We start from the raw sequence: 63308 nt of genomic DNA on the forward strand, positions 1-63308 counted from the left end.
TCGACTGTTGGCCATCTGATCATTGCTGATTTCCTGTTTCCCAAAGCCTCAGGCTCCATCCATTCCTCCCAGCTGCAGAGAACAGACTTAACACTGCCCTATGCGCTGGCCTTCATCCTTAAGCCCTGCCTTCCTCTCTGCTGGCGACCCCCCAGTGCCCCTTTGGGAGCACATTTGTTCCGACTTTGCTCACCCCCTCGCATCCTGACCCCATCCCCGGAACCCCCTGCCCTGGAGGTGGAGGTGGGGGTACCTCCGGCGCCAGCCGTGTCCCCAGGACAGCTGCAGTCTGGGGATGGGGGGGCGGGCTCCCGTGTGCATTCTCTCTGGTCACTTCCTCCCCAGTTGGGACTGGGGCTATCTGGAAGGCCAAGACCCCATCCCTGGAGGAACGGAGGGCACAGCCGCCTCCCTATTTCCGATGCTGGGAAATGCCTCCCACCCATTCCACCCCACCCCTGGACAGCTGCCCCCATTCAGGCTCAGGGTTGTTGGTGGGGGGACATGGTGAGCCCAGCCTGGGAAATGCTGTGGTCTGGATCATCCTCCAAGGTCCTGACCCGGCCCCCCTGCAGAGAAAATTCTGCCTCCTCCCAAAAGGTCCATACTCCTCCTCACAAAAGTTTCTGACACTCATCAGAAGGTACCCCCCAACCCCTCTTACAGGCTTCCAAAGAAAATCTGGACCCCGCAGTGGGCAGGAGAGGAGGAGGGGCGGCAGGTCGCGAGTCCTGAGGACTTAAGTTATCTTCAGACTTGGAGCCTCAGAGAAGGGTCATGACCCCCCGGACCCCATCCCACCCCAACCCCCTCCATCCCTCCTCCCCCGTCGCGCGGCCCCTTTAAGCCTAGAGCCGGCCGGTCCTCAGTGGCTGCGCGCCGACGAGTGTGTGTGTGTGTGTGTGCGTGCGTGTGTGTGTGTGTGTGTGAGAGTGCGCGGGGAGGGGGCGGGCGCAGTGTCTCCATGGCGACGCGGCGGTGACGTCGCCGGCCGGGGGGCGTGGGCGTCCCGGCCCCGGAGTGCGATATTAACCCGGGAGGCGGCGGCGGGGAGGGGAGAGGCTCTGAGAGGCGAGGCCGGGTGAATCGGCGAGGGCGGCCCGACGGGCTCGGGACGGGACGGGGCAGCGCGGGCGCCGGGAGCTGCGGCCCGGAGTCGGGGCGCCTCGCCCCGGGCCCCCCAGCATGAAGACCCCGGCGGACACAGGTGGGGGCGGGGGCAGCACGTGTGGGGGAGACTTGTTGCCCCGGGAAACCAGGCGGAGAAACTTTGGGGGGGCTGAAGGGTTCTGGGGGAGCCCGAGTGATCCCCAGTTCCGGGGGACCCCCAATCACTCCAGACCTGTTGCTTCTTGCGGCGCGAGCGGGGGTGTGCACCGGACCCCCAATTCCTGCCTCTGGGCGCAGTGGTATGGGTGCTGCGAGTCCTGGTTCTCTCCTTGCCTGGACCCCGAAAGCTGGGCTCTCCCTTACTCCCGGGATCACGGGGGTGGCTGGGTTCCTCCCCGCCGCTCTGTCACGTTGCACTCTGGGGGCCGGGACGTGTGCGGGGTGTGTGTGTGCGGGGGGGGCTGTCCACAGGGCCCGCTATCCCAGGTTCCGCGCTGCGCGGTCCGGCCCGTGACCTTCACCGCGATGCGTGCCCCGCACCGGCTTAGAGGGGGATACAGGATGGCCTCTAGGAGGAGGGCGTGAGTGGGGAGCCCGGGACTCGGGGACCGGGCTGCACCGCCCCTCCCCCGCCCGTCTCCGCCGGCTCCTCGCTCCCCCGCCCGCGCCGAGTCGCAAAGTTCCAAAGCGCAGCCCGAACGTTCGAAAAAGGAACTTTTTGTTTCCGACCTTAGAACGCGCGGCTTTAAGGTCGCTCGGGAGAGACCTGGGAACCCTCCTCCCTCGCCTCCGGGGACCCGGGGTTGGGGAGGGTGGGGAAGGTGGGGGTGGACGCGGAGGCTCCCCCCCCCGCCCCCCTCCCTCATCCAGCTCTTCTCTTTCAACCGGCCGTCTCTTCCCTCCTCCCCCCTCTTCCCCGCCAACTTGCTCCTCCTTAAGGGGCCAAGGTTCCCCTCCCCCGCCCCGGTCGGCGGGCGGGGGGCAGCAGGATTAACCCCCCCCCCTCGGACTTTCCCCCTTCCCCTCCCCCGCCGCCCCCGGGCTCTCGCTGGCTGGACTTTGCGCCCGAGCGCGCTGGGGGAGGGGTCCCAGCCGCCCCCTGCCCGTCTACCCCGTCGGAATCCGGCCCGGGGCGGGGACGGGGGAGGGGGAAGGGGGCCGGGCGCCGCTGTTCAAACTTGTTTCCTTCCCCCGGCGGCGGCGGCCGCGGCTAGGGCTCCTGTGTGAGGGTGTGTGCCCCGACCGGCCCACCCACCCCGCCCCCCCGTCGCTCGGCGGGTGGGGGCGGCTCTTAAAGGGCTCCGAGCCGGGCTCCGGCGCCTGGGGATTGGGGCCTAGAAGGGGGCTGGGCGTGGGGCAGGGGTTCGGAGTGCAGTAGGGTCAGTCACGTGCGTCCCACATACTCTCTGGCTCCCAAAGGCTCCAGGGCCGCTGGGCCTTGGGGGCATCAGGAGCCTCCCCTCGCCGGAGGAGGGGGCCGAGGCACCCAGACAACCCCGCCTCGTCTTCCCTCCCTGCTACGGGCCTTCGCCTGGTGGGACCGGCTGGGCCGCTCCCCCAACCCAGTCTTGGGGCCGCGCCGTGTGGGTTCTCTGGCTAGGGGAAGGGGCGGGGGCCTGTACTGGTCTCCCAGTCGGTCCATGGGTCCATCTGCCTCCTGGCTGGCCGCTGCGCGCCCCTCCATCCGATCCTCCATCCCGGCCCCTCTCTCCTCTGCCGCGGCTGTTTCCCACTTCCTGTTTTCTTCCCGGCTCTGGCGCCACCGAAGGCTGCCTGGACTGGGGGAGGTGGCGGGGCCCCCCAGGAGGCCGGCGTGTTCTTCCTCTACCACTACCCCTCCCTTCCGACCCCCAGAGTCCTTTTAAAAAAAGTTTGGGCAGTTATGTGAATTTGAGGGGCGCCCAATAATTCTGCAAACCCCCCCTCCCAGGTTTCCACAGTCTGTCTGGGAGATTCCCTACCCCGCCTCCGTGGGACCCAGGTGTGCCTTCTGGGACCCCGCCATCCCAGCCTTTCCTGTCTGCTGCCTCTTCTCCACCCTGTCTGGCAATGTCCTCAGCTCTTCTCTCAGTGTCAGCTGCTCTGTCTCTGCCTCGCTGTACCCCCATGCTCCAGAGGTCCTGCACCCCCAAGCTTTCTTGGTGCGGGCCGGGTGGTTCCCTGTTTTAAGCACGTGGACCCATACACAACACACACTCACACATGCTCCCCTTGCCCGTGCCTGGCTCCTGGCTCCAAAGCCTGGGGAACAGAGCCCCATTGAGACACCCTGACGTCACCCCTCATCTTCCTTCTCCCCCCAAAGCTGGGAACAGGCCCTCATGTATGCCATGTCCGATGAGGAAAGCTGGCTTTGGGGTGGACCTGGGAATAGGGAGGGCCCTTGCCACGAGTGGGAGCCAGGGTTCTGGCCTGGGAGGTGGTTTGTTCAGGGTGGGGGCTTAACTAGGGGGCCTGGGTCAGCCCCCGGAATGCAGCTTGAGGCCTTTCCAGAGCCCCCCACCTCCCTTCCCTTTGTGTTGCATGTAGTCTCTCTCACTCCTTCTCTTCTGCAAAGTTTATTTTTAGCCTCCTGCTCCCCCGCTCCCAGGACTGTCGCTGCACACACGTTGCCTGGTTACCGGGACAAGGAGGCTGGGGCGGGTGGGCTGGGAAGGGTGGCTTTAATTTTGGGGGGAGGGTGGAAATCAGTACACACCCCAGCTCTAGACTGATGTCTCAGGGGCTTCGGCCCCCACCCCGAGTCGGAGAGCCAGATTGGGGTTTAGGTGGGGGGGAGCGCAAAGCTTGGTGCCCTGAAGGGAGACAGGAGTTTGGAGGAGGTTGGAGGGTACATGGAGCGGGCGGACTCTTGGGTTCCCAGGGACCTCTGGGCCCTCAGCAAGACCCTGGGACCTGGGTTCTCTGGCAGGGTGAGCGTAAAGGGGTGAACGCCTGGATTCCCAAGAGAGGGATGGGGCTGTGGATGCTGGGGTCCATGGAAGGTGTTGTCAGGGGCTGTCACTTCTGAATGGAGCAGGGGCTGCTGGTACAGTACCCTGGGTCTGTGACCAGCTGGAGGTCATATGGTCATAGCCCTGGAGCCCTGAGGGGCTGGTTTGAGGCTGGAATTTCTGAATGAGGCAGGGACCAGGTGGGGAATGCCGGCCATCCCAGTCTCCCCAATGCCAGGGGTCAGGGAGCTGGGTCCCAGTAGAGGTTAGAGTCGGCTCTGATTTAGAGGGAGTGGCCCCTGTGGGAATAGGAACTGCTGATCCCCTGGGTCCCCATGGGGAAGGATCCCCTGTTGGATTCCAGACTTGGGTGGAGTCTTTGGGGGAGGTTCCATGTTGCCCCAGGCCTGGTTGGTACCTGCTTGAGCTGGGGTGTGAGCAGGGCCAGGGGAGGGAGGCTGACCCTTGCAGCCTGATTGGGACTTGGGACCCCGCCCATCCTTAGCTCTCCACCTTGGCCTTCTCCCTCTAGTGGCACCAGGACTTCTGTCTTGCCTCCCCCCTTCTCTTCCTCCCTTTCCCTCCTCCCACCCCTCCATTACCGGCTGCCTAGTGCTGAATTATTGATGACCCCTGATTACCCGGGGGTTTGGGAAATGACAACAACCGCAGCCCCTCCAACTCTCCCCCCCAGGCTGCCCACCACCTCTAGGGACCAGCCAGCCCACCACCAACCTCTACCCAAGGTTAATGCTGGGGGCGGGTAGGTAGGTGGGCAGGGAAGAAGCTGAGGATGAGAAGGCAGGAGGGGGAGCAGGCTACAGTGAGCGGTGCCTGTTCAGTCTTGAGGCCCTCCAGCCAGGTTGGGTCCGTGCGCCCGGGTCTGGGTAGGGCAGTGCAGCACAGAGGGTCCAGGGCTTGATGGGGGGGCGGGGGGGGGCGCTCTCTCAGACAGTCTGGGTTTCACTCTCCAGGGAAGACAGAAGCCTCTGTGTGTGCAAGCGCTGACCTCATCGTCAACCAGCCACCCCACCCCTCCTGGTCCTTTTAAGAAAAAAAAAAATCCTCCTCTCTCGGGGCCTAGGGTGGGAGTAAGGGCTCCAGTAGGTCTTGGGAGGGAGACAGTGTACGTTCCTAGGAGGGGAACAGAGAAGGTCGGGGGGGCAGGGGGGGGCGGCGTGGTAGTGACTGACCCTGAACGGGAGTGCGGGTGGGCTGGGGGGGGCTAGCCCCAACCCGTCTGGCCACGTGTGCCCCTTCCTGCCCCTCCCCCACTGGCAGCCTTGCCCGCCGGCCTGGCTTGGTGCCTGGCCCCCTGGCACTGGCCCCGGGACCCGCCGCCGACGGTTTCCTGTTTCTCCCGGTGTCGCTGGAGCAGGCTCCAGCTTCCCCTCCCCCCAGCTCCTGTCTAGCCCCCCTCACACACAGACAGACACACACTGTCTCCCTCTAACCAGGTCCTGGCTTGGCAGGGGGAGACGGATTTCCCCACGTTAAGGGCGGGGTAGGGGGTGGACCCTGGGATGGGCCCCAGGGCCCCAGACTTGGCGCCCTGACCCGGGGCCGCACCCCTGCCTCCTGTCCCCAGGGTTTGCCTTCCCGGATTGGGCCTACAAGCCGGAGTCATCCCCCGGCTCGAGGCAGATCCAGCTGTGGCACTTTATCCTGGAGCTGCTGCGGAAGGAGGAGTACCAGGGTGTCATCGCCTGGCAGGGGGACTACGGGGAATTCGTCATCAAGGACCCCGACGAGGTGGCTCGGCTCTGGGGTGTCCGCAAGTGCAAGCCCCAGATGAATTATGACAAGCTGAGCCGGGCCCTGCGGTGAGGAGGGCAGATGCCCCTGGGCAGATGTGGACAGCCCCCCACTGGTTGGGAGCCCCTGGCCCATGGGAATAGGCTTTGGGTTTGCCTTCCGGGTCCAAATCGCAGCTGTGTGACCTTGGGCAAGTCCCAGCCCCTCTCTGAGACCATTTGTCACACCGAGGTGTCCTGAGGAGAGAATACAGCCAGGGACGTGGCCTCTAGTCTGGCCCCAGAACTGAGGGGAGAGCTGGTCTCCACCCTCTGGACCTTGATTTCTCTCGGGTGGCCCATGTTTCTCGGTCGCCCTTTGCGAGCAGCTCTCACACGTGTCAAGGTACGGGGTCTGGACTTGGGTCCCGTGTGACTGACCGTCCAATGGTGTTTCTACATCCACAGCTATTATTACAACAAACGTATTCTGCATAAGACTAAGGGGAAACGGTTCACCTACAAGTTCAACTTCAACAAACTGGTGCTGGTTAATTACCCTTTCATCGATGTGGGGTTGGCTGGTGAGTACAAGGGCTGGTAAGCATGGCCTCAGAGGGAGGACAGGGTCTGTCTGAATGTCCAGGCGAGGCTGGGGGCCTTGACATCGTGTCTCCCCTCTCCCGCCAGGGGGTGCGGTGCCCCAGAGCGCCCCGCCAGTGCCGACGGGCGGCAGCCACTTCCGCTTCCCTCCCTCGACGCCCTCCGAGGTGCTGTCTCCCACCGAGGACCCCCGCTCACCACCGGCCTGCTCTTCGTCCTCATCCTCCCTCTTCTCGGCTGTGGTGGCCCGACGCCTGGGCCGAGGCTCTGTCAGTGACTGTAGCGATGGCACGTCAGAGCTGGAAGAGCCACTGGGAGAGGACCCCCGGGCCCGACCGCCTGGCCCCCCGGAGCTGGGTGCCTTCCGCGGGCCCCCGCTGGCCCGCCTGCCCCATGACCCTGGTGTCTTCCGTGTCTACCCCCGGCCCCGGGGTGGCCCTGAGCCCCTCAGCCCTTTCCCTGTGTCGCCTCTAGCCGGGCCTGGCTCCCTGCTGCCCCCTCAGCTCTCACCGGCTCTGCCCATGACACCCACCCACCTGGCCTACACTCCCTCACCCACGCTGAGCCCTATGTACCCCAGTGGTGGCGGGGGCCCCAGCGGCTCGGGGGGAGGCTCCCACTTCTCCTTCAGCCCTGAGGACATGAAACGGTACCTGCAGGCCCACACCCAAAGCGTCTACAACTACCACCTCAGCCCCCGCGCCTTCCTGCACTACCCTGGGCTGGTGGTGCCGCAGCCCCAGCGCGCTGACAAGTGCCCGCTGCCGCCCATGGCACCTGAGACCCCGCCAGTCCCCTCCTCAGCCTCGTCCTCCTCTTCTTCCTCCTCCTCTCCATTCAAGTTTAAGCTCCAGCCGCCCCCACTGGGACGCCGGCAGCGGGCGGCTGGGGAGAAGGCTCTGGCGGGCGCTGACAAGGGCAGTGGCGGTGCCCTCGGTGGCGGTGGCAGCGCAGGCGGGCTGGCCGAGGGGGCCGGGGCGCTGGCCCCCCCCGCCCCCCCACCGCCCCCTCCCCAGATCAAGGTGGAGCCTATCTCAGAAGGCGAGTCAGAGGAGGTGGAGGTGACTGACATCAGCGACGAGGATGAGGAAGACGGGGAAGTGTTCAAGACGCCTCGTGCCCCCCCTGCACCCCCAAAGCCCGACCCCGGCGAGGCACCCGGGGCAGCCCAATGCATGCCCCTCAAGTTGCGCTTTAAACGGCGCTGGAGTGAAGACTGTCGCCTGGAGGGGGGTGGGGGTGGGGGCCCCACTGGGGGCCTCGAGGATGAGGGAGAGGACAAGAAGGTGCGTGGGGAGGGGCCTGGGGAGGCCGGGGGGCCCCTCACCCCAAGGCGGGTGAGTTCTGACCTCCAGCACGCTACCGCCCAGCTCTCTCTGGAGCATCGAGATTCCTGAGGGCTGTGGGCAGGGGACCCCCGTTCCCTCCACCCCCCCCCCCCCCCCGCCTCTTTTGCTGCCTTAACCCCCCCCATTCCCTGGAGGTGAGGGCAGCTTTCTCGTCTCTTCCCTGCCTCCTCCCTTTCCCCTCCCTCATGTTTTGTATGAAACTTTTAATTTCTTTTTTTTTTTTTTTAACGGTGAGGGTGGGTGGGTGCCCAGGGCTGGGGGCTGTCCCCTGTCTCTATGGGTTTCTAAGCTCCGGGCAGAGTGGTAGGGGGGAGGGGGGAGTTAAGGGGGCCACCTCCATTCTGGGGAATTTATATTTGAACTGAGGCTCTGGCCTCAAAGCCCAGGAACTTTTTTATTACAATCGCTTAGGAAGTAAAGCCTTGTCTCCCTCCCTGTTCTCTGCCTCCTGTACCTCTCTCCCTTTCCACCCCCCGGCCATCCTCAGCCCCGATCCTGCCTTCCCTGCCCCTCCAGGGGCCATGAGTGCCTGGGTTTCTCATACCCCCCCACAGGGTTGCGGCAGAGGAGGGAGGAACGTTTTATGATGAACCTGAACCAAAAATTCTGTTGGGGGGGGGTTGGGGGTGGAGGAGGGTGAGGGGTGCCGCCCATAGGCCACAAATCTCTACAAGTGCCTGCTATCCCTCTCCTACTTCCCACCCCAGCGCCAGTCCAACCCCTTCACCCCCAGCTGCTCCTAGGAACTAGCCCGTAGGCAGGCAGGTGGGAAGGGGGTGCCCTGAAACCAAACTGGAAGCCCCCTCTGCCTCCCAGCTGGGGCCCCTGGGCTGGGGGTCTGTGGTCAAGCCTTATTCTGTATTGGGGACGGAGGGTTGGGGGGAGGGAAGTTGGGGGCTGCTGGAGAATGTATTCAAAACAATAAAACTTTGGACCTTTGGATGCAGTGATCTGTCCTGGGTGCTGGGTGCAGCCACTGCAGGGCAACAGCCTTTGCTTGGTTCTTAAGGACAGGGACCTAGACTGGACCCCCAAATGGACCTATGGCCAGAGGGCCTAACCCCATCTGAACGGGGCAAATCCAGGCCTGGGAAATGAACTCCTGACCTTGGGTGGCACTTAACCCCTGGGCCTGATGATGAAGGTCTCAGGCATGCTCTGGCCCTCTGACTGCTCCCCTCTTCCATGGGGGATCTGCTCCTCCTTGGGAGCCCCTTAGGCTCTTCAACAGCACGCCATGGCCCTTGCTCTCCTGCCTACAATGTCTTTCCTCTCTGTGAATTCCTAGCCGTGCCTCCATGGAGCTCCTTTTGCGCACCTCTGAGGTTCTCCCACACGTCACTCTCCTTGGATGCGCTTATGAGCTAATCTGGGAGTCCTTTGGCAACAGGCTTGCTGGCTGTTGAAATGTAGACCTTGCAAGGTACCTTAGTGATCTTCTCATCAAACCATGGAAACACTCTCCGCCAGCAAGTTAAGAAGGGACTGGCTTCATCATAGTTGCTATTGATTGACCTACTGTATGCCAGGTACCTAGTTGGGAGGTGCAGCGCTTTATCTCCAACATCCAGCAAGGTAGGGGCAAGCGGCTCACTTAAATCACTTGCCCAAGACCTTAAGCCCAGCTAGGACTTTAAGTGAAGTCTGTCTCTGAAGCTCATGTTCTTTCAACAACTGAGTTCTCCTCCTAAAGCCAGGACGTTGGACCTAGACCAGGATCTCAAGATCATAGGATCTAAGAGGTGAGCTCATAAGGCTAGAAGCCCAAGTTGGAGAGCTTGAATCAGAGATGAAAGAATCAGGAGGAGGAATCCAAGCTGGAGGTGCCCTTAGAGACAGCGCAACCCGTTCAGTGCAGGTGAGGTGCTGGAGGCCCAGAGAGGGGAAAGAGTTCCCCAAGGCCACACAGCTGCTAAGAGAGAGTGAGAATTGAGGGCTCAGGGCCTGTTGGACTGGCTTCCCCGTGAAATATCACCCTGTGTAACTCTGAGGGGGAAGGGGCTGGAAACACCTACCCACTCTCATTTCATCCTCATTTCATGCCAGCCCAGGGTGGGTGGTCCCAAATGATGCCCACTGGCAGCGAAGAGAGGATCCAGGGCTGGGGTACTGGCAGGAAACTGAGGCTCTCGTGGCAGCCTATGGGCAACTGCTCCCTCTCCTGGGTGATGTAAGTCACTCCCTTAGGGTGGGGGCCACTGGGCTATTTCTGGAAGTTGGGATGAGGCCTGTCTCCTGGCAACATAGATGCAGCTGAGTTGGTGGTGGTGGTGGTGTGATGGAGAAAGAGGGCTGTCATCATTGGAGGCAGGAGGGAGGACCCTGATTAGTAGTCTCAGCACCTGATTCTAGCGCCTTCAAAGCACCTCTAAACCGGGTCTATCGTGGACTCAAAAGCACTCAGCTCCAGAACTGCTCTCCAGGTTATTCCACAGCCCAAGCAGACTTCCTGCCCCAAATTCTGGCTGAGTGGGATGTCACAGGTGGCATCTGGTCTTGAAAATTCCAGAGGCTCCTCTAATCTTTAAGGACCCACCTAAATCTATTCACAGTTTCTGCAAGACCATACCCTTGCTCCCTTCCACATCCTCCGGGATCTCTGATAACCAAGTATAAAGCCCTTTATAGATCTCAAGACACTTCATCAATTAATTCATCCCATGAGAGACCCTCTTCTTACCGATAATCTCCAGTACTCCCACAGTCCCCCAAAGGTCCTTCCTTATGCTTCTCAACCATCCCTCAGAGATACCCTCAGTCACCAGTAGTTTCTCACAGTTTCCCACAGACCTTTTACAGACACCCCAAGTCCTCTCTGACTTCACTGGTCTCCAGGAAGACCAGTTCACCTCTTCAAAGACTCCCCTGAGCACCTCCAGACACCCATAGGCCCCTCATAGCCACTTACAACCCGCTCTAGCACCCCTCAACAAACGTTCTCAGCTCGTACAGACACTCAGGTAAGATTCCCTCAGACTCCGACGGACCCCAATCCCCTCTGGCGGTTGCCCACGCGCGGCCCACTGCGCATGTCTCACGGGTTCTGGCCGTTAAGTAACCGCCGCTATTCCGCCCTGCTCTTCTGCCCTTGCAGACCTTCTTGGTCCAGTTTAGGATTCCCTAGGCTTTGGCGCTTGACTCGGATTTTTGCTTGTGGACTCCGAGCCGCCGCCAGAGGGCAGCAGACACTGTTTGACTGAGAAACTACTACAATTCCCAGAAGTACCCGCTCTGGGCTGTGCGTGATGCAGCCTCCTTCATTAAGAAGAGAGCGGAAGTGTGACTGCGCTTTGCCTTCTGGTTAATGCAGTTTGAAAAGGCTTTAGCGCTACCGTCTGTCCTACCCCAGGGGTTTGTGTCCGCTGGGAATTGCGGTCAGTTACAGACCGAGTGGACGAGACTTTCTTCAGGCTTCAGAAAGGACAGGACAATTAGTGTGATCACAGGATCTGATTAAAGTGAAGTCTAGAGACTCCATTTCCCATCATTCCACAAGGCAGGAGGGGCGGAGGGTGATTTCATTCTAGTTCCAAGTACTTCCGGGACACACACACACACACACACACACACACACACACACACACACACACACACACACACACACACACACACACACACACACACACACACACACACTCTCTCTCTCTCTCTCTCTCTCTCTCTCTTTCTCTCACACACACACACACACACACGAACTCTGTTTCCCAGCGCGCTTTGGGGCTACTGTCCTTCCGGGTATGAATCGATAAGTGGGGCGATATAATGCGTGCACAAAACCCAAGGCTACTCCTAGCAGCCGGCTTCCTTCTTTTGGGCCTTTCAGGATCCTGTGATTTAGGAAGCGTGAGGATGCAAAAAGCTTAATGGGGGTTCAAGAAAAATTCTATTTTCATTTCTTTCAAACTTCGGCTCAGCCTGCTGGTGCAACCTACATTGCTAGAAAAAGCTAGACAGTATCCGAAGACTGTATTGTCCTGATAAACCACCGGAAACTTTGTTTCCTAAATCGTTTGCGGGGAGGGTTTTCCTTCCGGATTTGTGGAAACTTGGAACTTGGAGTGTTTGCACTCCATTTTCCAGCAGCCCCTGATAGACTTCGGCTTTTTCTTGGGACCTGGCGGCGGGGCAGGAGGCGTTGGAACTTTCTTCAGTCTCCCCTAGGCGACTACTGTCTTTCACCTGTCGCTCACGCTCTCCCGAAGGTACCTATTAGACTACACTTCCCGGCAAGCCTCTGCAGTCTCGCCTCACAAACGGTCGGAATCCGGTCTGGACTATTCCCCAGCATGCTTCAGGATCATGGTAGATCCCTCCCCTTCAGTCAGTGGGAAGGCTGCCTTGAACTCCATTTCCCAGAAGACACAAGGGCTCGCTGTAGCAACTGCTCCGAAGCCTCGGTGTTGACTACATTTTCCAGCGGGGACTGCGGCCTAGCGAACGAGGGAGGAGGAATGCTATTCCATTTCCTAGCCTATCTCCGGAACTGCAGTATCCACTTGGGGTTTAGGGATCATATGGGACTCCATTTCCCGGCGTGCTTTGGGAGTAGCTTCACACCTGCAATGCGGTGAGGGCGTGGCGATGACTCCATTTCCCGGCTTGCCTCACGGCCCGATTGCGGCGGGTCCGCGGGTTCCGACTCAATTTCCCAGAGTGCACCTGGCGCTGGTCGGCATACAGCCAATATACTAAGTGAGCGACTGAACTCCGTTTCCCGGATTGCATCAGGTCTACACAGCTCATTGATGGAGTACTACATTTCTGAGCCACACCTAGGGACGCGCGGTTGCCGCAATGGAGTGAGTGTGCGACTCTGATCCTACTTCCGAAAGTGCTTCAGGGTCCGCTGTGGGCACAGTCGGCCAACTTATTGCCCAGGACTGTGTTTCCCGAGGTGCAGAGCGACCTATCATCCCCGCGGTCCACTCTGAGGTCTTTGCGGACTCCATTTCCCGGCGTGCCGCGCGGCTCTCTGTGAGGGCCGACAGCGGCGACGGCGGCGCGCAGGGTCGGCGGACTGCATCTCCCGGCGTGCCCCGCGGCGGGCGCTGGGCCGGAGCCGGAGCCGGAGCCCGAGCGGCGCGGCCTGGAAGAGGCCGGAGCCCGGGGGAGGCGGCGGCAGCGGCAGCGGCGGGGGCAACCCGGGCAGCCCGAGCCCCGCGACCTGGGCCTGCGCTCGGCGCCATGAGCGGTGGCGCGCCTTCAGGGGGCGGCCCTGGGGGCTCGGGCCGGGCGCGGACCAGCTCATTCGCGGAGCCAGGCGGCGGCGGCGGCGGCGGCGGCGGCGGCCCCGGGGGTTCGGCTTCTGGCCCAGGCGGCAGTGGCGGCGGGAAGACGTCAGTCGGAGCCATGGGCGGGGGCGTGGGGGCCTCGAGCTCCGGGGGTGGCCCCAGCGGCAGCGGCGGAGGAGGCAGCGGCGGCCCCGGCGCGGGCACCAGCTTCCCGCCGCCCGGAGTGAAGCTGGGCCGTGAGTACTAGCGTCGCCCGTGGCGGGTGGAGATCGGATTCCTGAAGTCACTTAGACGTCGATCAGGTTTTTCTTTATGCTTAGAGAGGAGCTCGAGGTCACTGTGCCTCCCCAAACTGGGATCTGAGCTCTCCCCCATCCCAGAGAAAGGGATTTGGGGGGGTTACCATCACTTGGAGTTTAGAATTAGATTTAGTAATTCTCCAAGAGACAGGGGTCACAGGTTCCTGTTCTTCCAGTACCGAAGTCTTGGGTCCGAGAGCCTTCAAAACAGGGATCCGATGTTGCCATCCATTCGAGAACAGGATCAGGGGTCATTGTCGCTTGCAAATGGGGCTCAAGGGTTATTGTTTCCCAAGAGAACAAGAATAAGATCATCATCATCCAGAAGGAGGGATCTGAATGTGCTTCCCTTCAGAGCATGGGGATTTGGAGAGAATATCACTTAGAAGCAGGGATTTGCGTTTGCTGTGTCCCCTAAGAACAGGGCCAGGGCTTTCCAAACCTGGTACATAGTCACCTTCCGTTTTAAAAGAATAGGCCTACTATCATTACCTGTCCGTAATATGTAGAATTGTGCCCCCAATGGTAGAAATTAATGATTGCTGCTTCTTGAGGATAGATTGGAAGTCAGCATACTTTTCAGACCAAGTCCATAGTCAGTATTATTCAAAAAAGATGGGTCAGTGGGTCTCCTTTCACAGAAATGGAATGAGGGCAGGGGAGGGTCCCAGTTCTACCCCATAGAATAGAGATGTGAAGTTATACCTATCTCATTATTCTGAGGAATGATGTCACTGGCTCTGGAAAAATAGCTATGTAGGATCATCTCCCTCCAAAAGATGGTGTCACTGGCCCCTCAGAATGGATCTGATTCATCATTGATCCCTTTTCTTTGGGGAACCTTTCATCAGTTACCCAAAGAAGAGGGATCACTATCCCCCAAGAATGCTGCCAAATTTTGTTGCCATTTACAGAATGGAATTGGGAATTATAGCTTTCCTTTAAAGCACTGAGGCTGGGATAGCTCCCTGATGATAGAGATCAGGTTCACCATTCTCACTATTAAGTGCTTGTTCATTAGAGACCAGTTACACACAGGATGGGGTCTGGGGCTCTGGACCTCACAGATGAGGTCAGGCCAGTGCTTTTTTCTAGCCCCAAAGTATTTGGGTAAGAGCTAATTGTCCCCCCAACGTGAGAGTTAGGGCACTAGCACTCATTACTGGAGGAGTCATTCATTTCTGTCACCAGAAACCAGTGGTGAAGTTACCAGTTCCACTTAGGGAGGACTTAAGAGATCACTATACCCTGAGCTGTGAGAAAGGTTAGTGCTTTCCTAAAGTAGAATTACCTCAGGGTTACCACTCTCAAGCAGAAGAGGTTAGGTCAGGCTTTCCCCAGTGAGGAGGGACCAGAAGGCAGTTAGCTCATAGTGGATGGATTCAACATCTGGCAGTGTTGGTGCCTCCTCAAATCAGGAGGGACCAGTGATTTGCTGCTTACTAGAAGTGGAAATTAGGGGTCACCAACCCTTGAACAGCAAGAGGTTTTATGTGTCAGTATCCTCTCCTATGGGAGGAGTCAGGATTTGGGGTTCCATGAAGGGTAGAGGGGAAAGGGCACTGGGAGGCATCCAGTAGCCATCTTTGAAGATTGGGGAAGGGACAAAGAACCCCCCCAGTGAGCTTCCTGTAGTGACTCCCCTCCCTCTCACAGCCCCAGGATGGGGTGGTGGCCAGAGGGGAAAGGTCAGTAGATCTTGTGTTCCCTTTGCTCCCCAGGTGACAGTGGGAAGGTGACCACAGTGGTAGCCACTCTAGGCCAAGGCCCAGAGCGCTCCCAGGAGGTGGCTTACACAGACATCAAAGTGATTGGCAGTGGCTCATTTGGGGTCGTGTACCAGGCACGGCTGGCAGACACGAGGGAATTGGTGGCCATCAAGAAGGTTCTCCAGGACAAGAGGTTCAAGGTAGCTTGGGGGGAACGGGGACAAGGAGGTTTGACTGCACATGACTGGTGAGAGAACTCCAGCAAGAGTGCTGGGCTTGGGCTTCCACGGGGGATCTGAGCATGGGCCAGAGGAGAAGGGAGCAAGTTGTGTGGAAGATGGGAATGTGGATTCCAGGAGAGCCCAGAGCTGACTTTATTGGGCTTTTGCTGTAAGTGCTTTATAGGTGAGTTTAACTTGTGGAAAGATTGTCTGAGAGTAGGTACTGTTGTTATTCCCATTCTGAGTAAGCGGAAACTGGAAACTGAGACTCAGATGAGAGAATTGCCCAAGGTCGAGACTAGAATCTGATTCCCAAGCCCTTCACCTTAACCACTAAGTTACACCCCTGCCCAGAGGAGAAAGGAAGCTGGTGGGGCTAATGAGTATATTTGCGAAGGTCAAGCTCTGCTCCAAGGGTTTGACAGGTGCAGGGAGACATCCTGCCTGTGCTGCACATGCCTTGGTTTGGGGCTCTGTCCCGTCTGAGGAAGGGACAGGGTCTGAGGCCCTTTCCTCATTCATACAGAGGTGCCCTGTGAGCTAATAGAGGCCCTTTGGATCCTAGGCTACTCTGGATGTAGGAGAACTGAGCCTAGGCTGAAGGGAACCAGGTCAGAGCCTAGGTCCTGGGCAGTGAGGACTCTCAGGGGAGCTCCAGGGTGCTGCTCAGAATTTGATGATAGTTGAGTCCCAGGAGTGAGAGGGATCTGAGGATAGGGAGCTCTGAGGCCCTGAGGGGAACAGAGAATAGAGAAGAATGCTGAGACTGGGTCTCCTGGGAAGAGGTTGAGGCTGGATTCCCCTGGGAAGATGAGGATTGGAAGCCTGGAGTCTGGGACTCTGGAACCAAGCCGGGGTCCAAGGGCTCAGATGCCTCTAGTGAAAGCAGTGGGGAGGAGTGGGGACCAGGGTGAACTGGATGGCCACTTCCTGTCTGTCGTTGCTTGCGCCAGGCAGGGAGGTGGGCCTCATGTGGCCACGTCATCTGATTTTTCAAGAGAAGCTGGAAAACTTAGATTATATGTGAAGGCATTTGATTTGTAAATCTCAGCAAAAAAATCAAACATCTTTAAAAAGTAGGCTGCAGAAAGCACATAGAAGTGGTCTGAGTTTAGCCCACAGCTTGTGTGAGAGGGGAGTGGGCTGGGGGTGAGGAATTAGGGGCTGCGCCATGGGGCCTTGGAGCTGGGACACAGGGAGTAGCTGCTTGGCTCTGTTGGCAGGAGTGGGGGAGTAGAGCTGTGGTGAGGGGTGCTACGGAGGGGAGGCAGGGAGAGCTGGTGGTTTTCTGAGGCTGCCTTCTTTTGCCCCCAAGAACCGAGAGCTGCAGATTATGCGTAAGCTGGACCACTGCAATATCGTGAGGCTGAGATACTTTTTCTACTCCAGTGGGGAGAAGGTGAGACCTCAGTGTGTGGAGGAGTCCTCCACTTTGACTCCACCCGTTTGCCTGCCTGCCTTCCTCGTGACTGCTGGTCTCTTCCCCCGTTATTCCTCACAGACCCTCCCGCCCCCCCTTCCTTGCTCTTTTCTCACAATGCCCCACACCTCTCCTTTGCTCTCTGCAGAAAGACGAGCTTTATCTAAATCTGGTGCTGGAATATGTGCCCGAGACGGTGTACCGGGTGGCCCGCCATTTTACCAAGGCCAAGTTGACCATCCCTATCATCTATGTCAAGGTAGGCAGGCAGGCAGGCTGCTGGGGCCCAGGCCCACAAAGCCAGGAGCTCCGGACAGACACTCCTGCCTCTGTGGTTTCCCTCATCTCCAAGTTTTACATTGGTCTCTGGAGGCCTCACGTTCCCTGCCCTTGTCCCTATACCCCCAGAGATGGAGCGCGCCAAAGGCAGGGCAGCCCAACCCAAGGCCTGACTCAATCAGGGAGGCAGGCTGACCAGGCTGGGGAGGCCGCTTGGGTCCATACTGGGAGCCCACTGGTACCGGTTAGTGTTGGTGGAGTTAGCTCAGAATCGAGGTGGGGACCTAGAATGCAGAGGGGAGACGATGAGGTCAGAGTCCTGGCCTTTGGAGCCTTGGCAGAGGGGTGATGGGAAGGAGGCAGGGTTGCGGGAAGGTTAGTGTTCACAGAGCCAAGAACGCATGAGTCTTCATTCATCACCTGTGCAGGCTTATTCCCCAGTGCTTGGTGCTGTGCCCTGTATGTTACTATCCGTAAGGAGGTGTTTGAACGAATGGATGAGTGAATGGGCCTAGGGATACTGTGGAGAACAAGGCTGGAGCAGCCAGCTGCATTGGGAGGCGGAGGTTGGGTGCGAGTTTGTTGGAGGTTGCATGGGGCCCCGTTTTTCCTCCCGCTGGCTTTAAGTACCCCAGGCCTAGGTGAGCCCTGGGGCTCTACCAGTGGTGGGAGCTGTGGGACCTCGCTTCCTGGGAGGCAGTGGTGTGGTTTGTTGAATGCGTCCTGTGGCTGCCTGTGTTCCGGGGCCAGCACTGAGCAGTTCTAGAGGCCCAGTTGACTGAGACCCAGGCCTTGCTCCTAAAGAGCTCTCAGTTTAACAGGGTAGACAGGTGTTATCACAGAGAACTATAAAACTACTAGCAACTGCCATACTGGAAGGAGCACAGGGGATTCTGGAAACAGGAGGTCCTGCCTGCTTTGGGAGTGAGAAGGATCAAGGAAGTATTTTGGGAGGAGACCAGGCACAGGGCAAGAAAGTGGCATCTCTGGCCGAGGGCACTGGTAACAGAGGAGGAGGGGGCCCAGGAAGCATCCCTGAGCAGATATTATGTGCCAGGCACTGGTCTAGGCCCTGGGGGATGCAGCAGTGATGGAACCACAAAGATCTCTGCTCTTTTGGCACTTACATCCTAGTCAGTAGGGAAGAGGGTGGCAGGAAAATCCAGCTGGAGAGGGGCTGGCTCGTGGGTGGTTTTGACTGGTGGGCAAAGGAGGCTGAGCCTTTCCTATAGCCAGTGGTTTTGGTGAGGCTCCCCAGCCTGTTTTAAAAGAAGGCCTTCCTGATGTATCTGTCTCATTCATCAGGCTTCTGCTGAAGTGTGTGCTTGAAGCAATGGTTTCCAAAGTATGGACCAGCACCAGCACTAGGGGGCTTGTTGCAAATGCCTCATCCTGAACTACTGAATCAGAAACTCTTGAGCGTGGGGCCCAGCAGTCCGCAGTCCCTGTTTTAACAAGGCCGCCAAGTGATTCTGGTGCTCACTAAAGTTCGAGAACCAAGGGGCAGCGAACTGTTTTCAAGTCAGGGAGAGTGGGTGGAAGGGCTCTTCAGGCCAAGATGGTGGAGCAGGGGTGTGCTCTGCGGGGAGAGCTGGGCTGGAGTTCTGCTGTCCCCTGCCTGCCCCAGGTGTACATGTACCAGCTCTTCCGGAGCTTGGCCTACATCCACTCCCAGGGTGTGTGTCACCGCGACATCAAGCCCCAGAACCTGCTGGTGGACCCCGACACTGCCGTCCTCAAGCTCTGCGATTTTGGCAGGTGGGCCTGACCCGGGGTGTGCTGGGTGGCTGAAGGGGCGAGGAGGGATCCCGAGCCTTGGCTTGTGTTGACTCCTGCCTACCCATATCTTCCCACAGTGCAAAGCAGCTGGTCCGAGGAGAGCCCAATGTCTCCTACATCTGTTCTCGCTACTACCGGGCCCCAGAGCTGATCTTCGGAGCCACTGATTACACCTCATCCATCGGTCAGATTTGAGGGAGGGTGGGGGTGGGAATAGCAGTCATGGCAGTTTTTGAGTTCTTCCTGTGTGTCTGCCAGGCTCGGTGATAAAAGCTTAACATCTGTTCTTTTAGCCAGTCCTCAGATTTAGGAAGGTGATGCTGTCATGTGTGCATTTTACAGTTGAGCAGTCTGAAGCTTAGAGTGGTGAGGCCACCTGCCCGCAGTCACACTGCTGGGACTGGGCAGGGCTGGGCTTTGAAAGCTGACCTGACTCCAGAGTCCATACCAGCTCTGGAACCTCCCAGTCAGTCCTCTCTTCTCAGGCAGGGGGAGGGGCTGACGGTGACCTTGGGGGAATCGGGAGGTAAGGCTTTGCCATCATGAGGGTGTGACCTGCTCACAGGGCCTCCATGTCCTTTCCTGTTGCTGGGGATGACAGCGCCAACTTCCAGGCATTAGGAGAGGGTGTGAAAGTGTTTGGAAGAGAACAGTCATCAGCAGTGTGAGGAAACTTCATGGTCCCTAGATGTGAACTTGTGCTGTGGCGGTCAAGGTTCAGACCAGGGAGGGGTGACTACCGGCCTATAGCTATTCCCAAGGGCAGGATAGAGGCCAGAAGTGAGTAAGGCAGCCCACTTAATGCTTTACCTTCCTGAGGCCCAAAGAACACAGGTACCTGTTCTTGGCCTGTTGATCTGTCCTCTGAAGCTAGAGGCAGAGAAAAGGCTTATTGGGGTCACAAAGTGGAGAGAGGCAATGGAAACATCTAGGTTGGAGAGTACAGTGCAGTCAGGTGGACTTGGAGGTTCAAAGTCAGGCTCCTATGTTCCTAAGCTGTGTGTGACCTTGAGCAAGGCACTTCCTCTCTGAGGCGAGAAAATGGGGCTCCCTGGCATCTCTCAGGATGACCATGAGGATAGGAATGTATGCCAGGGGATGGGCATGGTAGTTCTCACCCTGCCCCATTCCTCTTCAGATGTGTGGTCAGCTGGCTGCGTACTGGCCGAGCTCCTCCTGGGCCAGCCCATCTTCCCTGGGGACAGTGGGGTAGACCAGCTGGTGGAGATCATCAAGGTGAGGGCAGGGCCAGGGTGGGCAGGGATTGGGCTAAGCGCTAAGGGCCTTGGCTCAGACCCCTCCCTTTCCCTACAGGTGCTGGGAACACCAACCCGGGAACAGATTCGAGAGATGAACCCCAACTACACGGAGTTCAAGTTCCCCCAGATTAAAGCTCACCCCTGGACAAAGGTGGGGCAGGGCTAGGGGCTCAGGCAGCATGGCTGAGGTCCCCATTGGAGGCCAACCGGTCTGGGGACCTGGCTAGAGTCATGGCTCAGTGGTGGGTCAGTAACTTTCATCACATTTCAAAGGTTTTGGAATCTCCCATACTCTAAAAGTTGAGGACCCACAGTAAATACAAGAGTCCTGTTTTTCTGGTGGGGAAACACGCTCACAGCAGGGCCCACACAGTCATGGGACCTGAGCGGGTTGCTCATCTGATACAAACTGACCTCCCCTCAGAGGCCGGGCCTCAGTTGCCTCATGTGGAAAGTGGGCTTGTGGGAGGTGGGCAGGAGTATACCAGGGCCCAGAGCGTCTCACCCTTGTCACCTCTGCCCCCTCCACCCCCCAAGGTGTTCAAATCCCGAACGCCACCTGAGGCCATCGCGCTCTGCTCTAGCCTGCTGGAGTACACACCGTCCTCGAGGCTCTCCCCGCTGGAAGCCTGTGCCCACAGCTTCTTTGATGAACTGCGATGTCCTGGAACCCAGCTCCCCAACAACCGCCCGCTTCCCCCCCTCTTCAATTTCAGTCCTGGCGGTGAGGGCACAGCCTGGGATCTGGGTTGTTGGAGGGGCAGCCAAAGATTGTGAAGAGCCTGGTGTTGAAGACAGGAGTGGGGAGCTGAGGGTGGGCTGCCAGGCAGTCCTGGGGCTCAGGAAATGCCCCTGATTCCGGGAGACCCAAACCGACTTCATCTGCGCTCTGCAATCTCCTGTGTTAGGCTCTTGCCAGTTTTTCATTTAAAGTGTTCACTGGCTACGTGTGTCCCCAGGCAACTGGCCTTGCTCAGAGTTGGGTCCCTATTTGGTGCCCCTTTCTATCCCCAACTGGGTCTCCAGGTGCCCTGTCCCCTGACTAGGCATGTCCATTCCTGTCTCTAGAACTCACCATCCAACCATCTCTCAACGCCATTCTCATCCCTCCTCACTTGAGGTCCCCGGCGGGCACTGCCTCCCTCACCCCATCCTCACAAGGTAAGTTGGGGGCCATCTTCTGAGCATTAAAGCTGCATTTCTCAGCCCGGGGTGGGGACGGGTCTGTTCTCTGTTCTCACAACCCCTGCGTTTCCTGCAAAATAGTTGACATTCTGACAGAAAGCATATTTTACATGTGAATGGCCACCTTTGTGAGGCATTATTGCCTGTATCTGTGTTTAAATGCAAACTGGAAAACCAAAGACATAAGTTTAGCCTGCACAAACAAACAAAAAGTTAAATTTGTTGCTCACATTAAAAAACTGGGGCCATTTTATGTACAAATCCAGATTTCCTGTTTCTCTTGGGGAAGAAAATAAGACTGGGCAGCAGTGGGCCTGCCTCTGCTCAGGGCAGTATTACCAGCTGGAGCTGAGTTCCAGCTGCCCCCTGTTCTGTGGGGCCTGGCTTTCTGGTGAGTCACTCAATGACCAACCTGGCCCTTTGGCATTTGAGTTTGCAACCCTAGACCTAAAGTGACAGCTTTCCATTTCTAATGTAGCATCTCACACCAGCTTCCTGCTCTTGGGGGTGGGGGTGGGGGGCTAAAAGGCAAAGGCTAACTGTCTGCTCCTTCCTTCCCCCTCAGCTTTAAGTGAGGCTCAGACTGGCCCGGACTGGCAGTCGACCGATGCCACAGCTCCCCTCACTAACTCTTCCTGAGGGCGCCACCAACTGCCCTTCCATCTGGGAGCCCCTGGTGGGGCTGGGAAGGGGGGCCATAGCCTGTCAAGCTCCTGCCCTGACCGGGCCCCTAGACTAGAGGGCAGAGGTAAATGAGTCCCTATCCCCACCTCCAGTCCCTCCCTCACCAGCCTCACCCCTGTGGTGGGCTTTTTAAGAGGATTTTAACTGGTTGTGGGGAGGGAAGAGAAGGAAGGACCGGGGATTGGGGGGAGGGGGCGGGCGGCATGAGGACCTCCTACCCCCTCAGCTCCCTCCCCTCCCCCCAGGTCTCCACCTCCTCCAACCCCCCTCCCCTCCTGTATCCCTTGTAAATAGAACCAGACCAGCCCTTCTCCTCCTCTTCCCTTCCCTGGCCCCCGGGTGTAAATAGATTGTTATAATTTTTTTCTTAAAGAAAATGTCGATTCGCACCGTCCAACCTGGCCCTTTCCCCTCCAACAGCTGTGTCCCCCCCTCCTGTTCTCTGCCCCTAAGGCCTCCTCCCGCCTCTCCCCATCCTGGAGGGCAGGGGCAGTGGGGGAGCTCCTGATGTCTTAGTTTTCACAGTAAGGTTTGCCTGTGTACAGACCTCCGTTCAATAAATTATTGGCATGAAAACCTGCTTGCTGTCTGGACACCTGTTTTCACAGAGGTGAGGGAGGTGCCTGGGGGGCTGTCCTGGGACAGGAGTGGGCTGCATCTCAGGCAGGGGAACGGTGGGATGAACCCAGGCTGGCCCTGGCTCAGGCGCCCAAGCTTCCTGTGCTCCAGCCCTCCTCTGCACATGTGATGAGCTAGCTCTGGCTTATCCGCTGCAGCACAAATCATCTGCTTCCACTGAGGGAGGGAAGCACTGTCATTCCCAGGTGACTGGTGAGAGAACTGGCCGTCAGATAGGTCAAGGCCACAGAGTACAGGTGGCAAAGTCAAGGTTTGAACAGAGGGCTCCCTATCTCATAGCCTGAGCTACCTGCTACTTCAGGGGGACACAGGATGATGGGGGGGGTGGGTCACTCAGGCCAAGACAACCTTGGTATAGACTCTTAGTGGGCATGGATGGGGGCAGAGGAGCTGCCCAAACCCTAGCAGTTCCCCAAGCCTTCATTTCCGCCTTAAACAGGGCCCCACCTGGCCCACCTCTTTCGGGATGCTGGGAAGTGACAACCCTGGGAAGGCTGTCGCAGAGAGTGTGGCTTTTTCCCTTGCTTTGAAAACATGCTGGGGCCAGGTGGTGGGGCCATGGGCAGAGGAAAATGGCATCTCCTCCACATGGTGCCAATGGTAGGCGAGGGCAGGAGGCCCTAGAGGTAAAAGGGAGCCTGGACAGGAGCAACTGACATGTCCTCCACTGGACTCCATTTGTGAAGAAAAAGGGAGAAGAGTTTTGAACATATCCCAGAGGGTGTTCAGGGACTGTTCCTGTAGCATCTGGGCTCCGCTGTCTGCTTAGGCGAGCCCCAGGGGCATCTGTATACTGCCCAGAGCAATCCCTGGCCCTCCCTGCTCAACACCATCCAGATGTCACCTCGTTTGTAGGATGAACACATAGAGCAAGTGGACTGGGTAAGGGAAGGAGGGCTGGTCTGGACAAGGGGCTAACCTCGGGCTCCTGGGCTCCTGGGCTCACACCCAGTGGGCTATGAGGTCACTGAGTGTGTCCTACACCCTCCTCCCACCCCCATGGCCTCTGCCCAGGTCTGGCCCCATCCTCTACTTCCTGGACCATCTCCAGTTTCCCCTGCCCCACCCTGATGCCAGGGAGCCCTAACCCCACCTATGACCCTCACCCCATCCCATCCCCCACAGTGCCCCAACTTCTTAGCCTGGCTTTCAAGGCCTTCCCAGGTCTAGGCTTCCCTCCTTCCCTGCTCTGCCGCCCCTCCTCTGCCCAGCCTCCCTCCCAGACAGCTCAGCCGCAGCCATGTCCTGCTGCACCTGTCTGAATACCCTGGTCTGCAGAGGCCTGAGACAAGCCTTCCCGATGGACCTGCCATAAATCATCTACTTTCATTTGGAGAGGGAAGGATTGTCAGCCCAGGTAACCTTTGAAAAGGTTGGGGATTCCTTCCTGTTCCCAAGACTTTTTATCTTTTGAGGCCCCTTAAACTCCAATTGCTCTGTGACAATGGCTCACTTTTCCTCCAGTTACCATGACTCCTCCTCTGAGCCCCCGCCCCTGCAGCTGTTTCAGGTCACAATCAGTCCACAGCTGTATCAGTTACAGATATGGGCTAAAAGGTCTTGGCCAATGCCTCTGCCCAGCTATGAGATCTTGGGCGAGTCTCTGTCCCTGTTTTCTCACTTGGGATAATACTGAGATCACCTCACAGGCCTGCTGAGATCATTACACGTGTATAGTGCTAACCGCAGTGCCTGCCATGGCCGGGCAGTCAAATGTTTGCTGTTATTGGTCGTCCGTCAATAACTGGACAACCTCCAAGTATACCAAGAACTCACCCTCCTTGCGGTGCTGCCTGCCTGGAATATTTTCTTCGTCTTCCACTAGCGGATGTCTACTTTTTCTTCAAAGATTAACTCCTCTAGGAAGCCTCTGACTCCTGATCTAACATGGAGATTTGTTCCCTGCTCTGGGATCCTACTGTCCCTGCACATCCCCGCTGCAACCCTGAGGGTCCTGGGGCTGATATCCCAGGGCTGAGCCCTGGGATCCCACCTGGGCAGGGCAGAGGCCTGATTCGTCTCTGGCCCCCAGCACACGGGAGGGAGGCCTTAGGACACTCAGGCTGAATAAATCAACAAGACATTCAGAGAGCAAGGCCATCTGTATTTGTGGGTGTTCCTCCTACCACACTGCGTGGCTCCTGGGGCAGAGCCCATGTCTGACTCATTCCTGGGTTTCCAACATCACCCACCTGCAGCTGAATACCGGGGTACCTATAGATTGCCCTCCACGTTGTCAAAAGTGAGATCAAGGAAGCCCAGAGAAGTCAGGTGCCTTCTTCCACCAGGCAGAGCCAAATCCTGGGAGCCCAGAGTCCAGAGAAGGCTAGGGCCGGGGGGAAAAGCAGAGGACGTGAAGAGGTATGTGACAGGGCCCAGCACAGAGCTGGCACACGGTTGGGGCTCACGAAAGGTTACCTGATGTTGCTGGGCACCAGGGTGATGCAGAGCAAAGAGCCTTGGAGAACCCCGCTTTGCAACGCAGTGGGGTGACCGGGACAGATCATATCGTGTCTCAGAGCTTCAGCGTCCCCTCAGGCAGAGAAAGGTGACGCCTGGTGGGGCCATTCTGAGGAGTCAGTGGGTAAGAGGCCAGGGTGAATGCTGGCACCCGGTGGGCGCCAGAGTGGCTTGCCAGGGCGTGGCCCCCTTTCTCCCCAGAGGTGCCCACACTTGATTCTGCAACCAAATTCTTTTATTGTTGCTCTTCAGCTGTGTCACACAAAGGCCGTGTCCAACTGCAACAGCCCGCTCGCTTCAGTGGCCCCCAGTGCCGCCTGGCACAGCTGCAGCGTGTCCACAAGTGCCAGTGGCTGGGACGTCTCGATGATGGCAATGGTCTCCCCGAGCTCGGTGCACATGATAGTCTGCTGAGGCTCGGGGGGCGGGGGCGGGGCAGGAGGGGGTGATCTGGGAGGCTGCAGTGTCATCGTCCGAGCTTGGGCGTGGACCCGCTGATGCAGTCGCAGGCCCGTCATGGCACGGAACCAGCGGCCGCAGGTCCCGCAGTAGTAGGGGCTCTTGTTGTAGAGACCGGTGATGGGGAGGCGGGGCGCACGGGCAAAGGCGACTGGCCGCAGGTGCAGCCTCCGGTGCTGCTGCAGGTTGGAGCTCTGCGTGAAGCGCTTGCCACAGTCCAGGCACTGGTAGGGACGCACACCCGTGTGGGTCAGCTGGTGGCGGCTGAGGTTGGCCAGAGAAGCAAAAGTCTTGCCACAGGAATGGCACTGGAAGGGCCTCTCGCCCGTGTGCGTCCGCAGATGGTTGCGCACGTGAACCAGCTTCTTGAAGCCCTTGCCACAGACACCGCAGCGGTGTCGCCGCTCAGGGGGCCCGTGGACCGCGCGCCGGTGCCGGGAGAGCCGGGAGGCGGAGGCAAAGGACTTGGAGCACTGCGGGCAGGGCAGCTGGGCGGGTGGGGCAGGGGGCAGCGGCGGGGGCGTGGGCTCGGCAGGAGCCGGGGAGGTGGCCGCCACCGCCGCCGCCGTGGGAGGTGCCCCGCTCTTGCCGGCGTGAGTGCGCCGGTGGTAGAGGAACTTGGTCATGTTGCTGAACGTTTTGCCGCAGCGGCAGCGGTGCAGTGGGTTGGCGGTGTGGGCCCGCCGGTGGGCCACCAACGTGAGCTCTGTGCTGAAGCCACGGCCGCAGTCCACGCAGAGGTAGCGGGCTTCGCCACGGTGCAGCCGCAGGTGCTGCTCCAGCGAGGCTGCTTTCTTGAAGACCTTGGAGCAGGTCGTACATTCGTATGTGCCACCAACATGGGCCCGCCCGTGAGCCAGAAGCCGGTTTGCTGAGCTGAAGCTGCGCTGGCACTGGCTGCAGTGGAAGGGGTGAGCCGCTGACGCTGGGCCACGGGACGCCCGCCGGTGTCGCCGGCGTGTCCCTGCTGAGGTGCAGCGTTGAGGACAATCCCCACAGCCCTGGGCCTGGCCGGCTGTGGACTTGTCCGCTCCCTTAGCATCATCACCAACCTCTGCTGCTGCCTCTTCCTCGTCCTCTGTCTCTTCGTCATCATCTTCTTCATCCTCACCCTCCTCCTCCTCCTCTAGCCCGTTGCGCTCTTCTTTCTCTAGGGAGTCAAAGTGGGTGCCCTGGTGCTCCAAGAACTCCTCAGGGGTGGTACACAGGGCAGAGCACTCAGGACACTCATAGGGCTCCATCCTGACTTCGGGTGGAGCAGGGGGTGGAGGTGGGGAGGGGAGGGGAGGCAGAGGAGGCGGCACCGGAGCTTTAGCTGCTGCAGCAGCAGAAAGGTGCTGGGCCTTCCGATGAGCCACCCACAGCTCAGGTGAGGGAAACAGCTCCTGGCAGTCTCCACACTGGTACTGGATCTGGCTTGCAGACTCCCGCAGGTGGGCATCCTGGTGGGCCAGGAGCTCGCTGGGGGAGAGGATGAGCTGGCTGCACTCACCGCACTGGAAAGGCCCATCCTCAGTGCCTGGCACCAGCTCCGGCTCCAGGCCAGTGTCCTGGGTGGTCAGCGCCTCCTCCTCTGTGACAGTGGGCACATGCTGCTCCTGGTGTGAGAGGACTTCTTCCAGTGTGTTGTAGAGGCTGCCACATTCAGAGCACATGAACTGGAAGAAGAGGGATGAGGCAAGGGCCTCCCCAGGTGTCATCTCAGTCACCTCCGTTAACATCTCCATTTTCTCCCCTAACATCGGTGTTGACACTTCCACTGCCCCTGGTGACATCTGTGTTGGCATCTCAGCCACTTCAGCTGCCTCAGCCACCACCTCTGCCATTGTGTAGAAGGCAGTACCTGGAGAAAGAAGGGGGTGCCTAGTGAGACCAGGAACTCAAGGGGAGGGGGGATGTCTCAGGAGTTCCCTTGCCCATCCCATCACTGACCAGCCTCTAACAATCAGCAAGTCTGGATCCAATATTTATATCTCAGTCTTCAGTGAGCCTGTGACCCTGTAGCTGAACTGCACCCCATGGCGGTCAGGTATCTGCAGAAAAGAGACAGCCCTTCTCAGTCTGGCCTCTGATGCTACCCTCCTTACCCAGAGGACTGGTCACACCCTTTGCAAGCACAGAATGTGTCTTTTGGGGTCTCTTGGCCTTGGCCTGTGCAGTTTCCTCTCTGTGCAGCATCTTCCCTCTATCTACTTACACACAGAGAGATGTAGCAAGGTGTTTAAGAGCATAGCCTCTGGACCAGACTGCCCTTGGCTTGAATCTGAGCTCCACCACTTACTTCATCTCTCAGAGACTGTTTTCTCATTTGTGAAATGGACTAAAAGTAATACTGACCACAAAGTCCCTGGTACTTTGTAAAGCTTAGATAGAACCATTACTTGTAATTCTCCAGAAATGTTGTTTTTGGACCCTAAGTCTTTGATGCTGCTATTCCTTCTGCCAACAAAGTTCTCTCTTCTTTTCTAGCAAACTCTACATCCACAGGGTGGTGGCCACTCCCTCCTCCTTGGGGTTCTTATGGTATCCTGTGCCACCTCCATCATAGCAAATATCATGAACTTGGGATAGAGTCTGTGCTCCTCACCAGACTGAGCTTGCCGGCAGGGCAAGTCTGATTTATTGTAGGGGCTGCTGTCACCAACAAAGCCACTGACCAAGGACAGGGATTTTAACTTTTGAACTTCCCTCTACGTGCCCCATCTCTCCCTCTACAGGTGTGGGCTCAACCCAACCCAGGCCCCTTCACACAACAGGGGCTCAGAGTCCCTACAGCAAATGACTGCCGCCCATGCAAGCCTAAGCAGTAATTTTCCAAATATAATCCCCACCATCTCCATTTCTTCTTCAACTCATCTGTTAGTGCCAGAGGGCAGGTGGAGTTCAGCTTACAGCTCTGCACACAAAAGTTGCTCATGTTAAGCTCCCAGAGGTCTCACCATAATAAGCACTGAGTAGATTTGGTGAATGAATTAAGCTCCCTCCAGGAAGTGTGGCCCCGAGAGTTTAACTGTCCTTGTGCACATTCCACTTTTCCCACCAGACCAGCCCTCCTATTAGACTGTGAATTCCCACAGTAACAAGGCCCAGCACAGGGCTCTCTATCAGCTGCTTTCCAATAAATGCTCCTTAAGTAAATGATTCACTAAAAGCCCAAGAGCTAAACTTTCCAACTCCCTCACTAATTTTTGAGTTGCCCGGGCCCTGACACACAAAAGCCATTCAATAACGTACCTTCCTGGAAACAGTCAACCAGGGGCCTGACAGTTCAACTTTGCATCGTTTACAGCCCCACTCCCAACAGAGAACTCCCCTCCAGCGAGGCCCAGTAGGCACCCAGTAAATGTCTAGAAAATGGCCCGAAGGACCTGATATTTGGACTTTCCTAGTCTGCATTCCCCATTTCCCAATCCTGGACTGTGAATTATTGGGGGGAAGGATGGGTTTTTTTTATACAGTGGACCAATAAAAGTCCTTCCAAGAAAGAGCCCACCAGGGGCCTGGAAGTTCAACTATCCTGAGACACATCCCTTTTCTCTGACCAGACTTATCAACTACGCAACCTGAGAGTTCCCTGCAAACGGTGGGGGCCGGGCGAGCTCAATCAAACGTAGGGTCCTGCACACCTCAGGCGCTCTATCAACGCTCCAGGGCACAGAGGAAGCAGCACTCTCTTTCCACTCCGCGTCGCTCCCGCCCTAGCGCAGGCCCCAAAGCTCCTCGACCCCCGGGGTCGGGTCCCCCTCGTTCTCCCTCCGCCCTCTCCGTAAGCCCAGCGTTCTCTTCCCCGGCCCGCCCCGCGGCGCCCTCACCCGTCTCTCTTGCCTCCTGCAGCCCCCGCCGCTCTTGACACAGACCCTCTGCTCCAGGCGTGTGGGACCCCTCACTATCCACGCCTCCCATTGGGCGCCGCCCTTACCCGCGGCGACCAATCAGAGCCGAAAGCGGAGGGCACGCTCTCCTGCGCCTGCGTATGGACGCTTAGGCGGGGCTCGGCGAGTTTCTCCACGCACACAACTGCGCCCTGTGGGCGGGGCTCCGGGCTCGGAGAAGCGCCTGCGCAGTTCTCCCGGGCCGCTCCGCCAAGTCTGAAAGTTAAGTGGAGAGAAGTGAACATCACTGGAAAGCAAGGATCATGGAGTGGACTGCGTGGCGGGAGACCTTGACAGAACTGTCATTTCATAGCTAAAGACCCAGAGCATCTCTGAGAGCACAGCTTTGGAGTCAAACACAGTTGGGGTACTTCCCCTCTCTCGGCCTCACTTTTACTCCTACGTAAAATGGGCTTGAATCACATCCACCTCAAAGGCTGTTGAGGGGATTGGATGAAATCAAACAGGTAAAAGCAGTCAGCACAGGGCCTGATACACCGTGGATGCTCACTTTAACCCATCTAACATGGACATAGATAGTCCTTCCCTGTTTGTAAAATTGCCTTCCCTTCCCTCACCCTCTTTGGTTGATTTAATGATATTCACTTATTGGGCTCCTACTGTGTGTCCGGCCCAGGATTGGGTTTCAATAGGTGACAACTGCCATCAGGGAGAGGGGAAGGGACTCTTCGGAGGTCACTGCCTCAGCCCAAGCAGAGCTAGTGCTGAACCAGTGCCAGGCGGGACCCAGGACTTCCGCCTCCCAAAGGGTGATAATTCCGGGGGTGGGAACAGGTCCGGGGAGGGGCCTTGTCTCAAGGCACGAGCGGGCCCTGACCTTGAGTCACCTAAGTGGGGGGCAGGGTGGCGGTGCTCAGACATGCAGTCTCGATGCCAAATCTCCTGATAGAGACCTGCTCTTGCCAGAGTGAAACTGGCAGGTGCAGGTTAAAGAAGGGCTATTGGGAGTCCCCGTGACCTTGGAGGGCAGAGATTGGAAGGGGTTATGGGGGGGGCATTAGAGTTCCTTGAGGGGGGAGTCTGACTGTAATGGGGGAGTCATGATGGACGCCATCAGGAGGTGCACAGTGGAGATGGAGGGACCTATTGTAATCAGGAAGGAGGTATTGATTTCTAAGATGAGATGAGGGAGTCTTGGTCTTGATCGGGGAAGGAACTTATAGATGGGGGAATTTCTGTTGGATGAGGAGGGATTGCAGTCGAGATCATGAGATGGCACAGATGGGATGTAGGTCGCCAAAAGAAGTAAGGGGCAGTCTAACAGAGGGGAGTCCAAGTCCGGATCATAAGGGACCTGGGTGCTACTCGGAGCTAGGACGGTCGTGATTGTGGTCCTTTGCCATGGGCAGCTGGGAGCAGTGGTAATGTGGGCGTTTAGGTCGTGATTAGGAGGGGGCTGTAGTCCGTGACATGAGTAGTTTCAACAGGTCGTGAGGGCAACAAGGACCCTGTAGCTTATGTCACCGGCAGAAGCGATCCGGCAAAATGGTACCAGATCCAGCCCAGACGCAGAACCACTCTCGCTCTGCGCAGGCGCAGTACAGGGCGGCCGGACGTCACGGTTGGGGGCGGGCCCGGAGGGAGGGGCTTGGAAGCCTCTCTGCGCTTGCGCCTAAGGGGCGTGGCGGTCGCACCTGCGCGAGTTGGGGGAAGGAGGAGGAGCGAGGTGACGCAGGCGTAATAATAGAGAAGGTGCCAGAAAGATCCAAAACAAGTGGCTGCGGCCGTCGCCTAGGAGTCGTGAGGCGCCGGAATTCGGTGAGGATGTGGAGAGGCCTACAAGCTACTGGTGGCGGGTAGACCGGACCACCTGGGTGCTGGGGGAGAGGGCGGTACCACCCTTACAGGGCGAGGGGGTCGGATTCGCACAGCGCCACCTGTGTGGAGCAAAGGGCTGCTTTGGTCGGTCCCATTGTAGGGGGCAGAGGGTCACTTTAGGACTGTACCACTTAGGTGGAGCTGTGGGGCTGATCGGACAGTATCTCTGGATGCAGCCAGGGAACATGTCTGGATAGTAGTACCCATAGTCAAAGGGTACTTGGCGGGGTGCCCCGCGTTGGGCCCCCAGGCTTGTTCGGACTGAGTCACTTAGTCGGGTGGGAGGTTTGTTCGGAACATACCACCTGGGGAGGGGCATTCGGGCTGGGCCTGCCCGACTGGTCGGAGGACGAGCGGGGTCTGGCGTCTGGACCTGTTACTAGGGGACCTCGGGCGATACCATTCTCTTGAGGGAGAAGGGGGAGGCTAAAACGGCTGAGACGTGAGGGTGGCCCTGCCCGGCGGCACGCGGAGGGGGAGACGCACTGGCGGGGGTGAGGTCCGGGTCCCCGCGTCGCTGACCACTGCCCCCTCCCCGCTGTGTGTGTTCTAGGCCCTCGTTCTGAGCTTATTCCGCCCCCTTCCCCCGGGTATGGCGCTGTCCGGGTCGACCCCGGCCCCGAGCTGGGAGGAGGATGAGTGCCTGGACTACTACGGGATGCTGTCGCTTCACCGTATGTTCGAGGTGGTGGGCGGGCAACTGACCGAGTGCGAGTTGGAGCTGCTAGCCTTCCTGCTGGACGAGGTCCCCGGCGCCGCCGGCGGCCTGGCCCGCGCCCGCAGCGGCCTGGAGCTGCTGCTGGAGCTGGAGCGCCGCGGGCAGTGCGACGAGAGCAACCTGCGGCTGCTGGGGCAACTCCTGCGCGTGCTGTCCCGTCACGATTTGCTGCCACACCTGGCGCGCAAGAGGCGCTGGCCAGGTATGGTGGAATGGGAGGGTGACAGACTTCCGGTGGGGAGAGGGCCTTGCTTTCGCTGGGCCTCCACGGTGTCTGATATGGAGAGTGCCATCTCAGTATGTGTCCCATCACACTCTTTCCTCCTCCCAGGGTATCAATGAGAAACACAAGAGGGAGGAGGCATGGCATTGGGAGGGGTGAGCTTGTGGAATTTGGCTACATCAATAGTCATGTTTGTGGCGTCTGTTTACAGAGGGCTTACTTCTTGCCAGGCACAGCAGTAAGCCCTTCTTCATATGTACTATCACCCTATATCCTCCCGGTAATCCTAAGAGGAAGTCCTTTCACCGTCCCCACTGTACAGGGAAAGCAGTAGGTTGGAGAAGTTAGGCAGATTGCCCACATATAACAGCTGAATCCTGTGTGCCCGGGGAATAGGGAACAGGAGTTACAGCTTGACGGGACTGACAAAGTGTTCCATGAGGAACAAACATTTGGGGGGAGTATCAAGACTCTAAGACAGATGAACGATTTACTTTTTCTAATTCTGTATATGAAGATGATTTTATTTGAACGATTTACTTTTAGATGTAGTTATGGAAGGACTGAAACAGAGTCATGGAGCAGAGAGAGAGGGTGGGGAGTGGAATGCTTCAGAGTGAAAGGAGGCCGCCTTAAGATTCCATAACCAGTCAAGACCTTTCTGAGAAGGTGGCGTTTGAACTGAGGCTGCACTGCCACTCTGGTGCATAGATCTCAGAGTAGGAAATTCCAGGCAGAGGGAAAGACAAGCTTTTAAGTCCTGAGGTAGGACTGAGTTTGGCATTATCAGAGGCCAGTGTGGCAGGAGCAGAGGTCAAAGTAAGGGCAGAGAGGTAGGTGAGAAGCCATGTCACATAGGAGCTTGCAGATAACACAGCTAGAAAGTGGGAGCTAGGATTTAAACCTTGCTGGTTTGTCTCCAGAGTTGATGCCCTTAATCCTTGTAAGGGAAGTGCTCCTATAGGACAGCAGTCCTGAGAAGGTGAAGAGCTCCTTGTGTGCATAGGCTTTGAGCTTTTGAGCCCTTGGCGGGATTACTAGAGGTGCTGTGGCTAGTTTAGGGAGGGGTTTTGTGAGCTTCCCTGCCCAGGGTAAGCCCATGGGATTTGGGTAACCAGGAGAAAGGCATCCCTTGTGCAGAACTGACAGCATTTTTGGAAAAATATGTCTGGAGGTCAGGCTCTGGAAGAGAAGATTTGGGGACCCTGCAGAGGCCTGCTTACTCTTCGGGGCCTCAGGGAGAGCCGGGGGCAGTTGACGGATGGGGGCAGGCAGCATTACAGGAATCCTGACCATAACTCAGCGTACAGGATAACTGACAATTGGAGCTGCTGTAGACATGGATTGGGTGGCCCCAGAAGGTGATGAGTCTTTTACCCCGGGAGGCACCGAGCAATTACTGGGCTGCAGGTGTTTGAGAGGGAGTGGGTATCTGGGCTTTGAGTTCTGGGGAACTCAGGCACCCTGTGGGGCAGGCTTTCTTCTGGGGTGGGGGTAAGGGGGTGGGAATTGGAGGCTGGGCCTGGGAGAAGTCGCAGGCTTTGAATACTTCTTTCCATTCGTCTCTCCCCAGTGTCTCCAGAACGCTCCAGCTATGGCACGTCCAGCTCTTCTTCAAAGAGGACGGAGGGCGGCTGCCGTCGCAGTCAGCAGTCAAGGAGTTCTTCAAATGCTGAGCAGGGTCAGTGGGAGACAGGTGAGCCCAGCCCTGTGGGCGTGCCAGCAGTCTCTCTCTCTTCCTTCTGAACCGTGATGAACCTACCCCATCCTGACCCATCAAGGAAGGAGCCCGTGGGGTGATTCTGTCTCATTTTTGCTTTGTGTTTGTGTGTGTGTGTGTGTGTGTGTGTGTATGTTGTTGCAAAAGCACGTGTCCAGAAACAACTTATGGAATTGTTTCTTGTGGTTTTATATGTCATTTAAATGGCCCCACATCATGGGTGTCATTCTTCACATGGCTGTCTTTGTTGGACATGTTTCTGAGATTTATTCATGTTAGGTTTCTAACTGGTTTTGTTTAATTGCCATGGCAATTAATTTATCCACTCTCTTCCCCTCCCCCTAGTTTTTAATCATTCAAACGTATTTCAAATATACCGAGAAGTTGAAAGATTAGTACAGTGAATGTGTTTGTATCTTCCACCTAGACTCAAAAATTTTAACATTTTGCCAGTTTTGCTTTATGTGCGTGTATATGTAATTCTTTTTTTTTTTTAAATATTTATTCGTTTGTTTTTGGCTGCATCGGGTCTTAGTTTCGGCACTTGGGATTTTTCGTTGCAGTGTGCAGGCTTCTCTCTAGCTGTGGCACTTGCGGGCTCAATTGTCCCGTGGCATGTGAGATTTTAGTTCCCCGACCAGGGATCGGACCTGTGTCCCCTGCATTGGAAGGTGGATTCTCAACCACTGGACCACCAGGGAAGTCCCTAATTCTGTTTTTTTTTGTTGAACTCTTTGAAAGTAAATTATAGGCATCAGGACACTTTACCCGTAAATTGGCAGGCATCTCCTGAGAATCAGAAGATTGTCTGATACCACTTCAAGACTACTGTCATACCTAAGAAAGGACATAAGTACTAATTCTCTGATATCCTAATGGTCCATTTTCAGATCTTCTCAATATTGTCTGCACTTTCAGGACCCACTCACAGTTGTGTTGCTGTACATTCAGTTATTAGTCTCCTTAATCTCTTACTGTGGAACCCCCCCACCCCCACCCCGTACCTTTTTCTTTTTTCCCCCATGACATTGACTAGGCCACTTGTTTTGTACAATGTCCTGATTGTTTCCGGATATGCCTAATAATTTCCTGATGGTATCATTTAACTTATCCATCTGTCCCCTGTAGTTTGGAAATCGGGTTTGGAGAGTTGGTTAGATTCAGGCTACGTGTTTTTGGCTGGAATTCTCCTTGGTTGATGCCGTGGTCTTCACATTAGAGCACATCAGGAGGCCTGGTTTTCCTGTTGTGAGTGAGCAAGTTTGATCACTTGGTTAAGGTGGTGTCTGCTGTATTTGTCCTTCGTATAGAGATATTTTTTCCCCTCGTGGTTAGTAAATAATCTGTGGGATGACCCTTTGGCATGTCGTGTTCCCCAACAGCTTCCCCAGTGGGTTTAGCAGCCCCTGGTGATCTCTGCCTGAACCGGTTATTACATTGGTGTTCATGAAATGGTGTTTTTCTAATTCTTTCCTATGTCTATTAGCTGGCATTTTCTCAAGAGGAGTTTTACTTTTCTCTTTTCCTCCATCCCTCCCTCTCTCTTTTTACTTAGTGAGGGGTGTCACCATAGACTCATGTATTCTTATTTATTTATTGTTATAATCAATTAGTTATTCTTCCTGGTGTTCAAATGGGCTAGGTCCTGTGTCCTTTTGATGTGTCTCCATCATTCTTTGGGTGCTTCCTGCTTTGTAGGACTGCAAGATGGACTGCAAGATGTCCTGGATTCACTTGTATATTCCCTTCCCCAGCCCTGGAATCAGCTGTTTCCAGAAGCCTGGTTTCTCTTAGAGGCAGCGGTATTTGGAGACCAAGATCTGGGTGCTGAGTATGCGCATTGTTTTTAGGCGCTTACAGTGAACAGAACTAGAAACTGCTTTTCATAAAAGTTCATATTAGCGTTTTCAATTCAAACATAACATTATAAGGATTTTTTTTTTTTTGGCTGCGCTGCTTGCGGGGACGTTAGTTCCCTGACCAGGGATTGAACCTGCGCCCTCAGCAGTGAAATTGTGGGGTCGTAACCACTGGACCACCAGGGAATTCCCTACAAGGACTTTTTTTTTTTTTTAATTAATTTATATTTGGCTGCGTTGGGTCTTCGTTGCTGTGTGTGGGCTTTCTCTAGTTGCGGCGAGCGGGGGCTGTTCTTCGTTGTGGTACGCGGGCTTCTCATTGTGGTGGCTTCTCTTTGTTGCGGAGCCCGTCTCTAGGGTGCGCGGGCTTCAGTAGTTGTGGCACACGGGCTCAGTAGTCCTACGAGGGCTTTTTTGTCTTACACTGAAAATCTTGGTTCTTGGTAACATTAAGACATGGACTTATTTTGCTTTATTTTACAACAATAAAGAAATAGCTTCAAATTTATAATGTCAGTACCACTGTTGTGTCTACTGAATGAAACATAATATATTTTTGTGGTTCTAATTGTTTTCAGAGTATATCCTACTGAGAGTTTACAGTCAGAATGTTCTTGCTAGTTACTTAAGATCCTTCTTTTTCCTGCTGCTTGTTACTGATTTTATATGTAGCTAGATCCATTTGTTTCTGTTTCTGTTTAATTTTATGGTTTGTTTCTTTTGTCTCTTTTAATTTTTTGAGTATGTTGTAAAACAGTTACATGATTCCAAAGTCAAAACTAAAGTATGTAAAAAAGATGTTCTTAGAAGTATCATTCCCATTGGTGTCTTTCTCTCTCCCAATAGATAATCAATTTTATTCATTTCTGACATAGCCTTACAGTGTTTCATCTTGCAAAAATAGCAAATAATATATATATTCTTGTTTTCCCTCCTTTTTTATACAAAACATAGCAAACTGTAGATATTTGTTTTTCACTTGCTTTATTTCATTAAGCAATCTATTGTGGAAATTACTCTGTGTACCTTTTGCCAGACATTTACATTGTTTTCAGGTTTATGTGGTTAGGAACTATAAACAAAGCTCCAGCTACTGTTGTCCTGCCTGTTTCCTGGTGTGAGTAGTCAGGGTTTCTCTGGGGTCACACCTGAGAGTGGGACTGCCAGGTGGTGGGATGTGCTCATCTGTCCTTCTAGATGATGCTAACTTGTACTTATTCGCCATCTTAGGGCCCAGGAAGCAGAGGGGCTCACCCAGGGTCTGACAGCATGGAGTCCAGCCTTGAGCGCTTCCTTGGGCACCCACCTTGGCGCTCCACCCATCATCTGGTCTTCAACCTACACCATCTTTCTCTCCTCAGGTTCTCCCCCAACTAAACGGCAGCGGCGGAGTCGGGGCCGTCCCAGTGGTGGCGCCAGACGGCGGCAGAGAGGGGGTCCAGCCACCCCCCAGCAGCAGCAGGAGCCAGCCGGGCCCACCTCAGAAGGCAAAGTGACCTGTGGTAGGTGTCTGTGCGTGCCTTGGGAGTGCATGTGCGGTGCCTGTGGCAGCCAGTGGAGCTGAAGGGTGGGAGAAGTGGGCCCTCATCTGGAGTGTGACACCCAGTGGGTGGGCAGCAGCTCCATGCATCTGTACAGCACAGTGGAATCCCTGTCCTTTCTGTTGCCTACTCGCTTGTCTACATCCTGCCCATAGTTGAAGGATTGTGTTGTGTGCCGCCTCCTCCAGGAAGCCTTTCCTGACAGTCCCCTGCCCTCATTGTCATTTTTTGTTGGAGGAGCCAGGCAGGGGCTGAGCAGCTGGGCCTGGCAGGCCTCAGAGCAGATGGGAGTTAGATTTTATTCTATGAGTCAAGTGCTTTCCAAGGGTTTTTAGCAAGGGAGTGAAGTGATCTGATACCAGTTTTTAAAGGAACTCCGATTTCATCTGGAAAATCAGTTAATAAATGAGTTACAATTTGCAGAGTGCTTAGAACAGGCCTGGACATGTAGCACATGCTCTGTAGGTGCACATGAAATAAATCCAGCAAAGTGGAAGCAGGGAAATGAGTGGAGGGGCTTCACAGTCCAACAAGGATGAGGCAGAGGTCTGGCCTGGGGTAGTGGCATTGGAGAGGGTGAGAAGGAGGTGGACTTAAGGAAATAAACATTTTGGATATAGGGTTGACTGTACCTACAGACAGGTGGGTTGGGTGGGTTAGGGGACTCTGCTATGCAGACTCATGCAGACCTTGCCCTTGAGAAATTCTCACTGGTCCTGAGGGGAGGACACAGGCACGGGTAGGGCACACGCTCTCTCACACACTCCCACACGCCCCTCTGGTACCCCCTCCTCTGAGTTGGGCAAGGCTCTGGTCACAGAGGGTATCAGCTGGTGAGCCGCTCAGGCTGGCTGGGTGGGGGTGGAATTACAGGAGGGACGGTTGAGGGGCAGGTGGCGGCAGCTCTGCATCCCCCAGGAGACCTTGGCCTCGGGGCGCTTCCTCCTGCCATCTGCAGAGCCTCCAGCCCCCAGAGCGCATGAGCCTGCCTCCTCGCGGTGCCCATTGCGGTCTTCTGGGCCCTGGTGGTCCTAGCCGCTCCCTAGATGAGGCTGTAGACACCTGTGCTGGCTGCTTTCAGGAGGAACAGGCCAGTGGAGCCAGCCTGAGTCCTCAGACAGCCCGCACTTGAGGGGGTGGCTGTTTGGTCGTGCCGCTCCCCAGAGTCAGGAGTTAATTACCAGAGCCACCCCCTGGCTGGGTGGCCTAGAGAGTCACTGCCTCCCTAGGGAGCAGGCCAGGCTGAGGCCGGCAGGGTCTTGCTGCTGGAGGCCTCCGTCTCTTCTCTGAGGGTGGGGAGGTTGTGAACCCGGGTGTGGCGGTCTCTTGCTGTGGGGCATGGCTGTGCAGGTCTGACTGCTGACTCACCAGGCAGGGTGGGGCCGGAGGGAGGCTTTCCCCGGTAGGGCCCTGTTTTTCTGCCTTGAAGATGGCGATGGCCTAGTCCCAGGGGTGGAAGGAGGTCCCTCCAGACCTGAGTGAGGAACGGGTCTGCCATTCTTGCCGCCTCCTCCCCTGTGATAGCTATGGGGGTCGACCCCCAGGCAACTGCCTTCCACTGAGGGAGAGAACCAGACTGAACTCCTGAGGCCCCAAGAGTGTGAGGCAGGGGCCATGGGGGATCCTGGGCTCAGACACAGGACCTCTGAGTCTGCACACCCCTCTCAGGGCCGTCCACTGTGCTCTGTGCTGAGCGTGCTCCTCACCTCACCTTGAGTTCTCAAGACGGCCCTTGGGGTACGGGTGCCGTCCCCCACCGTGCGGAGTGGCAGGGCTGGGCTGGAGCTCGGGTTTGCTCATCTGGTTGTTCCACGTGTGTTTATAGAGCATTGACTACCTGCTTACATCCAGCAGAAGGGACTGGAGGCCCCTGTCCTCATGGAGCTTGTGTTCTGGTGGGAGGAGAAGGCTAAGGGAAGGAAGAGAAACTTCAGATGTCAGCTGTGAGGAGAAACAAGTAGAGAATGATGGAAAATGCAGTTCTAGGTGGATTTTCAAGGTAGGGTGGTCTAGGAAGGCCTCTCAGAAGACAGGAAGAGAGGTAGGAGTGTGTGGATGGCTGAGGCAGGGTGTTTCAGATTGAGGGGACAGCAGGAGCAGAGGCCTGTGTGGGGACATGGCAGTGGTGGTGCTGGGATCGAGAGGAAGCTGGCAGGGCTGGAGCAGAGGGAGTGCGGGAGGCTGCCAGGAGGTGAGGGCAGGAGAGGTGACCAGGGGCCCAACCTGCAGAGCCTGGGAGCCACGGGCCAGGCTTTGCGTTTTTTTAAATGATGGAAAGCAGTTGGAGGACTTGAATGACAGGCTGAGCTTTGCGTTTTTTCCCTTCAGTGTTTCCTGTGGAGAAGAAATAGAAGCAGACAGATTAGCATAACGAATCCTGGCTCCCCAGCACCCAGCCTCAGCAGTTGTCAGGTCGTGGCTGATCTTGTTTCATTAGCCACGTTGTTTTGGAGTCAGTTCCAGGTGTCCTTTTATTTCACTGGTAGATTTTTCACTGTGTGTTTCTAGAAGATAAGAATTGGGGAGTTCCCTGACGGTCCAGTGGTTAGGACTTGGACTTGGCGCTTTCACTGCCGTGGCCCGGGTTCAGTTCCTGGTTGGGAAACTAAGATCCTGCAACCTGCGCAGACAAAAAAAAAGGATAAGAATTCTTAAAAAAAAAAAAAAAAAATCACACCAAAAAAATAACAATAACTTCTTACTCTCATGTGTCTGCTCAGTGCTTAAATTTCTAATTCTTATAAATATTGGTTCTCTTAAGTCTCTTCTGATTTATAGGATTCCCCCACCACCTCTTATTTCTCCCCCACCACCCTTGCATTGTATTTGTTGAAAGTAGTTGTCCCGTAGTGTTTCCCAAAGACTGGATTTTACAGATTGCATTCTGTGGTAGGATTGACAGAACATGTTCCCCTGTCGTATTTCCTGAAAATTGGTAGTTGGGCCTGGAGAGGATTGATCAGATTCTGGTTTGATGGTTTTGTTTTTTTGTTTTCTTATTTTGGCCACGCTGTGCGGCTTGCAGGATCTTAGTTTCCTGACCAGGGATCGAACCCCCGCCCTTGGCAACGAAAGTGCAGCATCCTAACCCCTGGACCGCCAGGAAATGCCCTTCTTTTTTTTTAAAAAATAATTTTAATTAATTAATTAATTAATTTTGGGGGCTGCATTGGGTCTTCGTTGCTGCGTGTGGGCTTCTCATTGCGGTGGCTTCTCTTGTTGCATGGGCTTCAGTAGTTGTGGCACGCGGGCTCAGTAGTTGTGGCTCGAGGGCTCTAGAGCACAGGCTCAGTACTTGTGGTGCACGGGCTTAGGTGCTCCGCGGCATGTGGGATCTTCCTGGACCAGGCATCGAACCTGTGTCCGCTGCATTGACAAGCGGATTCTTAACCACTGCGCCACCAGGGAAGCCCCCCTTCTGTTTTTTTTCAAGCTCACCTCCTAGGTGGTATTGTGCTCTTCCTTTAGGAAGCAGGCAGACGCTGCTTGTCTGTTACTGCCCTTGGTGTCAGCAGCTGCTCACTGCCTCCATCCATTAGTTCAGGAAAGGTTGAAGAACTTTACAGTGACACCGTGACTCTGTCTGTGCCTTGGGGAAAAGACTGGAGCAGGAGAGGAGGCCGGCTTTAGTCCAGAGGAGGTGCTGGTATTGGTGTGGCATTGAAGGGCGGAGTCTGTCCCTTAGAGCTTACTGGCTGATTCTCTCTGCTGGGCACAGGTCCTCTGTGTCCCCAGCCTTTCCTATTAGTAACTCCCGGAGGGGAGACCTGAGTGAGAGTCATCCCTGGCCTCCAACCACACCCAGCACAGGGTCTGGCACGGAAGGCTGCTCACCTGCTCACCTGGGCCTGTCCCTCATACCTTTCCTGATCCCCCACTGGAAAGCCCCTCCCATTTCCCTCTGCGGCCCATTCTGTCCCAGAAGAGAGACTGATGAGGTGTCGGGTAGAGGGACAAGAGAGTGTTGGGGGGCTTCCCTGGTGGCGCAGTGGTTAAGAATCCGCCTGCCAATTCAGGGGACACGGGTTCGAGCCCTGGTCCAGGAAGATTCCACATGCTGTGAGTAACTAAGCCTGGGCACCACAACTACTGAGCCTGTGCTCTGGAGCCCACGAGCCACAACTGCTGAGCCCGCGTGCCACAACTACCGAAGCCCGCGCGTGCCTAGAGCCCGTGCTCTGCAACAAGAGAAGCCACCGCAGTGAGAAGCCCGCGCACCACAACGAAGAGTAGCCCCCGCTCTCCGCAACTAGAGAAAGCCCGTGCGCAGCAACGAGGACCTAACGCAGCCAAAAATAAATAAATAAATTTTTTTTTTTAAAAAAAAGTGTTGGGGCCCACCTGAGTGCAGGAAGCGGGAGCAGCTCTCCTCTCGAGGAAGACGGGGCCCCACCCTCCGCCCTGGGGGCAGGGAGCATCTCCCTACCATTGGAGAGGGACTGTTGACAAATGCTTGGTGTGTTCCTGGCCGGAGGAAACTATTCAGCCACCTTCAGCCTTCCCTGAGTGCTGCCCTGGCTCTTTTTCTGACCGCCTTGCTGCTTCTGCAGAGCAGCTGGAGTTGGCTTGGTATCTTGAGGCCACTTCCTTCCTGCTGCACTCAGAGGAGTGCCAGACACTGGCCTCAGCCCTTTACCTGCATCCAGCCGTGTAATCCTCACAGTGGCCCCATGAGAACAGGTACTGGGGTGAGGTGGTTCTATGGAGGAGGCCACCGAGGTGCAGAGAGGTGTGGTCAGCTCAGGAGGCCCCAGACTCCCCGCCCCAGCCTGCCAGGGCGCGGTCAGCCCCGCGCCTCCAGTTGTCCCCTTGTACCCTTTTCCACCATGCTGGCCCCCAGCCTGTGAACACCCCAAGTTCATTTTTTGCCTCTGGACTTTCACACACACCGATCTCTTCTGGGAAAGTCGCTCTTCTCTTTTCACTGCTTTCCTGTCTCGACTTACTTGTCCTCTGTCACATTTTACTTCCAATGTCATTTCCCGGAGAGGTCCTCTCTGATTGTTTCGATCTAAATCGTTCTCTATAATTTCCTCTCCTGACCCTTGGAATGTCTTTTAATTATGGACTTCTGTGTCTGGTTGTATGAGAGGCAGCAAACAGGATAGGGGTAGGTGAAAGAGCTTGGGCTCTGGGGCCAGGCATCTTGGTTGGAATTCCAGCTCTGCCATTTCCTGCCTGTGTGGCCTTGGGCCGGTGACTCATCCTCTGTGCCTTAGTTTCCTCATCTACAAAAAGGGGACAATAGCACTGCCTCATAAGGTTGTAGGCATGATCAAAAAGGTCAATAGATGTGAAGGTGTATGTGATAGATGTGAAATGTGTGAAGGTGTATGTGATAGATGTGAAATGTAGTGCAGTAAGTACTATGTAAGTGTCACCTACGGTTATTTTGGCGAGGAATAAAGAGAGATTGTGCGTGATGCCCGTGATTCAGGGCCGGGGTGGAGCAGTGGCTCAGATAACGCACGTCTCTCCTTTTCTCCAGTGGGGCTTCCCTGTCCTCCCCTTCTGTGTACTGTCCTCTTGTGTTCCAGACCAGAGGTTGGGCCATGTCCTCAGCTGTATTTGGGATAATGGAAGTGCTGTGAGGACTCCGGGGTTAAGACAGGGAAAGCACCGGGGTAGGGCCCAGCCTATGCAAAGTGCTCCTCGACTGGGGCTCACGTGTCTTCCAGTCCCACTTGTGGCGGGGCGCTCGTGTCTCCCCACCATCCCTGGCACTTGGTAAATGTCTGTTGAATGGAAGGATGAATGGGACACATGAGGGTCCCCCCGCTCCTGTCCTCCTTCCACCCCCACCACGCCCGGTGGGCTCTGGGTGAATAGACAGTTTCCACCTCAGGTCTAGTAGCAGTCTGTGCTGAGGAGAAAGGCCATCTGGGAGGGGATTCACCTGGGCGGGCCACAGGTCCCGTGAGCCGGGCCTTGGTGGGTGATGGGCATTCTGGGCAGAAGAGGTGGACAGGTCATTTTGTGAGTAAGGCTTGTACTGAGACCACTTCCCTTGTGACTGGAGGGCAGGGTATGGGAGCATGTAGCTGGGATTGAAGAAGGAGGGGAGGGGAGGAGGTTGGCTCAGGGGCCCAGGTGAGAGAGGGCGAGGCCTAGGCAGGGGCTGTGGCGGTAGAGAGGTGAGTGTTGAAATCACAGTTCCTGTTTTGGGGTGCCTTCGCCGTCTAGGCCCTGAGTCAAATGCTTCATGAGTTGCCTAATTTAATCCTCATGACCCCATCGTGCAGCAGGGACCTCTTGTTTGTCTGTTTGTTTTTCAGATGGGGAAACTGAGGCTCAGAGAGGTGAGGTCACATGCCCAAGGCCCCACAGCTAGAGAGTGGCGGAGCCGGGACTCGCCTCAAGGTCTGTCGTTCTCCGCCACCAGGCTCTGTGCCTCTGCCACTGAGCAGCCCCGTGCGGCCTTGGACAGGTGCTGCCCCTCCCAGCCCCCTGCCTCCTGGCTCACGCTCACGGAGGGCACGGCTAGACACTCAGAGGAGCCCAGGGTGGGGGCCCAGAGGTCTTATCTGATCCTTAGGGTGGGGGGAGCCAGGCCTGAGTGTTGTGGGAAGTCCTGGGGGCTAAGGCCAGGTAGGTTTTCCTGGGCCTCAAGCAGAGAGGGTGAGCTTCCCCTCAAGGCAGAAAAAGGAAGCATTTGGGGTTTGGAGTGGGAGGAGGAAGTGGGTGGTGCTGAGAAGTCGCCTGGGGAAGCAGGGACCTGCCTTCTACTTTCTGCTCTGTGGTGACACAGTCTTTGAAAGGTGAAAGGAGTCAGGGGTATGACACTTCCCCTCCCAGAGCGTCAGTTACCTCATCTGTCAAATGGGTTCATTGTGGCCCCTGCCCCACAGGGCTGATCAGGCTGAATCTCCAAGGGCAAAGCGTTTGGCACAGCAGAGCTGCTGGTGGCTGCCATTTTTTAGCACCCATCGGTGGACCATCATCTGAACAGGCTTTCCAGTAGGGATTGTCCCCTGGTTTAGGCAGGAACCTGGGCTCAGAGAGGTGGTGACTTGTCCCAGGTCACATAGCTAGCGCCTGAAGGCTCCTGGATTAGAATCAGCTCCACTGACCTGAAGCTGCTCTGTGGGGCGTGGGAGGGTCAGTGCCCTCTGTCATGCCTTGCTACTCCCTGGCCGTGCGACCTTGGGCAAATCATTTCTCCTTGCTTCCATTTCCTCCTCTGTAAGTTGGGGTGACAGTAGGGCCTGCCTCACAGGGTCGTTTGTGAATTAAATGAGTTCGTGTGATTCTACTGCTTGTCATTTCCAGCTTATAGCAGATCCTCAGGATAGCCTTTGTTGTGAGTGGAGAGGAAGCTCTGTTAGTAGCCCGATTCACAGGTGGGAATTCAGTAATCCCACAGGGGGGTGATATGCCTGAGGTCACATTTACAGGGATAGCCTTGGAAGTTCCATGTCCTATCCCCTGCACAGAACTGCCACCACATTTGGGTGGATGTAGGCAGGGTTATAAGTGACAAACACAACTCAGGCTGGCTTAAGCAAAAAGGAACTTGATTATAGCTGAAGATCCAGGTGCTCCAGGCACACGTGATGAACCTCAGGAGTCTTTTCCTCTCTATCCTTGGCCTTGTGTAGGTTTCATTCTTTCCCCTCCTGGTGGCAAAACGGCCCCCAGCAGCTATGGGCTTAACAGCCCACCTTCTTGGCAGCCTCTGTGGAAAGAGAGCTGCTGCTTGCAGTAGAGCCAGCCCAGGTCCAGCCTTGAGCCTCCTGGGCCTGGTGCTTGCTTGGTGGTTGGGGGGCTGAGGATATGACTGACCCCACGTGAATCTCCCTGTTCGAGGACGCAAGAGGGGTAAAGCTGCTTACTTAAAAAGCAAGTCCATTCATTCGTGCATTGGTTCTTTCACAAATGTGTATTGAGTACCTACTGTATGTGACGGGGCTACACTAGTGAACAAGACAGACAAAAATCCCTTCCTTCAGGGAGCTCACATTGCGGGGAGACAGGTGATAAGCCTGACGGTAAGGGAGAGCTTAGAGTAGGTTAGAAGGTGATAAGTGCCTTGGGAAGAAATGGAGCAAGGAAAGGGGAGCCGAGAATCCTGGGGCCGGGTGGTGGTGGTAAACAGGGTGGTCGAGGTAGGCTCATTGGGGAGGTGGCCTCTGAGCAAAGGCCTGTAGGAAGTGAGGGAGTAAGTCCTGTGGACGCTGGGGAGAGAACACCCCGGGCTGAGGAGAGGCAGGGCCGGGCGGAACCTGCCTGCTGGTGGGGGGAGCAGCGAGGAGGTGGTGAGGCTGGAGTGGGACACGTGAGGGGAAGAGCAAGGCCACCAGGTCAGGAGGTAACAGGTCAGACCACAAGAGAGAAGCCGAGTGAGGGTGTCACCTGTACTTGGGTGTGGTTACCAGAAGGGGGAAGGATGTGGGGCTGGTGCAGTGCAACCCACAGTGAGGGGCAGCAGGAGGAGGCTGGAGGGAGCGAGGGAGGGTGGCGGTCCCCCTCTTCCCCCTGGCCCCCCTGCGCCGTGTGTCGGGTGTCGGCCCCTCCCTGACCAGTCCCTCCTTCTCCGCAGACATCCGGCTCAGGGTGCGAGCAGAGTACTGCGAGCATGGGCCGGCCTTGGAGCAGGGCGTGGCATCCCGGCGGCCCCAGGCCCTGGCACGGCAGCTGGACGTGTTTGGGCAGGCCACGGCGGTGCTGCGCTCACGGGACCTGGGCTCTGTGGTCTGTGACATCAAGTTCTCAGAGCTCTCCTATCTGGACGCCTTCTGGGGTGACTACCTGAGTGGTGCCCTGCTGCAGGCCCTGCGGGGCGTGTTCCTGACTGAGGCTCTGCGTGAAGCCGTGGGCCGGGAGGCTGTCCGCCTGCTGGTCAGTGTGGACGAGGCTGATTACGAGGCTGGCCGGCGCCGCCTGCTTCTGATGGAGGAGGAGGGGGGAAGGCGCTCGCCTGAGGCCTCCTGATCCTGGATCTGGCAGGACTGACCCCACCTCCTAGCCTCTGGGCCACCTTCTCCCCTGGAGGTTGTCGACCATCTCTACTCCTAGAGGACTGTCACTCCACTAGCTCTGAGGACTGTGACAGCCAGGCCCCTTGATAGACCCTCCCACAGGATGTGGGCTTTGAGGCCTAAACCACTTCCAGCTGAGCTTCCTTTCCAACACCCCCCCCCCCGCCGCCCCCCCCCCCAGCCCATTAGGTGCGTTCCCTTCAGGAGGCCAGGGGCTCAGGCCTGCAGATCCGAAAGGAAGGGAGGCATAGCCACACACCAAAGGCCCCTTTCACATCATATTCCTGACCCTGGGCTGTGTGCATGCACGCACGCTGCCCCCTCTGAAATCTCTCCTGGGCTCCTGCCCTGGCCTGTTCCACTTACTGCTTTGGCCTAAGGGCTTCTCTCTCAGGATCTCTGATTATACCGCCCCTAAACCCTGAGCTTCAGCCACACCAGTGGGCACTGGAGCTGGGGTGCATCTGGGGCCTGCTCACCTTGCCCGCACATCTCTACAGCCAGCCGGGCTCTGCCCAGCTTCCACACACAGACCTGGCTCTCCCCCTTCTGCTCCCTGAAGCTGGACACAGATTTGCACATGGATCTGCACCGAGTGTCACACATGTGTTGCAGCGGCATCAGACCAAGTGTGCTGGTTCCCAGGAGGCCAGGACCAGGAACCAACTTCTTTCTCAGAAAGGGAAGGCAAAGGCTTGGGGCTGATGGGAAAGGCCTTTTACGAGTGACACCAATAAAACTGCCCTGGATAGGGCATAGGTGGGCATCAAGGCTGTACTCTTTCTTTATGGGCTGGAGGAAGGAGCTGATTAGAGCCTGGGCCCCGTACCAATCCCGGAGTTCCTCGCCTGGTGTCTGGCTGGAGGGTGGGCAGGACGCTGGACCATCATGTGCTGGCTGCTGCCATGGGCTTGCCCTCCTTTTGGCTTCAGTTTCCTCATCTGTTGAAGGAGGAAATACTGCCTTGGAGTCATAGACTCTCCCAACCTCATTCACACGTGCTTCGCTCCTGTATGTCCTTGGGAGTGCTGGTATTTTTTAACTAGTTCGGTGAGGTGGGCCAGCTGTCTATCTCCAAGGCCGACAGAGCCCAAGGGTTTGGAAACCAAATGGACCAGCAGCCAGTGCTCTCTGCCTAGAAGCCTCTCCAGGTGCTCTTCACCCCTCACAGCTTTTGGACGGTTACTTATCTTAAATCGGGAGCTCTGTTGTTTCTCCTCCTGAGGCCAAACGCTACTTCCTGCTGCCCCATGGCTACAGCTGAGGTTGTGGCCTCTTGCTCTTTCCCTACTCCTTGTTTTAAGAGTGTAGGAACTCAAGTTTCTTACACAATACTGGGGGCTTTCCTTCCTGGGCGAGAAGGGGACCTGGGCTGGGAGTTGGGGAGGGGCGGGGCAGGGATTCCCAACTGCTGGCTTTTCTTGGGGGAAAGGATGCAGCTATCCACGCCTGGGAACCTGTCCTGGCCCCCTGACCTGTGTTGATAAACAGGGATACAGTGGCAAGTCTAGGAGTTGAATCCTGTCCAGGAGTCAAGACCTGACCCATCTAGTTGCTGTGTGATCCCAGACTGTCTCCATTTACCTTCTCTGGGAGGGAGGTAATGTCTGCTGGGCACCTAGATAAGATCTATTTAATACTTAGCCAGCTGTGTGAAGTAGGGATTTTGGAAGTGACTTGCCTCAGGAGTAGAGAAGCACTGAGGTGGCAAACAGCTCTCTGCTGGTGGATGCCGTCAGGTTGGGAAGGCAGGTGGGGGCTTCCACGTGCTTTCTCCTTCCCTCAACTAGGGGAGTCTCCTTGGCTGGTATGGGACATAGGCTTGCTTTTCACGACCTGTCAACATCTGGGGCCTTCCTCTACCTGGGGCTTCCCGTGCTTGTGGGGTGGGGGTTGCTGCTTGTCCTCACCTACCCTGAGCTGAACTTCAGCGTCCGCCTCTCCCACAGGCCCTGGGGCGTCTCCCCACCAACCTCCAGGTTGCGAATGGTGGGCCCAGCCTCTTTAGCAGACAAGATTCAGGCCCTGGCCCTTCCCCCACTTCCACTCCCATCCCCGCTTCAGTTCCTTGCGGAAGCCCCCCGCCTCCTGCCTCAGCCCCGCCCTATTCCTTAGGCCCTCCCTCCTACAAGCCCCGCCCCATGCCTTAGGCCCCGCCCGCTCCGCCCTTTTCAGCCGGGGGTGGGGAGGGGGGTGTGTCTTTCATGGCAAGTGCATGCCGGAAGTAAGGGAGCCTAACCTTGAGGCCGCGGGAGCCTGCGCGGGCGCAGTGTATGCCAAGAGCCGGCGGTGGCGGGAACCTTGAGGCAGTGTCTTGCGCTTCCAGAACCTCCCTGAGCGCATGCGCTAGGGAGCTCGCCTGGGCTTGCCAGAGCCCGTGTTGGGTGTTTGACAGAGTCCTGAGGAGGCCTATTAAGTGGGTCAGACCCAGGCTAAGAGGACAACCCAGGGAGATCAGAGAGCTTCAGAAGTCGAGAAAGATTCTATGGGGCAGGACATGGACAGGCTGCAGCCAAGGGAAATAGGGGCCTGTGGGAACTCAGAGGAAGGCGGGCCATGGTTTCACAGAGGAGAGGAGCCTGGAGCTGGCTCTTGAAGGATGAGTAGGAGTTCAGCAGAATGGCAGAGAGGGACCATTCCAGGCAGAGAACATTCCTCGAGGAGGCCTTAGGGAACATTCCTGAATGGGACGTAGAGAGACAGATGGACTGAGTCAAAGGTAAGTGGCAATGCAGAGTCAGCCACGCCGTCTTTCGGTCAGCAGTCATCTCCTACCACACTGCTAGCAGACACACAGGGGCCCTGACGATGACAACGTGAGGTGGTAAGTGAGGCAGGCCCCGTGTGCCTGCACAGCAGCACATGTTCCGAGCGGCCTCCCGGTTGCCCGGCCCTGGGCTGGCTGGCCCCTGCTGGGGATCCTGAGAGGACTCTAGCCTGGGCGCTGGCTCTGGACAGCTCCTGTTCTGGTGGGTGAGCCAGACTGGGACACCGTGGGTCACAGCCCAGAGTGGTCAGTGACTGAACAAGCAGCAGAGGCTGGGGGTGCTCAGATGACCCTGGATGGAGGGACCCAGGAAAGCTTCATGGATTGGGAAGCTCCCTGTTCATTTTATTAAAAATTATCACCACCACCGCCGCCACCAAGGTACTTTTTTTTTTTTTTTTTTTTGGCCATGCGGCATGAGGGATCTTAGTTCCCCGACCAGGGATCGAACCCGCGGCCCCTGCAGTGGAAGCGCCGCGTCATAACCACTGGACCGCCGGGGAAGTCCCGCCAAGATACTTTTGTGAAATATAACAAATATCACAATATAACATATAATTGTGAAATATAACATTCAGAAAAGTGCATAAAACATAAATGTACAGTTAATAAGCTGTTGTAAAACACCCGTGCCTCCCATGATAAGACATACATTAGCAGCACCCCAGAATTCCCCCCACCCCCTTTCTGTCATGTGCGCCCTCCTGATCACAACTCTCCTCTTCCCCTAGCTAGGAACACTATTCTTTCTTTTACAGTAATAATTCCGTGCTTTTCTTTAACTTTCTAGTTTTATGTCACTCAGTGAAATAGTTAATTTTATCTCTTTTTGAATTTGATATAAATGGAGTCATACAATATGTTTTCTGTTGTGTCTGGTTTCTTTTGTTCAACCTTGTGTCTGTGAGATTCTTCCACGTTCTGTTTATTTGTAGTTGACTCATTTTTATTGCTGCATAGTATTCATTGTATGACCATCCCACAGGTAGTTCACGCATTGCACTGTTGATGGACATTGGGTTGTTAGCAGTTTGGAGCTGTACTGTATAAAGTTGCTGTGAACATTCTTACGTTTGTGTGTGTGTGTGAAGAAATGCTTACTTTTTTCTTTTTTTAAATTTATTTTTGGTTGCATTGGGTCTTCGTTGCTGCACGTGGGCTTTCTCTAGTTGCGGCGAGCGGGGGCTTCTCTTCACTGCGGTGCGCGGGCTTCTCACTGCGGTGGCTTCTCTTGTTGCGGAGCACGGGCTCTAGAGCGCAGGCTCAGTAGTTGTGGTGCACGGGCTTAGTTGCTCCGTGGCATGTGGGATCTTCCCGGACCAGGGATCGAACCTGTGTCCCCTGCATTGGCAGGCAGATTCTTGTCCACTGCGCCACCAGGGAAGCCCAACGCTTACATTTCTGTTGGGATATACCTGGAAGGAGAATTGGAGAATTTCTGGACATGGGCAAGAGTATGTTCAGGTTTGGTCAATACTGCCTAATTAGTTTCCTATGAGTGCTGTAACAAATTACCACAAACCTAGTGGATTAACACAACATAAATGTATTCTCTCACAGTTCTGGAGGCCAGAAGTCTAAAATTAGTTTCACTGGGCCGAAGTCAAGGTGTTGGCAGGCCCGTACTCCCCTTGGAGGCTCTACGTGAGAATTTGTTCCTTGCCTACTCCGGCTTCTGGTGGCTGCCAGTATTCCTTGGTCTGTGGCTGCATTACTCCAATTTCTGCTTCTGTAGTTACATTGCCTCCTCTCTGTCAGTGTCAAATCTCCCTTTGCCTCCTTATAAGGATACTTGTGATTGCACTTAGAGCTCACTCGAATAATCCAGAATAGTCTCCTCATCTCAAAATCTTTAATCACATCTGCAAAGTTCTTTTTGCCACATAAAATAACATTCACAGATTCCAGACATTAAGCCATGGACTTTTTTTTTTTTTTTTGGCTGTGCTGCATGGCTTGCGGGATCTTAGTTCCCTGACCAGGAATCGAACCCGTGCCCCCTGCAGTGAAAGGGCAAAATCCTAACCACTGCCAGAGAATTTCCTTGGGGGACGTTTTTCAGCCTACTACACTGACAAACTTCTTTTCTAAATTGTTTATACCGATTTACTGTCCCACCAGCACTGAGTGAGAGTTCTCTTTGCCTCACATCCTTGCCAATACCTGGTATTGTCAGACACTTTTAATTTTGTGGTAGGATATCATTGTGGTTTATCTTTCTTCTCCCTCATGATTAATTTCTGCTCATTCTTGAATGAGGAGTAGGAGATCTTTGGGTGGATAGAATGGGCAAGGGTATTCCAGACAGGTGGAGTACCATGTATGAAAGGTCTCAGGAAACATTTGTTTAAACTGAGTAAGAGGTTGCTTTTTTTTTTTAAGCATTAAGTTATTAAAAGTAAAGAGTATGCAGAGAGATAAATGGAACAAAGTCAAGGGTAAATAAGATGGTCCAATATGAGGCTCTGGTTGGGCAGGGAAGGGAGAGGAGCCAGGAAGGGGTCTGGCCAACTGGCAGAAAACAGAAGGATCAAGGGAGTGGAGCTCTCTCTATGAGTTGATGCTACAGGTGTGATGGCAGCAGAGGCCTGCCAGCCCTGAAAGGTAGGTTCCGGGGTCAGAGCACAGGATACTGGATTTTGAACATGGAAGACAGTACTGGGTTGTGGTTTAAACCATGGATTTTAAAATTTTTAATTTATTTTTTAAATTGAAGTACAGTTGATTTACAATGTTGTGTTAATTTCTGCTGTACAGCAAAGTGATTCAGTTATACATATATATACATTCTTTTTTATATTCTTTTCCATTATAGTTTATCACAGGATACTGAATACAGTTCCATATTCTATACAGTAGGGCCTTGTTGTTTATCCATTCTATACATAATAATTTGCATCTGCTAACCCAAAACTCCCAATCCTCCCCTCTCCCACCAAGCCCCCCTTGGCAACCACAAGTCTGTTCTCTATGTCTATGAGTCTGTTTCTGTAAAACCAGGGATTTTTAATTTGGGACCCAGAGAGTCCTGTGTTACAGTCCTGGCTCTGCCCCTTTACTGAATGTTACCCATGACTTTTCTCCTTCCCTCACCCCCAAATCATTCAACAATCATTTACCAATGTATACTTCTAGCTACTATAGGATGGGTCAGATCCAATCCCTCTCTTGACATGCTCTGGCTTTGTGGGGTATGTGATCTCTGAGGGCATCTCAAAGGGACGTATGAGGGGCTGTGGGAACTCAGATGAGGCAGACACCAACTCTAATCTGGCTTCACAGAACCCAGACTTCCTTGAGCCTTAGGTCCTCGGGTTCTGTCACCCTCTGTTCCACTTCCTCATTGACATCTGTTGACTCCTTGCTTACTCCCCCTCATTCCTGAAGACTCTAGCACATCCTCACAGACTTCCTCTCCACCCCAGCCCCTGCCGTTCTGCTGGGATACGTAACCTCCGTGTGGTGACCCATCCTTCTAGTTATCTAGCCTCTTGGTCTCTTTCCACCTCATCCTTGGTGACCTTCCTCCCACGCCAGCCATCCACTCCCATGACCACACCCTGGACTTAGTCATGACCCGGAAGGGCAGTGCACATAGTGAACATTTACTGGGCACTTATACCACATGCCAGGCACTGTGCCAAACGGTTTACACGTTTACCCATCCCAAAAACCTGTAGGGTTGGTATTTTAAAGATGAGGATACACACTCAGGAAGGTGAAGTCACTTCCCTGGGTGGCACATTTAGTAAAGGGGCAGAGCCAAGATTGTAACAGAGCACTCTCTGGGTCCCAAATTAAAAATCCCTGGTTTTAACCACAACCCCGTACTATCTGCCATGTTCAAAATCCAGTATCCTCTGCTCTGATCCCAGCACCTACCTTCCAGGCCTGGCAGGCCTCTGCTGCCATCACACCTGTAGCATCAACTCATAGAGAGAGCTCCACTTCCTTGACCCCTCTGTTTTCTGCCAGTTGGCCAGACCCCTCCTGGCTCCTCTCCCTTCCCTGCCCAGCCAGAGCCTCACATTGGACCATCTGATCTCTCTGGCTAGCTCTCTAATAGTCAGGGTCCCAGCGGGAAACAGAGGGCACCACAGCTGGCATTTCAAAGATCATTTAATGAAGGGACTTTTTGCAGAGAGTGTGGGTCAGGTTGAGAGGACCAACAAGGGAGGTGAAGGCAGCGGGAAGTTGGGACCACTCTGAGGTCTGCAGGGGTCAGGAGAGGAAATGATATTACTGGAGCCTGGTGAGACCGTGGAACATACCTGAGCAGTGTCAGCGTTGTGGAGGGTGCAGCCACTCTCAGAACTACGGTACTCTGACTTCCCTGGCGGTCCAGTGGTTAAGACTCCGCGCATCCAATGCAGGGAGCGCAGGTTTTGTCCCTGGTCAGGGAACTTAAGATCCACGTGCCACGTGGCTCCCCCCCCCCCAAAAAAAAAAGAAAAGGGACAAAAAACCATGGTAGTGGGAATTCCTTGGTGGTCCAGTGGTTAGGATTCCGTGCTTCCACTGCCAGGGGCCCAGGTTCGATCCCTAGTTGGGGAACTAAGATCCTGCAAGCCACGTGGCATGGCCAAGAAACAAACAAACAAACAAACAAACCACGGTACCGATCCAGAGCTGGGAGTAGGAGATGAAGTATCCAGAATGACCCAGTTAGAAGCCAGAGGGCAAGGGAGCCTGGATGATGCTGTTCATACGGGCAGAGAAGGGTGGAGGTGGACCTGGAGGGGCAAATGGAAAATGAGCAGCACGCTCTGGATTCCTGTGCACCCTGGCCTCTGCCTCATCTATCAGCACATCCCTAACCCTGGTTCAGGTGGTTGAGATCGGCTCAGAGAAGAATGGTGGCAAAGTGGTACATATAGGTGCCACTCCGACTTCTTGGTCAACCCCCTCTCTCAGTCACCACGCTCCCATGAACATCCCCCAACCCTACCCTTTCAGTCTCAACAAATAAAACTAAGGCTAATCAGTCATTCATTTCTTTCAGCTTCCTACCCACACCTATAGGAATTCACACCCACCTTTACTTCCCTTCTCCATAGTCCAGCCTCTGCACCCATGCATCGCCTATCATTATGACTCCCAGAATATTACTCCATCATTCTTCCCTTCTCTGTTTCTTTCTTTTTTTTTTTTTTAATTAATTCATTCTTATTTATTTATTTATTTTTGGCTGTGTTGGGTCTTCGTTTCTGCGCGAGGGCTTTCTCCAGTTGCGGCAAGCGGGGGCCACTCTTCATCGCGGTGCGCGGGCCTCTCACTATCGCGGCCTCTCCTGTTGCGGAGCACAGGCTCCAGACGCGCAAGCTCGGTAGCTGTGGCTCACGGGCCTAGTTGCTCCGCGGCACGTGAGATCTTCCCAGACCAGGGCTCGAACCCATGTCCCCTGCATTAGCAGGCAGATTCTCAACCACTGCGCCACCAGGGAAGCCCCCCTTCTCTGTTTCAACAGTCCTTCCTTCTCGCTCCTTCTTCTTAGCCTATACATATATGCAAATTTCTACCACTTTAACAACTAACAAGGACTTTGCTGGTGGTCCAGTGGGTAAGGCTCTGGGCTCCCAATACAGGAGCCCTGGGTTCCATCCCTGGTTGGGGAACTAGATCCCACATGCTGCAACTAAAGATCCCGCGTGCTGCAACTAAGACCCGGCGCAGCCTAAATAAAAAAACAAAACCAAAACCAAAAAACTAACAAAAAACCTCCACCTCCCTTTACTCTGTGCTCCCTCTAGCGCCTGTCCTTTGTCTTTCTCCTCATCCCACCCAAAATTCTTGAAAATAAGTATGAGTTAGGGTTCTTCGGCTGCAAGCAACAGAGACTGACTTGCTAGCTTAAGCAAGCAAGGAATTTGTTAGAAGGAGGTAAAGGTGGCACACACAGTGGAAGGAATGACCGAAGAACCTGGCTTCAGAAAAGACTGGAGCCAGGGCAGGGGCGGGAATCGAGAGAGCAGGAAGGAATGGCGGTTTCCTCAGGGCCCTGGCTGCTGCATGAATCAGCTCCAACCAGGTTCTGGCGTCCTGTCACGTAAGCTCACAATTCAAATTCCAGGGAGAGCTTCTGATTGGTGCAGTTTGAGTCATGTGACCTCCCTTTGGCCTGTGGACAGCTGGGCACCCTGGCGGACGCAGTCTCATGGAATCGTACGTATCCGGTAGGCCATGGGTGGTTACTCAGAGAAAAATCAGGGAGCTGTCGTAGACGGTGGGGAAACGGATGCGGGGCAGGCAGAAACAACAGATGTCCGCGCACGCCTGCTCGTCAGTCAGCCCCAGCCTTCATCTCCCATCTGAGTCCTCAACTCGCTGAAACCATTTGCACCGAGCTTGTTAATGACTTTCTCTTGCCACATCCAAGGATGTTTTTCAGTCTTCATCTGCAGTTTTTAACTCCACTGACCAGTGCCTCTCTTTTGAAAATCTTTCCTCCCTTGGCTTCTGCATAACAAATCAACCCAAGACTTAACACCTTAAAATAACAAACATTTATTATCTCATAGTTTCTGCAGGTCAGAAATCCATGAGCGGCCTAGCTGAGGGGTTGTGGTCTCTTCTGAAGGCTTGGGTTGTGTGTGTGTGATGGATAACATGACCTAGTTTCCCCCAGTGTGAGTGATCCAGTAGAGAGAGAGAGAGAGAGAGAGAGAGGGAGGGAGGGAGGGAGGGAGGGAGGAAGGAGAGAGACAGGAGAGATGGGGGAAAAGGAAGACATGCACTACACAGGCAAGGAAGCTGTGGTGTTTTTTGTTTTGTTTTGGTTTGGGTTTTTTTGGTTTGCAGGATCTTAGTTCCCCAACCAGGGACTGAACCCTGGGCCCTCGGCAGTGAGAGCATGGAGTCCTAACCACTGGATTGCCAGGGAATTCCCAGTGTGGTCCTTTTTATAACCTAATCTTGGAAGTGACATCCCATCACTTCTGCCATATTCTGTTTATTAGAAGTGAGTCACTAGGTCCAGCCCACATTCATGGGGAAGGGATCACACAAGCACATGAGTATCAGGAGGCAGGGGTCACCGGGGGCCTCTTAGGGGCTGCCTACCTCAGCTTCCATAACATAGCACATTCATGGTTCTCCTTCCTCCCTGACAGCTTCTCTGGTCCTTGTAGGGGCTCCTCTTACTCTACCCTGCCTTTGAAATAGGGCTCTTCCCCTGTGCTCCTTCCTTGGCCCATAGCTCTCTCATTCTTCATATTCTTTCTGAGAGATGTCATCCACCCTCATGATCTGAGCTATCACCTGTATGCTGATGATGCCCAAATCTTCAGTGCAGACCTGTCTCCATGATACTGCACGTAAACATGTCCAAATATTGACTGCAGAGCCAATATAATAAACTCTTGGACCCAGGGCACGTCCCATGAGCACCGCAGACATAAGAAGTTCCATAAAGGGACTTGCCTGGTGGTGCAGTGGTTAAGAATCCGCCTGCCAGAGCAGGGGACACGGGTTTGAGCCCTGGTCTGGAAAGATCCCACATGCCGTGGAGCAACTAAGCCCGCGTGCCACAACTACTGAGCCTGCGCTCTAGAGCCCGTGAGCCACAACTACTGAGCCCGCGTGCCACAACTACTGAAGCCCGCGCACCTAGAGCCCGTGCTCCGCAACGAGAAGCCACTGCAATGAGAAGCCTGCACACCGTAACGAAGAGTAGCCCCCGCTCGCTGCAGCTAGAGAAAGCCCATGTGCAGCAACAAAGACCCAACGCAGCCAAAAATAAATAAATAAATACATTTATATTAAAAAGAAAAGTTCCGTAAAAACTTCACTGGGGAATTCCCTGGCAGTCCAGTGATTAGGACTCTTCGCTTTCACTGCTGAGGGCCCAGGTTCAGTCCCTGGTTGGGGAGCTAGGATCCCGCAAGCCTCACAGCGCAGCCAAAAACAAACAAACACAACAACAAAAAAAGAACTTCATTGAATAAGTTCTGTGCCACCTCTTATTCTCTCCCAGCTCAGCAAATGGGACCTCCACCTACCCTGGCATCCAGCTGAGGAGCGTGCCCTTGACACCACTCTCTCCCTTACCCTCATATCCAAGTGTAAAGCCTTGCTGACTGGATTTACCTCAAGGTTTTTGCAGCCTGTGCCCTCCTCTGTGTCCGTGATACCAACGTCGTAATACTAGCTTTCAGTACCCCTTGCCTAGGCTATTGCAACAGTTTCCTGATTTTTCTGGCCCCCGCTCAAAAATGCAAAACTGCCCTTGATGAAACTCCCATGGCCTCTGAGATCAAAAGATGCTTAATGACTGGACCCCATCCAGCCTCTCCAGCAGCATCTTTCTCTCACAGCTTGTGGTCTAGCAACCCCCCCCCCCGCCTGTCTGCACACACCCTGCTCTTCCTCATGTGCCCGTTTTTTTCTGTTCATACTGTCCTCTCTGAGTTTAATACCCCCTGCAATTTCGAGAGAATGATTTCCCCTTGAAAACTCAAGAGAATTTGAGCTCTTGACAGCAGGAATTATATCCTCTCCTGCTTTGCCTCCCTAGCACCTTCCATGGAAGTCACACTTATATAGGTACCTCAGCTTGTGTATGGAATGGGTGGATGTATAAACTGGAGATTTACAGTAGCATAGGGTATGGGAGCTGGTTCTTTTTTTTTTTTTTTCCACTCAGTCAAGTTTATTGAGAATCTACCACGTGCTCAGCACTGTCCTCGGCAGTAACGTGAGAAAAATTACAAAACAAGATATCAAGAAGGGAGAAATACACTTTGCACTCTGTTAATTTGCAATCTTTTCCATGTTGCTTTTCAAAAGTGTTCTTGGGTTGTTTTGGGATATGCGATCTCCCTCCTTTTTCCATGTCCCCCTAAGGTTTCCAGCACTGTCAAGTTACGTGCCACTATGGCCATCCCCTAAAGAACAGAGGATGGGACAGGACGAACAGCTTCCTGCTGATGGGGCAGTCAGGGTCCTGCTGATGGGGTCCAGGGCTGGGGTCCCATAGCGGGGTAGATACTTTGAGCGGGAACCCGTCAACCCCGAGGGCTCAGGGCACTCACAGTGAATCATGAAAAGGCTAGACTTGGGGAAGCCCCAGACAGGGCCCTGGGGCCCTTGCTCACCCCCTCCCCGGAAGGCGTGTTTAAAGTGCTAACACTGTAAGAAAACAAGGCATAGCTGCATGCAGGCCTGGACGCACCAGGCTTCTCACCTCCCATTCTTCCCCTTTCTTGTGCTAACACCAGGCGCTGGCACCACCAGGGCCCAGGCCAGTGGGGAAGTCTAGTGCCAGGTGAAGAAGTGGAGAAGGTCCAATGTATAACCTATGATACCCAGGAGGGGGCTGGGGCAGAGAGGTATGCAGCAGAGGGTACTGGTTTGTGCTTGGCCAGCGCTGCTGGGCCAGGGGTGAGTTCCTGTGCAAAGGGCAGGTTGGTTCTCTGCAGCTAGCAGGGTCCTAAATTTTCCCTGAGGGAACAAAGCTGCATAGTATGGGAAGGAGATCCAGGACGTGCAGGGCCCTCCCAACCAGGCATGCCCCATGCCTGCTGTACACGGTGCTGAGGAGCACCGGCGTGGGGCACAGAGCTGCCCCAAGCCGACAGGGCCACGCCATGCTTAGATGCTGGATGACCTCCAGGCACACCTGGACAGAGAGCCCCATCCGCCTGGGCACAGGCAATCACACAGGCCCTCAACCAGAGTTGGAACAAGGACTTAGGTCCAGCTGGCAGCCTTGCCGAGGATACCAGTGACCCAGAGGACAAGCAAAAGTGGCAGTGGCATGGCCTCTTCCCGTTGGCAATGTGGCCAGGCAGAGGATGCCTTGGAGGAGGACCGGGAGGGTGCCCAGGGGCCAAGAAGGCACCCTCTGTCTTAGCCTCAGCTCAGAGCCAGATCTCATCACTGCTCACACTGGACACCCGATAAATGCACCAGGCCCAGACACACACACACACACACACACACACACACACACACACACACACACACGCATAAACGCTCGGGTACACGTGCCCCTCCCCCAAAGGGACCGTCCTTCTCCCGACCCTGGCTCTCTCCCTCACCCATCTACGCCCCTTCTCCCCTCCTCTGGATTTGGATCGAAGAGGAGGGGATCCGGGAGGCGGGGGTCACGAAGCATGCCCGCCCCTGCCTCTGGGAGCTGGTTCTTGAAGTCTAATAGGTTAGCCAGGGGGAGAAGAGTGGGAAGGACATTCTAGTTACAGGGAACTGCATGTACCAAGGCCAGGAGGTAAGAGGAGGCATTCAAGGAAGTAGTGGTGGTCCAGTGTGGTCGGAGGATAGGCTGCATGGTGGGCAGGGACTGGAGGGGGAGGGGAGCCAGATATTGCAAAGGGCCTGAAAAGCTGGCTAAAGGGTTTGGCTTTTGTCCTGTTGGCAACAGGGAGCCCTGAGAGAGTTTGAAGCAGGGAGTGACTTCATCAGAGGCATGTTGTGGAACGATCACCCCAGTGGCCAGAATGGAAACTGGGAGGCCAGGTAGGAAGCAGGTGCATCGGGCCAAGCAGGAAGTGTGGAGGCATGAACCAGGACACTGGGGGCAGGGAAGAGAAGAGGAGATGAATTTGAGAAGTATTAGGTTGAATTCTTTGAAACTGCTCTTTTGTAAAAAAAAAAAAAAGCTGATTGACGATTGGTAATTTTCATACGGTTCATCTTTTTAAAAAATAATTTTATTGTTTTTTTCAGTTGGTTTCTACATTTTATTTATTTTAAAATTTTTATTTTATATTGGAGTATAGTTGATTAACAATGTTGTGTTAGTTTCAGGTGTACAGCACAGTGATTCAGCTATACATATACATGTATCTATTCTTTTTTTTTTTTTTTAAAGTTTAATTTTTATTTATTTATTTATTTATGGCTGTGTTGGGTCTTCGTTTCTGTGCGAGGGCTTTCTCTAGTTGTGGCAAGCGGGGGCCCCTCTTCATCGCGGTGCACGGGCCTCTCACCATCGCGGCCTCTCTTGTTGCGGAGCACAGGCTCCAGATGCGCAGGCTCAGCAATTGTGGCTCACGGGCCTAGTTGCTCTGCGGCATGTGGGATCTTCCCAGACCAGGGCTCGAACCCGTGTCCCCTGCATTGGCAGGCAGATTCTCAACCACTGCGCCACCAGGGAAGCCCATGTATCTATTCTTTTTCAAATTCTTTTCCCATTCAGGTTATTACAGAATACTGAGCAGAGTTCCCTGTGCTATACAGTAGGTCCTTGTTGTTATCTATTTTAAATATAGCAGTGTGTACATGTCAGTCTCAAACTCCCAATCTATCCCTCCCCACCGTTTCATCTTAATATTAAGGAGGTAAATGAACTGAATTGGATTTCAAGCCCGATTTGGATATGAATGTGAGGAAGAGGCTGTCAGGCTGGGGGCCATTTTTCTTGACTTGATTGCCAGATCGGATGGAGGTGCTACTATGGGGGGAGGGACCTCAAGTGTGTGTGTGTGTTGGGGGGGCATGATGGGGAAGAGGCATTTCAGGTTAGACTTCTTGATTCTGAGGTGCCTTTGGGACCTCCAGGAGGTGGCTGGATATCTGGTCTGAAGCTTAGGAGAGAGGGATAAGCTGGAGACAAATTTGGGGTTACCAGCAGAGAGAAGACAGTTTGGGATAGGGATGATTCACTCTGGGAGAGCAGCCGAGACAGCAGGAGAACCAAAGGAGTGAACTTTCTTAGATGTAAAGAGGATTTTTAAAAGATGGTTGTGACCGTGTGCTGCAGAGAAGGCAAGTCCCGTAGGACTGAAAAGCGCCTGTTGGATTTAGCAAGGAGGAGGCCATCTGCGAGGGGGAACCTTGATGGGAGTGGCCCGGACTGGGCTCTGGTGGGGCAGAGACTAGGCCCTGGCCTTGACCCTGTCCCTTCATCCTCAGTAATGCATGGCTCCAGCCACCAGGGGGCAGTGGCCACATGGAATCCAGGCCGGAGGGATCCACTGGGGCCAGCAAGCTTGCAGATAGATGTGGGCTGTGGGCAGGGACTGGGGGGGCAGGGGCATGGCCCACTTCAGAGGCTGTTGCCTGGTGGGGAGGGACGTTCCCACGTGAAGGGAGCAGGGAAGAAGTTCTGGAAGGACAGGGGAAGGAACTCCTATCTGTGGGGCAGCCGAGGGCAGATTAGCAATTCCCAGTCCTGTCTTGCTTTCAGTTTCCCTCTTTTGGGCCTTTGGGGGTGCAGGTGGGGTTTATTCAACCCAGTACTCCCAATGGTCATGAGGTTTGTATTTTGGACCTTGATTTTCTCTACTCTCATTACTTGATAGCCCTACTTTGCATTCTGTGTTTGAGGCATACTGAACTTTTTTCAGTCCTCACCTGCTACCATGTGAAAGTCCTTCTTCCATGGAAATGCCTTACCCCCACCCCCATCCTTAAGGTCTTATCTCAGGCATCACCTCCTCCTGGAAGCCCTCCCTCACTACCCCCTCCACCTCCTTTTGGTTCCTACAGAGCACAGTTTTCCCTATCTTGAGCCTTAACAACAGTTAACAGTTGTTAAAGTTAAACTTAACAGTTTTCCCTATCTTGAGCCTTCTGGCGCATAATTTTTTGTTTATTTATGTATTTTTAGTCAGCTTTATTGCAGTATAATTTAAATACAATCATTCACCACCTGTAAGTGTACAGTGTGATGGTTCTTCACACACACAGGGTCATGTAACTACCACCACAGTCATGATGCAAAACATTTCCGTTACCCCCCAAAGTTCCCTCCTGTCCCTTTTCTACAGTCCCTCCTCCCAATCCCAGCTCCTTTCCACCACTGAGCTACTTTTCTGTCACTAGAGTTTCGCTCTGTCTAGAATTTCGTGTAAATGGAATCCTACCGTATGTAGTCTCCTGTGACAAGCCTTGTTCACTTTGCTTTTCGGGTTCATCTGCGTTGCTGAGTGTATCAGTAACTGCATATTTATTGTCTTTTTCCACCCCACAACAGGGTCTCTGTGAGGGTCACCTTTGTGTTTTCAGCTCATAGCACGGTCCTAGCACATACTAGCACTCATTGAATGTTTCTTAAATGGGACTGAATCATATGCTCTGGGAGAGACAACCTAGAAGAGCTTCTTGATCCTTGGAAGTGCATAATGCTAGGCCCATCTGCAAGATGCCCAGTGGCCTTCACGTCGCCCTCCAGCCGCTCCTCCATTTGCCCTGGCTATTTCTAGCCAGCAGGCTCTCGCTCCTCTGCTCCTTTCTAAGCTTCTTCCCTCTACCTGGTCCTTGGTTCTCCACTCCTGCCCGCCCTTCTGGCCTTTGGAAACCTCTGTACCACGGAGCCCTCACCTCCTTGAGTCTGCCAGCTCCTCCTCCCACTGCCTCCTGGACCCTCCCCCTGCAGCTGCCTCCACACCTCGGGCTGGCTCTGGGTACCATTCTCTGTGCCCCAGGAGCCCTTCTCTCTGAGCTCCTTTTGGGATGCTGGAGGCAGCTCTCTGCCCCATCCCGAGAGGCTGAGTTACGATTTCTCTTCCCTCCTCTCTTCTGCTTCCTGCCATCCCCCTTCATGCCCCACTCAAACACCTTCCCATGGGAGGACCTTGGGGGAATCTCTGAATTTTGTACTGGCCAGAAAAACCTCTATCTCTCTGATTTCTTTCCCTCTCCTCCTTCCCTCCATCTCTCATCTCGTTTCTCCTCTCCCCAGTCTGGGTCCCTCTTCTTGACACCTTTAGCCCACTCTCTTCTTGCTGGTCTCCTGTCCGCCCCACTTACCTCCTTTCTCCTCCAGTCTCCCCTCCATTCTCTCCATCCATTTACCTGCTGTCCCTGTGCTCCGCCCTTTCTCATCCACTGTCTCCCGTCTGCCTCTGTCCCCACAGCCTCCTTCCTTCCTTCCTTCCCGAGGTCCCATTCCACTTCTACTTCTCTTTTCCCCCCCTTCTTCTTGTACCACTTCTCTCCTCCTTCTCCCAGTTTCCTTCCTCCACCCCATGTGCCTCCATTTCCCATATCTTACCCCCTTTACCCTCAGGGGTGTAAGGGAGACCCAAGACTTGGGAGCCAGACACAAAGATACACACACACACACACACACACACACACACACACACGTGGCCACAGATGCGTGAACAGACACGTTGCATTAGCGAGCATGTGCCTCTATCCAGAGGTGCGTTCAGATATGCAGACACAATTATAAGTATCCATAGCTTACAACATATTGCATTTATAACACCAGGTACCGTTATTTTTACACAAGTTTCTGAAATGTGAATGGGCCGAACGAGGAAGGGTGAGAGCTAAGCACACAAGTTCACTCGCAGGGGAAGAGCTGCGTGCATGCATATCTGTACCCAGACACGGCCCTCACTCAGACGCCCCCCCCCCCCCCACACACACACTCTTCAGAGGAATCCACACTTCTGGAATCAGGGCTCTTTCAGAAGCAGGGAGAGCACGCACATATTCCCAGCGTTGTGTGCCATGTCCCCCATACATCTT

At 55.1% G+C, this 63308-nt stretch overlaps 4 protein-coding genes across 9 annotated transcripts; 3 read left to right on the plus strand and 1 right to left on the minus strand.

The window, feature by feature from the left end:
* The first annotated feature begins 1033 nt into the window (after positions 1-1033).
* Positions 1034-8668, plus strand: ERF (ETS2 repressor factor). The gene is made up of 4 exons (XM_082370119.1): positions 1034-1207; positions 5632-5866; positions 6245-6360; positions 6467-8668. Exons 1-4 carry the CDS (start codon positions 1186-1188, stop codon positions 7774-7776), a joined length of 1683 nt encoding a protein of 560 aa, XP_082226245.1. The 5' UTR covers positions 1034-1185; the 3' UTR covers positions 7777-8668.
* Positions 8669-12408: 3740 nt separating this feature from the next.
* GSK3A (glycogen synthase kinase 3 alpha) lies at positions 12409-22374 on the plus strand. Of its 2 annotated transcripts, XM_082370120.1 has the most exons (12): positions 12409-13195; positions 14980-15167; positions 16504-16587; positions 16757-16867; positions 18515-18645; positions 18744-18850; positions 19805-19902; positions 19981-20076; positions 20463-20649; positions 20994-21086; positions 21377-21501; positions 21676-22374. In XM_082370120.1, the coding sequence occupies exons 1-11, from the start codon at positions 12913-12915 to the stop codon at positions 21460-21462; spliced, it is 1464 nt and encodes a 487-aa protein (XP_082226246.1). In that variant the 5' UTR covers positions 12409-12912; the 3' UTR covers positions 21463-21501; positions 21676-22374. The 2 variants fall into 2 exon arrangements, with proteins under 2 accessions (XP_082226246.1, XP_082226247.1); XM_082370121.1 differs by lacking the exon at positions 21377-21501 and having other exon boundaries at positions 12415-13195.
* Positions 22375-24516: 2142 nt separating this feature from the next.
* On the minus strand, positions 24517-30687 carry ZNF526 (zinc finger protein 526). 5 transcript variants are annotated; one of them, XM_082370099.1, is made up of 3 exons: positions 29272-30686; positions 27285-27385; positions 24517-27195 (listed from the first exon to the last, which is right to left on the minus strand). In XM_082370099.1, the coding sequence occupies exon 3, from the start codon at positions 27176-27178 to the stop codon at positions 25151-25153; it is 2028 nt and encodes a 675-aa protein (XP_082226225.1). In that variant the 5' UTR covers positions 27179-27195; positions 27285-27385; positions 29272-30686; the 3' UTR covers positions 24517-25150. The 5 variants fall into 5 exon arrangements, with proteins under 5 accessions (XP_082226225.1, XP_082226224.1, XP_082226226.1 ...); XM_082370098.1 differs by lacking the exon at positions 29272-30686 and adding an exon at positions 29165-29184; XM_082370100.1 differs by lacking the exon at positions 27285-27385 and having other exon boundaries at positions 29272-30687.
* A 162-nt stretch (positions 30688-30849) lies between these two features.
* DEDD2 (death effector domain containing 2) lies at positions 30850-46868 on the plus strand. The gene is made up of 5 exons (XM_082370122.1): positions 30850-31003; positions 31617-31983; positions 33578-33700; positions 36945-37085; positions 45664-46868. The coding sequence occupies exons 2-5, from the start codon at positions 31656-31658 to the stop codon at positions 46053-46055; spliced, it is 984 nt and encodes a 327-aa protein (XP_082226248.1). The 5' UTR covers positions 30850-31003; positions 31617-31655; the 3' UTR covers positions 46056-46868.
* The last annotated feature ends 16440 nt before the right edge of the window (positions 46869-63308 follow it).

Source organism: Balaenoptera borealis, assembly GCF_965194805.1.
Source record: "Balaenoptera borealis genome assembly, chromosome: 19".
Taxonomy (NCBI): Eukaryota; Metazoa; Chordata; class Mammalia; order Artiodactyla; family Balaenopteridae; genus Balaenoptera; species Balaenoptera borealis.

What these genes read in the sequence shown, in the direction of transcription:
- ERF (XM_082370119.1), top strand. Translation starts at nt 1,186, where the DNA reads ATGAAGACCCCGGCGGACACAG. An exon ending in GAAGACCCCGGCGGACACAG is followed by an intron (nt 1,208 to 5,631) that starts GTGGGGGCGGGG and finishes TCCTGTCCCCAG; the next exon opens with GGTTTGCCTTCCCGGATTGG. An exon ending in AAGCTGAGCCGGGCCCTGCG is followed by an intron (nt 5,867 to 6,244) that starts GTGAGGAGGGCA and finishes CTACATCCACAG; the next exon opens with CTATTATTACAACAAACGTA.
- GSK3A (XM_082370120.1), top strand. Translation starts at nt 12,913, where the DNA reads ATGAGCGGTGGCGCGCCTTCAGGGGGCGGCCCTGGGGGCTCGGGCCGG. An exon ending in TCCAGGACAAGAGGTTCAAG is followed by an intron (nt 15,168 to 16,503) that starts GTAGCTTGGGGG and finishes TTTGCCCCCAAG; the next exon opens with AACCGAGAGCTGCAGATTAT. An exon ending in TGATTACACCTCATCCATCG is followed by an intron (nt 18,851 to 19,804) that starts GTCAGATTTGAG and finishes ATTCCTCTTCAG; the next exon opens with ATGTGTGGTCAGCTGGCTGC.
- ZNF526 (XM_082370097.1), bottom strand. Translation starts at nt 29,255, where the DNA reads ATGGGAGGCGTGGATAGTGAGGGGTCCCACACGCCTGGAGCAGAGGGT. An exon ending in GCAGGAGGCAAGAGAGACGG is followed by an intron (nt 27,196 to 29,164) that starts GTGAGGGCGCCG and finishes TTCTTTCTCCAG; the next exon opens with GTACTGCCTTCTACACAATG.
- DEDD2 (XM_082370122.1), top strand. Translation starts at nt 31,656, where the DNA reads ATGGCGCTGTCCGGGTCGACCCCGGCCCCGAGCTGGGAGGAGGATGAG. An exon ending in GCGCAAGAGGCGCTGGCCAG is followed by an intron (nt 31,984 to 33,577) that starts GTATGGTGGAAT and finishes GTCTCTCCCCAG; the next exon opens with TGTCTCCAGAACGCTCCAGC. An exon ending in AGAAGGCAAAGTGACCTGTG is followed by an intron (nt 37,086 to 45,663) that starts GTAGGTGTCTGT and finishes CCTTCTCCGCAG; the next exon opens with ACATCCGGCTCAGGGTGCGA.